This window comes from Populus nigra, chromosome 1 (genome assembly GCF_951802175.1).
Source record: "Populus nigra chromosome 1, ddPopNigr1.1, whole genome shotgun sequence".
NCBI classification, from domain to species: domain Eukaryota; kingdom Viridiplantae; phylum Streptophyta; class Magnoliopsida; order Malpighiales; family Salicaceae; genus Populus; species Populus nigra.
The window spans coordinates 15,250,283-15,322,371 of NC_084852.1; the positions used below are offsets into that span (position 1 = coordinate 15,250,283).

The following is a 72,089-nucleotide window of genomic DNA, read 5'->3' on the forward strand; positions in this document are numbered from 1 at the left end:
TTGGTAACTCGTCCTATTCAAAGAACGTCCTGATTATCTGTTATTGATGATGATAATTAAGGAAAATAGTTAAAGAATAGAGTTATTTATAACTTTTTGGAAGTTTTCTCATAAACAACGCCATTGATAATGTCCAAAAATCCAAGATATATAAATAACAGCTTATTTAGTGTTTCAGATAATGGTAAATCAATATGTTGAGATAATTGGATTTTTTCTTTTTAGAGTAAGGAATCCTAGACTAATGGTAAAAGCTTGAGTATCTTAAAAAACAATCACAATCAGGAGGGACTTAAAGACCCTCCGATGATAAAGTTAGTACATTTATAAGAACAACAATAAATGACTTGAAAGAGCCTTAAACTCAATCAATAAAAATGTTTGTTCTTGAGTTTAAGATAATTAATACTTTGAAATCTATATAACTTTATCTTAAGAGATAAAAAGCTAAGAACCCTTACCTGGATGGTTCAGATAGTATTTATACCCTCTGCAGAGCCTTGTCGTTTTTAGATGAAGGAAGGACTAAAAAGTCCTCTGCTTTCAAAAACATTAATGGGGGACAAATATCCCTTACAATCATTAATGAGATAACAAGTATGGTATGTCCCTTAAGAGATCTTGTATGCACCTAAGAAGTGTATATGAAAATCATTATATTAGATATGAGCGACTCACATAACTATTTTACATGGAGAGGCACGATGGTTTATCATGCCTTCAATATTTTTAATTTAGGGGATCGTCTAGGATCAGACATATAGCCTTAGAACTTGGTAATGGTTGAATTCAAATGCTTTGGGTTTGTCATGCTTGTCAGACCCACGTTACCTTGTACTTGGCTAACTGCCGAATCCAAGTCCTTTGAGTCTGACAAGTTTGTCAAACCCACGCTACCTTGGGCTTAGTTGACTACCAAGCCCAAGTTCTTTGGGTCTGATATATTTACCGAATCCACACTACCTTGGACTTAGTTGACTGTCAAGCCTAAGTTAATCCGGCATGTTTGTTAAGCTCACGTTACCTTGAGTTTGGTTGACTGTCAAATCTAAATCCTTTAAATCTGGTATATTTGCCAAACCTATTTTGTTTTGTTTTTATGATTTTTTCTATTTATAAAAATCTATATTAAAAAATATTAACTTATCAATTTCATTACAATTGAAAAATATTATCGAGGTGTCTCATATTATTACGATGTACAAATTAAAAAATTTCAATCGCTTCTTTTTCCTCAACTCCACTCATGTAATTTATAATCATTGCAGACTAATCTCTCAATGAAAATATTGAAAAAGGCCAAAGAATAAAACTTGGTTATAAAAAAAAAATCGAAGAAAGCTTGTGGACTAATAGCTCAAATTAATGTCAACACTTGGGGAGATCAGCTGGTGGAGGAATCAACTTCTGGTTGGGAAGCTTTCCATCCAAGACAACCCAAGCCATCTCCAACCCCCAGCTTGTATGGACTTCCAAATGGCAATGCATGAACCATACCCCTGTTCATACGATCAGTATATAATCATTATAATTTATAAGGAATTAAGTTCATTAGCTATGTTGAAATCAATTGTAGTAAATAGATGATATGTTCTTTTGCATATAATTGTTCTGTTAGTATGTATACTGACCTGGATTGTCTGCCTGGAACCGGATAGCAGCCCACCCACCAGAGGGGACACCGACCGTGTTCCTCTCAACAGGGTCAACAAGATTGAACTTTGCAGGGTCTTTATTTGGATCAAAATTTCTGAAACCTTGACCGATAACAAAGAAGTTGTAGCCATGCAAGTGAAGAGGGTGACTCTCAACACCAAGTATACTAGTGTCCTGCATAATTAGCTCCACGCTAGTATTAAACGGCATAACTACAAGCCTGGTTCCGGTGCTTACCATAGTATTATTTGGTGGGTTGCCAGTATAGTTAAACGGAAATATTGGAGTGATTGGAAAATCAGGAATGTAAACGCCGTTTGATTTACCAAAAAAGTGTGCCTGGAGTAGAGCTGTGGTTGGCGACGAGAAAGATACATTATTAACTGAGGCTGCAAACTTTGTTCCATTTGGTCCCTGGCAAGTTTGATTTCTAGGGCATGGATTTGTTCCGAGGCCTACCGTGAAGAAAAATCTCATATCAACCTTTTGGGGCACCTTGGCAGGGAATTGTGCACTTGCTAAGCTACGTAGTTTACTTGTAAAATTTGCAGCGAAGGCAGTGTCATTTAGAGGAGGTAGAGTCGGTTTAAAGAGTGGAAGATTTTTAAGAGAGAGCTGGCTTGAGTGAATGGTTTTGGGTGATTCATATTCTAAAATGGCAGCAACAGTTGAATTGTCGAAAGTGCCTTGGCCGGTTGCGTATGGTCTTGCAGTCATGAAAAATGTGGCATTAGGGGAATAGGGTTTGGTCTTAAGAAGAACATTGGTGGTTTGTCCTGGTGTAATAAGGAGTGTCTCAGTGTCAAAAGGCTTGACATAAACAGCATCAACATCAACAATGGTAACTGAGTGGTTTGCAATGCTAAAGAATAGCTCATCATTAAGTGCTGTGTTGATTAAACGGAGCATGTAAGTCTTGTCAGGCTTCACCTTCAGCTTAAATGTATCTGCAAGGTTTTCCCCATTACATAGTGAGAATAAGATCTATCTAGCTATACACATATATTTTTGTAAAGAATTCTAGTCTCTTGTCGTCAAATATTAAAGAAATGGAGCCTTTATAAGCCTACTAGAGCAAGAAATACCATATTTATAGCTATACCTTTGGCAGAGCAGTTATACAATGGCCCGGGGAGCCCATTGATGGTGTAGGCATCAGAGACATTTGGACCTCCACCAGTTTGCAGGGCCTGGCTAATGACTGCCTCAGGGTCGACATTAAACCACTCTCCTGCAATATTTAAGCAGCACATGATCGATTTTTCTTAGCTAATTGATCACCAAAAATTGAATATTAGGAAACAAAACAGCCATAAACTCTCAATTCGTTAACTAGTTTAAAATAGGGATTGTTAATTACCGAAGATGATGGGAACTTCCTGTAAGGTTTGGCAAATGGGTACTGAACACCACGCTTAGGAAGAATGATAAGACGACCATAGACAGTTGACCTTAGCCATGATATATGGGCATGCCACCAAAGAGTGCCTCTTTGACCTACAATGGTATAGTTATAGACATAGCTCTGGCCAGTTTGTATGGGGCATTGAGTTATGTATGCTGGTCCATCTGCCCAGCCGCTTCGGAGCTATCGAATTCCATGCCTGTTGCAATTTAGAGAGCGCAATGCTTCAAGTTATATACGCATAAAATTATTTGGTCGATTATAATAATGATGATTAACGCCATGACGCATGTTGAAGTCATAAGCATTCATACCAAAGATTGTCACCCTCCCTAGCAACTATTCGAGGCCCTGGAAACTGTCTATTTACTGTCACCATGCTCTTGCTATGGCATAAACGTGTCACATTTTGTAATTTGATCTACAGAATATATATAGCAAACTGTTAAGACTTGTACAACGGGAAAAAAAAAAGAAGAAGGTGAAATTCATTCATCTTATATATAAATGGGGGGCCAATGGGACAGTATATATGATACATACATCAAACTTATAGTGCCTGGTTACGGTAAAAGCATGCTCAGGAGCATGATAAACCATTTATATATATAGAGAGAGAGGGGCGATCGAGAGAAGAGCTCGAAATGCTGGTGGTGGAAGAATAGAAGCACCCATTTTCTTCCCCGTAAGACAAGGTTAAGAAGACTGATCGGAGCTCTCCAAGGAAGGTCCCCTTTATTTTTCAAGAGTATTGCACTGATCAATGGTTGGAATATTGTATCTTATATATATATATATAGAGAGAGAGGGGCGAGAGTATGGGTTTGGCTTAGAAGGTTGTAAACTTTAACTTGTATAGCATAAACTTTAAAGAGATGAAGAGTAAACTAGAACAAAGCTTCATGGCTATCAATACATTAAATATTTAATTTATTGCACTTGTAAGAACAACCCTAGAGAGCTCAAATTCATATGATAGCTACCATGCATGCATTGAATTGCCATTTTATTTTTATCAAAATATGAAATTTCCATGCTTAGCACACGCAACAACCACAAATGAAGAGTTTACGAAATCAATCTCTTCACATGCATCCAAGATTATTGCCAATTATACACACTTTCAATTGGTTACATGCATCTCTCCATCGGCAGTCGGTTGAAATTGCAAAATTATAGAAATCTTTCAAAAGCAACTTCGTTGTACGCATGGCAGAAATAGATAGCTTAATTAGTAAGTTTATCAATATTAATTTCGAAAAAGCAATTTCTCAACAATAGATTATATACTAGTATACTTAACTGAGAGTATATAGAACTAAATCACATCGACAATATGCTAGTATCTTGAAGGCTTAGCTGGAATGGTTATAAAAGGGTATAGATGCTCTAAGTTTACGTTGTACACCATACAAGATTAGAATCCAGAAAATATTATATTTTTTCATAAATATATTGGGAAGACATTTTAATCTAAAAATGTCCTCGTAAGAAAAATAAAACACAACATTTAGTTATTTAAGGTACATTAACTCTCGAAGTGATGCTTTGCAATAAAGAAAAAATATACGTGAGATGTTTCTTTCATGGAAGTCATTTTAGAGGTAGATGTCTGTTTCTTCAATGAAGTAATAAGTCATGAATATACAGAAGAAAGCATAGGAGGGCGGGAACCTCAAATAACGCAATTTCTCTGCAAGCAAACATATACCAGCTAGCCATATACCAGCTAGCTACCAAAAATCTTGGTGTGTGTGTATCAAAGGTAATTTAAAAAAAAATATAAATTTTGAGGGGTGTAATTTAATTGGTCAAGTTCTAGGTTTGTTCTCTAGAAGTTATCAATTCGAGTCTCATAAATTTTAGGACCACTAAAGACTTATATGGTTGTTAATTTTAGAACCATAAAATTAATAAAATTATATATAAACTGACGTGAATACATATATTAATAAAAAAAAAAAAACATGCCATTTTAATGCATGCAGAATAATCTTAATTACACTTACAAAACGGCTCGTTAAATTGTCGTTGTACCAACTACAACTCCCACCTGCTCTCAAAGTTACGGATATTTACAAGGCAGGAGTAGGTCTTCTCTGGTGTTGCTTTGTCCACAAGCATTGCTTCAGTTGCAAACTAAATTATCGTTTTTGGGCCACAATAGAAGTATTATATAGCACTTTCTCCCACCAGCTACGTACCATTAGTAGCACAATCATGACATATTTTCTACCTACGAATGTCATTATACAACTAGTACCGGATATGGACAAAAATCGAAATATACATCATCTTAATTATTACAGTCACTTGGTCTTTTAAATCTTTTAATTGGTTTAATCCATGTGGCTCAACTTTTTTTATGATGATAAATATTAAATTATACAATTAAATCTTCATTTTATGAATTATAATTATTCAATAAGAAAATTAATTATCACTGACAGAATATTTCATTGATGTTGTTTACATTCTATTTTCATCAGCATATAAATTACCAAGGAATTTCCTGGTGAAAACTTGTTGCCAACAAAGTTCTCATCGGGAATTTCAAGTTCGTTAGTAATTTAGTTTGTAAAATAACACTAACAGAATATTCATGTCAAAAAAATATTTGCCGACACTTTTATATTAGTAAATACTACTAACGAATAAATAATGAACTAACCATTGGTAATTGATCATATATCGCTGATAGATTCCACTGACATACAAATTGTATCAGTGAATCTGACGAAGATATCAAAACAATTCATAACTTTCTGTAATTCTCTAAAACAAATGGGTTTAAATTACTGGCAGGATCACTAAAATAGTTTTTATGTCCATCGGCGATTCCTTTTGTATTTCAATAATATTTTTTTTAATACTTGCTTATTTGAATTAAATAAATTTGAAATTAAAAAATATCAAACAACTAAATTAAATTGAGTAAAACATTTTATATTATTAATTTAACTTTAAAATCAATTACAAATATCTTAAAACTTTAAAAAGAAGCTAAAGGTAGAGGTGGGTGGGGAGGAAAATTTCCTAGAGGTCTATGAATGGGAGGATAATAAGTCAACATGTATGTCATCATCTTCTCTCATTGCTTCCTACTTAGTGCTTCATACTACACCTCAAGTTTGGCCTTTAAATTGGCCTTCACATTAGCAATTTGTTCTTGAACTAACTTCTGAACGACTAGTGATAGTTATCTTGGGTTGGATTATAAGGTTTATGGTTAAGACACTATAGTCCGCCCTCATATCTCGGATTGTAGTCATAAAGATATCATAAACCTAAGTTCTATCAGGTCTACAGGTTGCTCTAACCTCAAACCATAACTCTGAATAGTATTTTAGATGGGTTAAGGGTACTCTCCATGTTTGCTACACTTGCCATCATTATATGTTTCGTACATAAAAAGACAAGTCAAAGATGTCAACACAAAAAAATTAGTCTAAAAAGCATCCAAAAGGTTTCAAAGTTTACCTACAACAATATAATGATCATCTGGGTTTGGCTATCCATAAACTATTACACCTCTTTTTTTCTATCCTCATTTCATATATATGTTTCCATATATAACCCCATCGAAGTTGGCTCACGCCTAAACTGTGTAGCCTGCAAAATAAATCGTTAGTTCAAATTGTCACAAATAATAACTATTTTGAGTAAAAAAATTTTAAAATAAAACAAGGTCTTACCAAATGCTTTGCATGGTTAATAAAAGGAAGCAATTTGTCGATATACTTGCTAATGAAACTATGAGCCTCTTATTTCTATTCTTGGACCCACTTCATGATCATCTCCTGAAACCATCAGACATCAAAAACTCTTGACATCTCTTCAAATTACTCTCAATGATAGGGGGAGGTCTAAAACTCTTTCATACCTCACAATCATCTGACTCGGCTCTTCTCTTAACATATGTGTTTGTCATACCAAAAGTTATTCAACGTGGTACATAAATCCATTAAACAAAAAATATATAACAAAAAAAAAAGATTACAATGTTACAAAAAAAATCATATACTTCACACATTAAGAGTGTGTTTGTATTTGAGGCAGCGTATGCATTTTTTTTAAACGTAATGTATTTGGTGTTTGGTTACAGGTATCAAAAGTGAATAAAAAGGATGGGCCTTACCACTTGCCTGAGGTTGGACCTTGGTTATGGAAAAGCTATTTTTTTCTGCTTTTTGCATGTTGAACCACAGGTTGAACCTTCTGGATCTACAAAAAGCATTCAAAAATTATTACTCTTTCTCTTTCATTTTGATTCACATTCATTTCTCTTTCAATTCAACTTAACTACAACAATTTAAATAGTACAATCACCATTACTACTGCACAACCCACAAGAATGACCATTATAACGTCTCTTTGTTCTCATTCATTTCTCATTGATTTCTCCATAACTACAGAAAAAGAAAAACAAGAACAATCCTCATTACTACAACCAACAAACCCAAACAGAAATTCAAATCCTACTTCATTCAGACACCAAAGCTGTAATTTCCAACTAGTTAGTTTAATTAATTGACTGGTCCGCTCATATAGTTTTGTTAAGTTAATTTTCATTCTTTACTTGCAAATTTAGATATGTTTATTCATTTTTATAAATTACTGGTTTTTTGCCGCGAGATTATTATTTATTTTTTTCAAATTTCTATCTTATACCTGCATGTAACTTGAGTTATTGATGTTTTGACTAATGGGATGTTAAAACTAATTGAGGCCGAAGGAATAGTAGTCGATGCACTGTTGACGAATAAGAGTTTTCAAGCCACCAAAAACCATGTCTTGTAGTCTTTTGCTAATGAATGATAACAAATAAACAAACGTAAATTAAACAGATAATTTTCTCTGCTAATTATAAAATCCCCTGATAATTGATGAAACATAACTAATTACAATTAGTATGGATGATACTGAATATGTAGGATTTTAAGACTTCAGATTATTGGGTTAACTTGAAATTTATATTACTTTAAAAAGACATTTAATTAGATAATGATGGACATTAGTGTGCACTCTCATGAATGATAGTTTACTTATCTCTGTTTTGGGTTTCTTGAGGAGAAAACACTTTCTAGGTTTGAGTTGTATGTGTGTAGTTTTAGATGTTGTTGATAATTAGTACCCTTTCACTACAAGATATAAAGGATACAATACAATTGCCCACATTATTTGTTGTTTGCCTTGTGAAGAAATACTAGAGCAATCATAGAGTACTTATTCAACAATGTAATTTCCTGTTATTTTTTTAATGGAAGGCCCTAACTTCAACTGCAATATCTCGGACAAATAATAAATTGTTGTATACATTTATATTATTTGATCATTTCTACAAAAGTCATGGACCTTTTACTTTTTAGTTTCTTATTTCATCACTTGTTAGCATTCGATATTTTGTTTATATAATTAATTGTTTCTTTCATTTTTATTGAAAAGAAAACCATTAAGCAATGGATGGGTCTGACACAAATGATAAAGCTTCTTAGACCAAGACAATATTGCACATGTTTTGTGACATTTGCATTAAGGCTATTGAGAAAGGCATGAGACCAAACACCCATTTCAATAAAGATGACTGAAAATTTGTCATACAATCATTTATAAAAAAAATATGACTTTCATTAATAAAAGCATAACTTAAAAACAAATGGGATGGGATTAAAAAGGTCTGAAGGGTATGGAAAAAATTAATATATGAAATTGGAGCTGGTTGGAATATTGAACTTGGGACTATCTCAGCAACTGATGAATGGTGGAAAGAAAAAATTTTGGTTAGTTGTCATTATCAATAGCCTCACAAAATTATGTCTTGTTGCATTATTTATTACTCTACTAGCATTGCTAACTACATCCAGCTTTTATTACACATGAAATGAGAGGAGCAAAGAAGTTTAGGCATGATGGCATAGAGCCCTCGTTGTATGCCAAGTATGACATCATGTTTAGTAACATAGTGGTCACGAGACAATATGTTTGGACTCCCTCACAAGAACTATTATCAAATGAAGGTAATGGGGCTGCTGGAATGAGAAATACAACCAATGATGAAACTAATATAGAAGAAAGAAGTGGTGACTTTGAAGAGGATGTAATTCCTGATTTTGTACATAATGTTAGCAATATGGTTGGTGATAGCAATGTCGTGAACAGTAGTAGCAACCATAGTAATGCAAAAAAAATGGTGCATACCATACTATACCTCAATGCTGAAAAAAGAAAATGGGAACTAGAATGGGAGAACAATTATTCACACGTCTGGATCAACTTGTTGAAAGTGTCTCCATGGCTAGAGAAAGCACACAAACTTTTAAAGTAAAAAAAAATAATGTAGCGTTGAAGAGGTAATGGAAGAACCGCATTCCATTGATGGAGTTAACTTTGGTAGTGCATTACATATCTTTGCCACTAAATTCTTTTATGTGAGAAGCAAGAGGAAGATGTAGGTTGCAATGGGTTCTATTGATAGAAAAATATCATGGCTTAAAATAATGTTTGACCAACAAAGAAAACCATAGATGAACAAGGTTAGGTGTTAACTTATTAACCTATTCATGTCATTTGATTTATGTTGAATACTATCATCAAGCAACATTTTCACTTGTCTGAAATCTTTTCCATTATCTTTTCAGACTTCTTATGTTGTAATTGTTGCTGGAAATATGTGAATTTATCTATGTATTTTTGTATTTATGTTACCAAGTAGTTGAATCACCATTACTATGTATGTTTTCACCTTATATATCACTGAATATTGTTGGGGTGGAATTGCAGTTGGCAATGGACTTTAAATGTTGGGTTACTTGATTGAAATTGTTAGGTTTCATACATGAAAACCAAAATTTCAATTAGTATTGGATTTTGAATTTGGATACTTAACTTTGAATGTTAGGTTTAGGTTATTGAAATTAAAATTTCCAGTCGGTGTTTCACTTTGAATGTTTGGTTACTTTAGGTTTCATACATGGAAACTAAAATTTCAACTAGCAATAGACTTTAAATGTAATAAACTGAAATTTCAGTTAGTGTTTCACCTGTTTTTGAATGTTAGTTGCCTATTATTTTGAATGTTAGGTACATTCTTATTATTGTTATATAAATAGCAATAAAAAGTATGTGAAAGCGATGCCACTTTCTTATTGAATTCTTCTAAAGAAGAAACCGAGAGTTAGTTGTGAAAAACAGGTGTGTTGGTTTCTCAATGCTTGTATTTATAACAAGTATGTTTCATTTGATTTAATATAAACTAGATGTTTTAAATTGGAGTTTTATGCTATTTTAGTTGAGTTTGACAAATTTGGATTAGGATTCACTTAGCACTAGACATATGATTGTAGCATATTAATTCCAATATGATGAACTTTATTATAAACAAAATGCATTCTTGACTTTATATATTGTGAAAATATAATGCTTCCATTAAGTACTTATTCCCTTATGTGTGATGGTTTGGCTTTTATATATTCATTAATTCGATTAACTATTAGTGAGTCTAAACTACCCAAATGACTTTTATTTTCATAACTGTAAGTACAATGTTTTTTATCTGTAAGGAACAAGTTAATAACAAGTTTATTAAACTAAATTTCATATTAGTACATAAAAGTTTATTGAATTTGACTAGCTTTATGATAATACAAATGCACATTTCATACAATATCTTCAATTTATGTAACAATTACTTTGAATTTATATTCCCATTAAACACAATAAATTGTATGTTATAATAGATATGGATTCGCAATGGTTTGAAGCACTTTTCAAAAAGGATTATGATATGTAATGAATAACGTAGCTAATTATGTTAATTATGGTTATTATGTTGATAACAATAGAGATTCCAGTGATAATTATAATTCTAATAATGACGACAATGACAATGATGATTTAGATGATGAAGGTGAGTTGTTTTGGAAAAGGAAGTTTGATTGTCATAAACTGGTTATGTGCACGATCGATACCCTCGTATTATATTATAATACTTATATATATAAAAAACCCTGTATGGATTCGTACAACATTGGAATCCGATGATTGAATGAAATATTACATGAACATTGGACACAATGTGTAAACATAATTAGGATGGATGCGATGACATTTCAAAGTCTTTACTTTCAACTTGAAAACCAATATGGGTTAAAAGTATCTAGAAGAATGTGTGTTTTTGAAAAAGTTGGAATGTTTCTTTATATAATTGTATTTGGTGCTTCCAACAAGGAAGTTTAGGAGAGATTTCAACATTTAAGAGAAACTTTTAGCATGTATTTAATGAAGTTCTTGAATCAGTGTGTTCACTTTCTACAGATTTAATAAAGCATGAAGATCCCGAGTTTGTAAACACATCGTGTGAAATTATGAACAATCAAAGATATATGCCTTATTTTAAGGTATTAATGATATCATTTGTATTTACTGATGATGCTTTGAATTAAATAAATTTGTACACTTTATATAAGCAAACTACAAATACTACATAAAAATATCAATAAATTAACCTAAAATATAAATGGATAGGTTTGCTTACTTGGTGTAGGGAATATTTAGAAAACATTGAACCAATACGGTGATGTTGATACTACTGAGTTTGGGGTGGACAAATTTATGAGGATGAGGCCTGGATTTGTGGAAAAATTAAGGAGAGGGAGGGGTTGTTGTTTTCTACAGTGAAAGAAAAAGAGAAAGAAGAAGAAAAAAGGGATGAGGTTATTGTTGGTAATAACACTTTTAATTTTGACGGAATTTTCAATGAAAACTGGTGATTGAATATTTTCCTTGTTAATTTTATCGGCAAATAATGACATGTCATGTTACCAATGAAATCACCGATATAATATTTCTTGATTTTTTTAAATTATTTTTATTTTATCACTAGTTCCATCACCAATTATTGACAAAACATATTACATTGCTAATAACATCAGTAATGTCCAACATATATTTTTTGTCGTAAATGTCATCGAATATTATAGATATAATATTTTTTATCGGTAATTTTATTGCTATTTGATAAATATCTGGTAGTGTTAAGACTTGTGTCGAAAGTGCATACCTTTAAATCATGGATAATTAAGGCTCTTAGTTGACTTTTAGTAAAAGCTCTAAATATTAAGACTTAATTTGTTTTCATGTACAATGGAAAAAATAATTCTAAAAAATATGTTATTTTTCATTGTTTGGCTACATTAAAATAAAATTTTTGAAAATAATTGTTTGGTGTTTGATATGTATGCAAAATATGAATTAAAAAGAAGAAGAAAAGACAACAAATATTAATTGATGGTTGGACCATGATTTAAGGGGAAAAAAAGTCTTTTAAAACATTTTTATCTTTTGAGAATGTAAATTGTTTTCTCTTGTTTTAAGTTTATTTTTCTTTTAACCCTAAAATATTTTCCATTTATCAAGTAGTTCTTAGCTAGGCAAACATGAGGAAAAAAAAATTAACTACGTATATTTTACATAAACTAGGCTTTTTTAGGTGAAATAATATTTTACTCTTTTAGAGAATTTACCAAATAGTATGAATATATGTTCATATCTATGCATAATAACTTTAATAAATTTAAATTAATGAAAAAGGAGAGACGATTAATCATAGTGGTAGTAGAGAAGATTGGCTGGTGGCCGAAGATGTAATGCAATCCTTGTTATTATAATCTATGATAAATTTTTATTTTTTTGTTTAATGGTAAGAGTATTTTGGAGATATCTTATGCATGAGCTAAAACTAAATTCCTCTTTTGACCATCTTAGAGCACACCTTATATGTTGGTTTAATATATTTATAAAAAAGCAATAAACTCTTTTTGAGTATAGTCTTAAGAAGAAAGCAAATCTCTTATGATTTGTGACAATATAACACATTAATCACCAAGTTTTTTTTCTCTCTCTCTCTTTTGTTGTTGTGGTTATTGTTTTTTTTAATATTTTCACTTACCATATTCCCAAAAATAATTACGGAATAAACACAAGTTTTATTTAGCATGAAATATGTTATTTATTTATTTACTAGATGGGTGATAGTATGCTAGGGGGCGGGTTAATTTTTTCTATAGTAAAAAAAGATGTTCAAGCGATGGATAATAACCTGAGTCAATCCTGATTAACTTGACTAAGCTGTCATCTGTAATATGAGATTGTGATAGAAAAATAACTTTTAAAAAAGATCAAAGTTAAATCAATAAAACAATGTTAAAAAAAAATGAGTCAACTTGAGATAACTTGCAACAAAGGATTGCCTAAAAAAAAGAAAAGCAAAAAAATCACAGAACTTAAGTCCCAATAACCTTACATCAAATAATGAAATTGGAAAAAATAATAATTAAAAAATAGAAATGTGATAAAAAAACGAGTTAACTTGACTAAGTTATGACCTACAATATGAGATCAGGATAAAAAAAAACTATTTTCATAAAAAAAAGCATAGAACAAAAAGACTGAAGCTAAATCTACAAAAAATACATTGAAAAAAAAATTCAATTAACCTAGATTAACATGACTAACCCACGACCCGTGATAACAAAAAAAAAATAGAAAAATCTACAAAACTCAAGGCCCAATAACCAAATCTAAAAAGATAAAAATAAAAAAAAAATCAATTTTAGAAAAAGAAACATTGGGGAAAAAAAGGCTAAGTCAATCTAGGTTACCTCGACTAACCCGCGACATGTGATATAGGATCAGGATAAAAAAATTGAATTAAAAAAAGTAGATAAAAAAAGATAAAAGTTAAATCAATAAAAAAACTTGAGTCAACTCAAGTTAACTTAACTAAGTTGTGACCCAGGATAACCTTTCTGAAAGGAAAGTAGAAAAATCACAAAGTAAAAAGCCCACTAACCTATTGTCAAATGATAAAATTTAAAAAATAAAATAAAAAAATAAACATTAAAAAAAAACTCAATTCAACCTGAGTTAACTTGACTAATCAATGATCAGGGATATGAATGATCAAATTTGGTATAAAAATAAAGAAGCAAAATTCATAATCATCAATAGTTAAAAAATAACAATCAAATAAGAAGGATCAAATATGTTATAGAAACTAAATGAAAGAAAATAATTAGAGATTAAATTGAGAAATAAAATAACTTAAGAAAAGTATAAAAAAAGACTGTAATAAAAAAATAAGGGCTAAGATTGAATATAAAAATTTAATCAAATAAAATTTAAAGGGATAAAATTGAAAAATATAAATAAATCAATAAAGTGACAAAAAGAATAGCAAAAAAAAATGAGGACCAAATTTGAATATAAAAATTAAATGAAATAAAATGTTGAGGGATAGAATTGAAAAACATAAATAAATCAAGAAATGGATAAAAATTAGCAATTAAAAAAATAAGGATCAAATTTGAATACAAGAATTAAATAAAATAAAATGTTGAGTGATAAAATTGAAAAGCATAAATAAATCAAGAGTTGGATTAAAAAATAGCAATTAAAAGAATGAGGGTAAAATTGGATTAAAAAATTAAATGAAATAAAATGCTTATGAATGAAATTAAATAAAAAATAAACTTTATGTATCAAAAGCAAAACAAATAATTATCAAAAGAGTAAAAATCAAGTTAGGTACAAAAATCAAATAAAAAAGTCTTTTGTATTTTTTAGAAGAATCAAGAGAACAGGGAGAGGAGAAGAAAATGAGCATACTAGAGCCACACCAACAGTCTATTATCGCCATGTGCCTGTCTATAGAAAAGTCCTTGGGGAGTTGCTTCTAATATCACAACTAAAGGCGGTGTTTAGCCGCTGGAGGAGCTCACATGCACCAGAAAAACATGAGCTCCTCTTATTTAATGGAGTGTGTATTGCATGCGCCACCAACATTTTATTTATTTTTATTTTTATTTTTATTTTTATTTGTTAAAAGATCAAATTGACCATCATCCAACTTGACAGTAACAAAAAACCTAAAAGAAAAGGATAAAAAAACCCTGAAAAACAACTATAGAATATTTGCCTTGGATGGTACTTTAGATATTTTGTGATTTTGAAATTGAAAACTCAAAAATGCTTATGCAAAAAAGTTAATTAATTTTTTTTTATAATATTTAAGTCATACTATACAGAAAAAGGAATAAAAATATATATATTTGTCTTTATTTAATTTTATAATGACAAACATATCTCATGAAAAAGATTAAATTATCCCTTAAAATAAGTTACAGGGCTTTGTATAGGAAGGGAAAATTTATCAAATCAATTGAGGGAGTTTCCAATGAAAGACGAGTGTGTTTGTTTTGTTTGTGGTTTTAAAAAAATAAGTTTAAAAAAAGTGTGGTTAATTGGATTTAGATACGTGTTTGGTAAAAATTGTGATTGAGGTTTATGTACAGCAAAAAACATGTATGAAATGTTTGGTAGTTGTGTGGTTACAATTGTTTTTCAAAGTGTTTTTTACTTGGAAATGCATTAAAATAATGCATTTTTATTTTTAAAAAATTATTTTTGATCCTAGCGCATCAAAATGATTTAAAATAACAAAAAAAATATTAATTTGAAGTAAAGAAAACAATAAAAAATTATCAAATTTTTTCAAAAATACTTTTGAAATCAAAAAACAAACAATATTTTATGAAACTCGGTTAAAAAAACATGTAAAAACTATTTCATGAAAATTGCATTTCAAACTCAATTTTATTAGTGGACTCCACAGTATAAAACATAATTTTTACAGTTATCAAATATCTTACTATATTTTTTACATAACAAATACACAAACAGGTGCAAAACAAACACACCGAGTTAAGTATTTTTTTTAATTTAATTTAATTATTTTGAAACATGGCAAGCCATTGTATATATTGGGTCGGCAATCAAGCATGAGAAAATAGCTTTGTTTATCTAGTCTTATTCACTAAAAGCCCAAAGACCAAAGCCCAAAAGGCCCACACAAACCCCAAACAGCCCATGTTCATCCAACCCCACCAAGACGACGCGTCTTACGCAAAATGAAGTGCCCGTGGCAAGAAAACAACTGAAGAAAATCAAATTAATTTAAAGTAAATAAAAAACACAAAACTCTGCGACTAAAACCCTACTCAACAGCACCACTACTCACCACTGAGTACTGTCTGAGTCGTTTCTCCAGACTGAGTACTGATTGGGTCTTCTTCTTTGGTCTTCAAACATGAAATTTCTTCTTCAAGGTAAACAACACAAATGACAACTTTTGTTCCCCCATTTCTTCTGCTACTTTAAGAAAATAAAATAAAAAAACAGATACAATATTTATGATTTATCAGGTGCTCAAAGATCACTGCTCCGCGGCTTCGGAAGGCGATGCTTGGCTACTTCAACAGAACAGTACGCCAAACGAAATTATGCAAATAATTTATCAGAGTACAACACTGTTTTCACTTCTCTAACTGCTAAACGCAGGTATTTACTATTCCCTTATTTATTTATAAATGTATTTTTTATTATATTAAATTTAATTTACTTAAATTTATTATTATTGTTGTTGGGAATTAGGCATTATCTGTTGAGAGATGCATACGATGATATGGTGTTAGACGGAGTGCAGCCGAGTAGAGATACATTTCATTCTTTGATTGCTGGAACAATGAAAGGCTCGCGTTTGCAAGATGCTTTCTATTTTAGAGATGAGATGAAAACTATGGGTTTGCTTCCTGATGTATGCTTTTCTCTTTTCTCGTTAATTTTTGAAACATTATTACTATTTTTAAGCCATGTGATTTTTTCGATATTATAGGTTGTGTTGTACAACTTTTTGATATCAACCTGCGGGAAAAGCAAGAATTCTGACCAGGCAATTAAGGTAAAGCTATGCTATTGTTTTTTTTTTTAGCAGGGATAAAGTGTTATTTGTATTTGGATTTTGCTATTTTTTCTCTTTTGTTGAAGATTTTGGACGAGATGAAGAATTCTGGAGTGAAGCCGAATGGACAAACCTATATCTGTCTACTTAATGCGTGTGCTGCTGCTGGTCGGTTAGATCCAGTGTATGTTATTTCTTCCCTGGTTTATATCTTTTCTCCTTTTTCATCTTGATCACCATGCTCAATCCCTCAACCTGATGACCCTTTTCATCTAGCTGCATGGCTTTGTAGCCTTAAGTGTATGACTGGGAAAGGTTAACAATGAAATAAGGTGCAGCTTCACAAACTAAAATGATTGGTATAATGCATTTCCCAACTTAACTTCATTAACTGTAATGTTTGTTGAGGACATCAATGACAGTCAATTCTCTCAGATTTTGTTGCCAATGAACTCATGGACCATGTCTTCAGCCGACAATTGGCTTGATGTTGAGCCATGTAGCATCATCAAGTTATGTTTCCCATAAATTGTCTTGTTGACCTGTGAAAAATTAAATTATTCAGCATCATCTAAAATGTTACAGGTATGCAATTGTTCGTGATATGACTTCAGCTGGTGTTGGTTTGAACAAGTTCTGCTATGCAGGACTAATAGCTGCACATAAGAACAAGACACCCATAGCAGAAGATGTAGCCACCAAAGTAACTATAAACAATTCTCCTTTTTCTGAACATCATTTTCTCTTTCTTTCAGAATTTTGAAGCTTTTCTAATAACCTTATATTGTTGGAAGATTATTGAGCTTGTTGAGCAGTCAAAGGGTTGGTCATCAGTTGAAGCATCAACGGGAGAAAATGCTGAAAATGTGATGATGAATGTTTCTGAAGAGGAATTATACAATTTACCAACTGCAGACTATGTTCATAAGCGTCGAGGATTTTTGCGTAAGGAATTGACTGTCTACCATGTGGCCTTTCATGCTTTTACAGAGCTTAAAAATGTTCAGGTAGATTTTCTCAGATCCCTAGTGATATCTTGGTTTGCTAGCCTTTATGAAAATCAATTTCTACTATGCCACTCACTATTGCTGCCTCAATTTTTCTGGTGCTTTTATTTATCAGTAGTCTTGTTGTTTTTTCTTGGTCGCAATAGGCTATGGAAGTTCTTGTGGAGATGCTTAAGAGTGAAAAAAAGGATCCTGATGTCTTTATTCTCTTGCAAATAATGAGGTATATTAGTTGATCATTATTTAACATTTGAGGTCAATTTAATCGAGCTATGTACAAGAGCAATGCAACATGGATTTATTCATTTTCCTTTCATACCCTATTGATATTTTCCTAAACAGTCATGAAACTGTGTGCATGGTTTCAAATAACGAGTCCATATATACTCTCTCTTCGTGGTTTATCATTTGGTAACTGGGAAGAGTATTAGCTTTAATTGGCTATCAGTTGTTCATGGATAGATAGTATATCGAGTGGTGTATTTATCAGAGTACGACTTTAGAATTTGGTGATCGACTTCCTTGTATACACCTTTCTAATATACACTTTATATGAAATCTTTCTTTAAATTTTAGTTTTAACTAATACAACTGGCTGCTAATCCGACCCTTGTAATTGCCTTCCTAGTGATACACTTTTTTTAATAATCTATATTTAATTAGAGCTGTTATACGCTCTTTTGCAAGTGTCGTGCAGTTAGGTTAGGTACAAGGTTTATATGGAAGAGCATGTGTTATTTGGCAGGGGAACTCATAGATTTTTCCATTTAATGAATGAACTCTTAGAAAATTTACTTTCTTATTCTCTAAAAATCTTTAGTTGCTCTGAGTTTTGTCAAAATTTATGTCTTCTACATAATGCATGAGTCTTGTGCGAACTCTCTTCCTGAATCTCATTCCATGGCCTGAATGTTTCATGTTTCTGGTAATTATGATGTGGTTAGCCATGTCACACTTCTGAGAACCATAGAGAGGAGACAGAAAGAGTATTGTTCTGTTCCAAGAATCATCACAAGAAAACTCAAAATAAAACATTGAAAACACTTGTGACATGCTCATTTGAAAATAAATACCTTTGTGTGGCTTGAAGAGGTGCCTGCATGATTGCAAGCTTTAGTGGATAGAAATGCACACCACTGTTGTAATTAGTATTGAGGAGTGTTGCAGAGGGTTAACTATCTTTCATAGCATGTCTTTTATCACGGGTCTATATAGTTTATTAATTGTTCCAACTCTAGTCATTTGCTTTGCAATTTTCATTGGTATGAGTTGAGTTTGTGAAATTTAATTTCCATAAAAGAAAATTAATCTGAAAAATGGCCTAAAAAGAAAAGAAAAAAAATGCAAACTCGCCTCTTCTAGCTAGGTGTGCTTGAAGTTGGATGAGAATTTTGCTATATATATATATATATATATATTCCTTTAAAGATGCTTTCTTTCTTTCTATTTCTATTTATTTTGTCAATGTACAAGTGAAAAAATTCATAAATTACTTCTATAAATTTGTCTTTTTTTGAGAAATATGAAGGTGACTTGTTAAATCAAGTTATGGGAAAAAGAAAGCCACAATAAAAAAAAAATTTGCATTCTTCTATTTTTACTGTAATTTTAATTGATTGAAAAAAGAAGAAGCTTATTTGTCCTTTTCTGCTGTCTTCAAAGGAAACAAATAATTAATTTGTTTTCTTATAATATAGTAGGATGTGGACCTCTGCTTGCTTTAACTATTTTTTCAGAACAAAATTAGAAATGCAATGAAGGCTTTTCATTTAAATTATTCCTATAGTATCAGTAATGCATTTTTTTTTGTCATAGCCATCGCACTTCATGTGCTTTTATGTGATCATTACAATTTCTAATGCATGGGGCAGTGCCTTGGTGGTCATTTCTTATTTTTCATTATAAACAAAATAAGGAATCAAATAATGAAATTAAAATGTCAATGCAATAACAATTACATCATAACTCAGATTACCATGTTGATATATATAGAACTCAGATTAGCTTGCGTACCAAACAAGTTCTAAGAGCATTGAAAGCAATCTGGATATGAAACGTGCTGCTGAGAGAACATTTGTATCTTTGAGAGGCTGGTAATGTTGTATTCAAGGAAGAATATGGCAATGAATAATTATTGGGGAAACAAACAAGCTAAGATAGACAGCTACTAGTGGGAAGTAGATACAATCAAATATTAGTTGTGTAAGCAGATGGAAGAGACTGAATAAGTTGGCTGAGATTCTTATTATGTCTGTAGCAATGTAGAATAGGATTATATGGCTCTAACATATGGCATTGCAAGGACAATAGGAAGACAAGACAGAATTTTGCTTGTGTAAAAATCTGTTCATGTTCGAACAATGATTTTAGATTATAGAGAACATAATAAGAGAGTTGTCACTACTAACTACCCATTGAATTTTAGGCTGTCTTTCCAGTCCACTTGTTGTGTAGAACAGTTTTTTTTTTTTTTAATAAGCATTGGGTGTGCATCAATTAGGCCAAGGCTATTCTTGAACTTGCAACCTTTTTTTCTTTTTTATTATTTTGTTATTTCAATTGGTCATTTGACATTAAAAACTATGAAATGTCCTTCTAAATCCTTTTTGTCTAGGTGCTATCTACTTTCTGGAGACCTTGATCGTGCTCTTCAAGTTTTTAATGATTATATGAATTCCACGAAGCCTTCTTTTATAGAACTATACACGGTGAGTTTTGTAACAACTGCCATATCTGCGATTTGTATATATATCAGTTGGCTGTTATATTGAATTCTTGCATTGCATATCACTTTGCTGTTGGAAAAACCAGCTTTCTTTTTTCTGACTTTATGTATAAGTAGGTTCTAGAGGTATTGAACAGAAATTCTAGAACATTTTTATTCACATGTATCTTCCATCTCAGAATCATATCCTTCTGCTTCCTGCAGCAGAATTGACCTTACTTGAAAAATACATGCATTCTTTAATGTTCTCAATATTACATGTAGTACAATGTGCTAACCTGCACATTTATTTTACAAAAATTTTCAGGGGTATATATGTCAGTTCATAAAAACTTTCTTCTCTAACGCCGTACACTCTTTCCTCTTTCCTCTCTCCTCTCTCTCGAAATCTCCCTACTGGATTAAATGCTCTTTCTTATTGCTCTATTTCTGTGTATCAATCACCTATAAACAATTCTCAAGAAGTGAAAATTACCTATAAACTCTTCACCTTTGAATTCCTGCTTTTTTCACTATTGGGACTTTAGAATCATGTTTTTTTTTTCCCTAATAGAAGTGGAAAGGTATAGCTTATTGGATCTGAATCTATTTTCCTCCGAAAAATCATGTTTGTTCCTCTTAACAATCGTGTGAATTAGTTCTTCAGAATGTGGATTGTGATGAATCTTTTCTTCTTCATGAATCATTATATGATCACTTTTTACTAATGTAGGCTTCTTGCTTCTCAAACATCAAGTGACAAGATCTGACAAGAACTTCTGTGTTAACATATTGCTTATTAGTGAAATGGAGAAATTTGAAATTTTGATGGTTTTTAACAGTTCGTTGCATAAAAAAGAGGGAGAAAGGAGAAGGCAGGGGCCTTTATCTGTTTGTGGGAGGATGCAGATCTTTTTTCATACATACTAAAATGACAAAATCTTCCCTGAATGCTATTTTTATTATATGAGAGAACAAGGCTATTTTATTTCTAAAAAACGGTGGGCACATTACTTACCTGCAAGGGGCTGCTAACTTGCTGTTATTTCTGTTTGTCAGCTTTGAGCGGAACCCATTTCTATTTGGACTTAGATTACCTCTCAATGCATTAAACTGCAAGCATATTCATCTATTCACAAAATCACGTTTTTTTTCTCCACACATGACTCTTCCTTTCTCCCTGTTGAACACATGGACCCCCCCTCCCCAATCTCCTCCTCTCTCTCCACTTGATCTGCATATATTCTCTTTTCTTCCTCTGCCAGGTCACCACCAAAAATCTTTGTTACTTCTGCCACTGATGATGACAAGAGGGTTCTCACCTATTATCCATTCTTTATAGAAGTGCATACAAAATTATGACTTGATTTATTTTACAATTTCTCTTTTCCATTACATCATTTTTGTGAGCCTGAACTTTTTTTCTTAACATATCCACAAAGAGAAACCTCACTTTTGTAATATCATAAATGGAATTTACAATTAACCTTTGTTTACTGGGAACAGTGTGAAAATATATGAATTGCCACCAGAAACTTGCTTTTTGGAGATTCCCTTCTTTCTTTGCATAAGTTTTTACTTACCTTTTGTCCCTTATTTTGCTGACTAGCAGCCATTTGTTTCATATTTTTTCTTTAATTTATTTACATCTGCCACTGTGGTGTGGGGAATCAATTTATTTTCTGTATTGGTGCAACTAAGCTGATCATAACACAAGCCTTAAACTGCTTGAACTTCTCATAGGTACTTATTGAGGGAGCCATGGTAGGGCATACTCCAAGAGGAATGCAAATTGCTTTAGACAAGCTGGTACGGTTAGTTTATGGTTCTATACTATGCTTCTGATAGTGTCATCATTGTGCCTTCATATAGATTCTTGAACAATGCAGGAAGAAATGACGCAGAGAAGCTTCTTCTTGTTTCCAAAAATTGCAAATGATCTACTACTCATAGCAGCTGGTGATAAGGTAATAATTATGCTGCACTTTATTTGTCACAAGGCACCATTCATTGTTATTAATAGTTAGAAATGTTTATATGTTGTTGAGCTGTATATCTCATCATTTTATGATAAAATTACAGAAAGGTGGATATACCACTGCCAATTATATTTGGGACCTGACACAAGCTCGCAAAATGCCACTTTCATTTCCTGCGGTGGAAGCATATTACAATGGGTTAAAAGTAAGTCTTTTTTGTTTCATAATGCACTGGAGGATTTTACAATGGTCTGCTGTTTATTTAAGCTTGTTGTTACCTCTTTTTTATTGTCCTGTAGCTTCATTCAACTAAACCTTCCCATATTCATGGTGAAACTAATAGGTTAAAGACTTGCAGCAAATGGATATAAATTCTTCAAGTGACTCAAATAGGTTAAAGAATTGCAGAAAAAGTTATCCATAGTGCTCTTGGGTTAGAGCGGAGGCGGGTCTTTAAATTGACATGACATATGCGAGGATGAGTCTCTGAGAATTTAGCTTTGCAGGCCTTGTGATTAAACAAAAAATATTAGCTTAAGCAGCATTGAGTTTACAGAACAATCCTGATGTTTTTCGTCCTTGATAAACTGGAACTTCTCATCAGTTATATCCATAAAGGGGACAGAACTCATCGGATTACATGTTAATATTATAGGTATTTCCTAATACCAACCGCATGCTTTTCCTTGCACTCTGCAACTCATCAGATCATCTATTAATAATTTAGGTATTTCCTAATACCATCCGGATGGTTTTCCCTGCTCATGGCAACATTTTTCCAGTTTTCTCGATTGTGGAGACATTTTTTTCTGGAACTATCAAACATTTTTTTCACACAAATGTCCCTCAAAAGACCCCCCTGGATCATTTTCAGTGAATGAAAATATCTGGTGGTCATCTCACCATGTGCCCTGTTCAATACATGCTGCACATATGGTCCTGTTATTTCCATAAGCAGATTCCAGTGTCCTTCCATAAGCTTCGAAAGTTGGAGTTGAGCTAATGAAATTGCAAAATGCAAGGTGTTGTTCTTTTAAAGTAATTTAGGAAAGTTCATCCTGTGGTTTTGCAACATACTGTTGGTTCTAAATCCTATCGCTGTGTAGCTACCTAACTCTCTTCCTTCTCTTCTTTGAACGGCAGGGGCGCTGTGTACCGGAAGACGATCCCAGATGGTTGCTAGTTTCTAGTACATACGAGAGGCTACGCCCAAGATCTGGAGCAGGAACTGGACCTGCAAGACAGCAGGCGCAGAATATCAAAACTGATACCAAAGAAAGAACGGCTTTTTAAATGGACATGACTGTGGCTTGCTTTAGAGAGTGTCCATAAAAAGGATGTAAGGAAGTTTTACATGGATTATCATCTGGTGCTGCTCATGAAGGGATGTCACCGTAGCCTGACTGACAGTTTTGATGCTCAGTAACTGATTTCTTTCCTTACCCCGCCACTTAATAATTGAAGGCAACGATCGTTCAAGCAATCCGTGTTACCCTTGTTAAATCTTCTAGTTACAGTTTATACATTTTTTTTTTTTTAACTACGTTTGTAATTTTATTTCTGCGAGGTTCAAGGAAAGGATGAACATGCCCTAGTTGATTTAACTTGGCTCTACTATATCATAATAATAATAATAATAATAATAATAATAATTAAAAATGTTAATAGATGAGTTTTTACAGGTATAATAAATGAAAAACAGGTTTTCAAACACAATTATAACACAATTATATGGGAGTACTAAATGATTCTTCATTTGTGATTTGAATAAAAAAAAAATGAAGTTATAAAAGTATAAATCAAGAAAGAAAAAAAATCCTAACTTTCCCATTATACCAAAGTAATTTATTTTCACTAATTACAATTATATTTTTTTACGGGTGTATTTTAAACTTACGTTTTATTTTAAAAATTATTTAATTAATGTGTTTTAGTTTTTTTAATAGTTTCAATTTGATGATATTAAAAATTAAAAAAATTATAGAATGTTTGGCATTTCTTGACATTGGGATTCAATTGCGTTTTTGAAAGTGTTTTTAAATTTTTTTAGTTTTAAAATAATTTTTATTTTATTTTATTTTTTAAATTATTTTAATGTGTTAATATAAAAAATATAATTAAAATATAATTAAAAAATATTTTTTTAATATATATTTTTTAAATAATTTAAAAAATAATATTTACCATATTTTCAAACACATTTTATATCAATCATCAAAAAAAATAATTGTAATATTATTTACTTTTGAAACCTAAATTTTAACATGTTATCATTGGTTTTAAAGCCTGATTAGAAAAAAAAAATTAACACCATTTTAAAAATATATATAAGTTAAAAAACTTGGTTTCATAGCCATTTTTTGAAATATAAATAAGTTTAAGCAACTTGTGAAAAGACAACTATTGTTAAAGAGTTTTGTTTTTAATTTTTGCCATTAAAAAATTACTTAAAAATAATTAAACTCTGTAAAGGGTTTTTTTTTTTTTTTAATAAACCCTAAAGCAAAGCGCCATCATCACCCAACCCAAAGACCAAAGGGAGACGATTATTCTTCCTCGCTCGCTATTCACCCAGTTACAGCAGCCTCCTCCTAAGTCTTTTCCACCATCGCCGTCTGCCATCCTCCTTCGCAGCAGCCACCTTCAGCCTCCGCTACATAAGCAATAGTAATTGCTCCAGTAGCATCGGCAGCAGCCGCAGGCCATCCCGATCCACTACCCGTGAGTCATGGTGAGGATTTTTTTTATCTTTCTAGATTCTTGTCCAGTCTGTCAAACACCAAAGAAAGGGAAGGAGAAGGCTAGGCTAGGCTAGACTAGGCTAGCATTGAGGCTTTAATGCTTTGGATTTTGATAAAAGGGAAAGAAAATCAAGCTTTCTTTGGATTTCCTATGAAATTTTCTATTTTCTTATCGAACATTATTGATTGTTCCCGTCTATTTCGTTTTTAACCATTTCAATTTTCATTGTAATGCATGGATTTGAATTATTTTTAGAATTCTTAGGGTTTTATGCATGGATTTGATTAACGGTGTGGATAGTCCGGATGACTTTAGGTTTAAGCTTTGCAATGGTGGTATGCCGGTTGCTGACTAGTGCTTCCCATATCTCTTTTTAGTTTTGGAATTTTGTTTTTGAAGTTGACTTTACTTGGAAAATATTGCAGGTCGAGAAAACTTTTAAAGATGAAGCTACCGAGGAAAAGGGAGAGCTTGCCAGACTGGTATGTTACTGTTATTTTTTCCCGGCCGGGTTTTCTCTCTCTCTCAATGGATGCTGATGTATGCATTAATGTATTTGAGAAGTTTGCGATGAAGTTACTTGTGTGGTAGGAAGTTTTATTTTCATTACTGTGCTGTTATTGTTATCATGCAATTCGATTATCAGTCAATAATTCTTGGATTGAAACAATGGCTAGCTTGGCATCAGTGTTGTCAAAGGTAGAAGGCGCTAAAAAGCACCAAGCCAGTAAAATGACCAAGGTGCTCGGCGCATGCCTAGGCGCTCGCCCGAATGAACCAAGGCGATATACTATAGATTAAAAAATATATATATATGATATTATATTATATTATATTATATTATATTATATAAATCTAAAAAATATATCTTTCCAATTAAGATTAGATCATTAGAAAATCAAAAGAAAATATAAAATATCTTAACATAGTTGTATAAAGTTATATTTTTCACCCTTAAAACAAAAAAAAGATAATTTGAAGTAGTAATGTAGTAAGTAGCCAAATAGATTAAAACAAAACCTTAAAATCATCATCATTATTCATTAATCTTCAAAAACATCCTCATCCATGCTTGTTCTATACTTGTGTTGTTGTTCTCTGACTTTGCTCAACACAAAGTGTGGCTCATGGTTCTCTTCAAGTGTCCTTCCTTCCTGTATGCCTCCTACTTTAATGATTTTTTTATTCTTTCTTTACCCTAACCTTTGCTTCTTCTTTTTTTTGAAAAAATGCCCCTAACTTGTTTCTTGTGATAAATAAAAAAAATGGACAGATAGGTCAAAACATAAATTATTTTTTTAAAAAAGGGAAAATCCAACAGAAAAAGAAGTATTTCAGCAGCACTCGCTTTAACACCTGGTGCCCACTCACGAGGTAATTGCCTAGGCAGCACTTCATTTAAATTCATCGCCCGAGGCTAATAAAGGTGATGTGGCCTCGCTTTGCCTTGCATGGAGTGCCTAGGCAAGTGCCTCAATGCCTCTTAGCTTTTTAGAATGTTTATTAAGGTTGTCTTCTTGTTTAGTTTCTAAAATTTTAAGGATGGGATATTTGTTATGAATTTTGTATTTCAGCTAACCTGAAGCTTGGTTAACCTAGCCTGTGTAATTTTATCCATTTCTTTCCTTTTTTATTTTAGGAAAGAATGAGTGAGGAACATAAAGAACAAGAACAAGTGTTGTTTTTAGAGGAGGGAAAGAAGAAAAAGTTAAAGAAAGAAGCAGAAAAGGCTCATAAGCGTGGTGTTTGTTACATAAGTAGAGTTCCTCCTGGTATGGATCATGTTAAGCTTCGTCAACTTCTCAGTCAGTATGGTGAAATTCAACGAATTTACCTTGCTCCTCAAAGTATAGTAACTGATACTTCTTTTGTGTTTATATTTAAAAATAAGGGGAAAAATGGGTTTTCAATTTTATTGAGAAATTTTTGCTGTGTGTTTGCAGATAGTTCTTCTATTGATCAAGGGAATGATAATAATAAGAGTAGAAAACGAGGTGGTGGAGCTAAAGCTCAAGCATACTCTGAAGGGTAATTTTCATACATTTTTTTGTGTTAATTACATGAACATATATTTGAATTGTGTTGCTTATTATGTAATTGCTTTGTTTGTTGTGTTTTTCAGGTGGGTTGAGTTTGCTAGTAAAAGTAATGCTAAAAGGGTTGCTAATTTGTTAAATGGTGAACAAATAGGTAATTTATAATTTTTTCTTATGTCCTTTTGTTTTGTTGAGTTGAATGAGAATTTTTAGTTTACTCTGTAGAGAAACCATCAAGGAAACATGTCAAGTTCTTGTTTTACTCTGTAGAGAAACCATCAAGGAAACATGTCAAGTTCTTTTTCTTTGTATATATTTTTTTTTGTTGTTGATTTTACCTATTCTTTGTCATATCTTTTTTTTATAAAAAAAAATGGGTTAGCTTATGTGTGCTGGGATTGCTTTGTAAATAATTTACTTTTTTTTTTCCTCCAAGTGTTCTTTAATTTCTTCTTTGTCTTCTTGTTTTTGTTAGGTGGGAAGAAGCGGTCACAATTCTATTATGATCATTGGAATATCAAGTATCTAAGTAAATTCAAATGGGATAATCTTACAGACGAAATTGGTATGTCACTAGTTTCTGTTGTGCTCTATCTTATCATGTTTTACAGTTTATTGTGTGTCTAAATTATAGTGCTTTAAATGCAGCTTACAAGAAAGCTATTCGGGAACAAAAATTAGCATTAGAAATTTCTGCTGCAAAGAGGGAGCGGGATTTCTATCTCAAAAAAGTTGACCAGTCTCGTGCTTTAAGCTCTATTGAAGAACGAATGAAGAAGGTAACTTCTTACTGTTACAGATTGTTTTTTCCCTGGAACCACCATCTATGGTGCTGTTTTGAGATATTTTGGCATTGCTCAAGTCATCAATTTGATGCACCTGTTTAAGGAATTAAACTTGGCTATTCGTTCTCTGTGTCAGGACTTCAATACTCAAGCTCCTTCTAGGCCAGTTTAAGTATGTTTGGCACAATAGTTGGGCAGTATGGCTAGCTTAGAATCAGTTAAAGCCAGATATTTTCGTTGTGAATCCGAAATTTGTTAGTAGGTACTTGAAACTTGTAATTAAATGATTTTTTTTTTGGTTTATTTAGAGAGGCAAGTAAATCATTTTGACGTCTGATCGAATAGGCTCCTTTTGTTTTGTAAGAGTTAGCCTCCTTCCCTCAGTAGCATGACACTTTCATGATGAGTTATGGTATGGACACAGCTGATACACGATGCCATGTGTCAGCTCCTTCTATATGGTTGAATTAATTATATCATTGAAATTTGATTTAAAAAAAGTAGTTCTCTTCAATAGGATGGAAGAATTAAGAGGAATAGGAATAGGAGGATTGAGGGGGTATTGTTATCAGAGGGCGGTGATGTGCATACATATGTTTGTGTTTTTATTTACATGATGTTTTCAAATCTGTATTTCACATCCATAGGTGTTGAGCATGCATTAGAATACGCTGCTTACATGATCATCTATGATGAATTCCTCAATGAACACTAATCAGATACTCTCTGTTACTGTAATCTTTAATATGCTGCTTATGTGATAATTATTATAAAATCCTCAATGAATTCTTAACAAAGAGACTTTATTATACCCCTCCTAGCTCCTTGTGTCAGTAAATGTCAAAACCAGTTATCTTTTCATTTCATTGGACATGGCAAGCTCTGAAGGGTAAGCCAGGAACCATAAGTTTTTGAGGGAACTTGAAAATGTAGGTGCTTTAGAGGCATGTACTTGATTGGGTTTAAGGGCAGCATGCTTGCAATTTGCGACTGATAAAGATGTAGCATATGTATATATATGCGTCTGTGTGAACATGAAATATGGTCTCTCAAATTTTGCCAGACAATTGTTATTTCCTATTTTGATCGACTTGGATATATAACACTCCTTATGTCAAAAAAATAAAAAATATATAAAAAAATCTTAGTTTTGAATGGTTTTGCTTTTTACTGGAATTTTTTTTTTGTACATGCTGATGCTTTGATACCCCTAACTAATTATAAAGTCGTGAATTTCATGCCATTCTGTTTTGTTTAGTATGTCTTTCTTGTAATGTAAATTAATGGTTTCACCATTTGCATTCTGGGACTTTTTCTCTCTTTATGGCATGGCATCATATATTCTTCAACCTCCTTCACGTGATGGGTTTCCTTTTCTATTTATAGAAGCAGAAGGTCCAACAAGAATCTGGAGGTGAACTTTCTGTTGCCCCACAGAAACCACCGGTTTGCCGACAATTCCCACAGAAAAAACCAATGGCTGAAAGAGAGAGAAGCAAACCTCAACTCTCTAAAGATGTCCTGGCAGGGGTGAGTCATTATTTGTAGGTAACAACTTTCAACATCAAATCTATTCCTTGGATCTAAGTTTTGCTGCTGTATGCAGGTATTTGGTGGTTCATAGTGATGGGTTGCGAGCATGTCACTTTATGTTCAGGATGAGGAGCTTATGTGATAAAATTTATTGCTTTGCTCTCCCATATGCATGCGATGCATTTTGATGCGTGCGCAGCTCACAATTTTGATACTGTTTGTAACATTTGATGATTTGATCAAAATGAAGTAACTCATCAACAGTAGTCTTGTAAAATCATATGGGCAACCTGTGTATTTTACAATCACCTATCTGTTTTAAGATCATTATTTTGCTCATGGAATTACTGCCCGTCGGTCTTGTTCTCTTTCAGCCTTTACAAGGCACCCAAACTTTTGCAAATTTGGATGCAAGATATTGGTAATAAGGCAGCGTGCAGATTCCCCGGAACCAGGCTGCAATCTATTTTAGGTCAAGGATCTCTCTCTAGCATATGCTGACCGAATGGAGGAAGCTCCATGTCTCATAGCATCTTTGTAAATCTAAAGGAGAAGAGCCACTCCAGTCTATGTTTGTATCCATCCTGACCTGAACTGAGAGCTCATATAGCTGCCGCAAGTCTGTCGACATGTATGGTTACCTGCATGTGCCTCTTCAACCACTTGTCATTAAAAAATGGAGCAGTTGTTTCCATGATACACCTTGGTAGATGATTTCAGATGAACTTGCAATGCTGTACAAGGTGGAGTCATGCAGGGGTAGAGCTAGAATTATTTATTAGGAGGAGTCAAAATTAATATAATAAAATATAATATTTGTTTTAATTTATTATACATGAGTTGTAAAACAAAACCTACATAATTTAGTTTTATTCAAATAACTTACTACAATTATATAAAAGCCTTTGTATAAGGTAAAAAGTTTGGAGTAATATCAAATTGAGTCAAAGTAATGAAGTTAATTTTATTTTCATAATATATCCATCACTTTAATGTTGTTGGTCTTTATACCTATCAAATATAAACATACAAAGTATATAAGAAACATTAGTTAAAACAAAACATTATTTATGTTTGATAAACTTTGAAATAAAACAAAAAATAATAAAGAATGATTCTTACATATTTATTTTAATTGTGCTCGTCGTTCTTTCATATAATAGAATTCATCGATTATCATATCAATTGTGAATCTTTCAGCAATTTTTTTTTCTATATAGACAATTAAATAATTTGCAAGAAAACATCCTCCATCTGATTGCGAAGTCTTGTTTTAACAATCTTCATCGCTGAAAAAGCTCGTTCAGTAGGCTGTGAGTTATCAATATATTTTTTTTTTGAAAAAAGAATTAATTCTTCTTATTTTGTTCATGGTTCAACCTAAAATCAAAAGATATATTGTAAAAAAAAATTGATAATTTTGACGGTTCTGCTAAAAACAAAACATAAAAAAAATTCAAACATAATCAAAACAAACCAATAAAATATATCTAATTAATTAAAAAAAATCAATATAACAAGAATTAAAAAAAAATTGATAGAACTAGCAGATCTAAGAAAAAAAAAGAGCAAAAATGATAGAATTATTAAAAAAACCTCATCAAATTATTAACAAACATCTCCAAACAAAACAAAAATATATTTTAAATTTAAGTTACCTTATTTTATTTTATGAAAGATAAATTAATTAGTAACTCTGCTTCAATCTTTTTGTAGAAAACTTTTGCTCGCGATTTATGTTTTTGATTGGCTGCAGGATTTATATTAGGATAAATTGGTGGCTCTGTTTTTTATTTCACAAAATAATGCCTTTATATTTTTTTCTTTTCCATGTAGGTCAAGAGTAAATTCAAAGAAAATAAAAAAATAAAATCACACTTAATTTAGAAGGGCCACCTTTTTAAAATAAAAAATATAACACTTCCTCCTATTTAATTACCTAATTACCCAAGAGTATTGCAGGGGGGCCCGGGCCCCTGCTTACCCCCCCTGCTTCCGCCTTGGAGTCATGAATCTCCGATAAAACAAAAATTACGTTTCAGAAAAGCTATGAAGAAGCATGCGGGCTTTCATGCATGTATCTGAACTTAATCGACCAACTTTAGATAACTAATGTGATTTCTAAGTTAATTTTTTTTTTGTATTTCAAAAACATTTTTAAAAATATTTTGAAATATTTTGTTTTTTTTTGTGTTTTTAGATTATTTTAATTTGCTGATATAAAAAAAATTAAAATTATTATTTTAATTTTTAAATAAAAAACATTTTGAAAAGCAACTGGATAATTTAAATGTTCATATGTGGTCATATGAAAGTTTTGTGGGATCCGGATATGCAGGATGACATTGCATAATAAGAACAAATAAACAGGTTTTGTTTGTGTTTCAATTAGTTGCAACACCCTCCTCTTTGAGCAACAGTTCCATCCCTTGTACCTGATGCGCCTTAGGGGCCATATCTAACCTTGATCCCTGATGACTGTATTTGTAACAACAAAGGTATCAACAAAACAAACATCAACGTGCATTGAAACGATAAATGGATGGTTCCAGACACTGCCTATTAAATGATTACCTCATTTGGATACATAAAACAAACCTTCCTAGATATTCTGAAGGATTTTTCCATCAATCCCTGTGAAGGCCTGTGATAAATTATTATAATAATATTAGTTGGTATGCTTATAAGTTGGAGGTGCGGGATGCAGGGGAATTAAAGACCTAACAAAACTAAGGCTTGGATTAGGATATTTATGAATCTTAAATTTAGAATGCTAGGTAAGTTATTTTTCACCGTGTTTGGATGATAGATGATCATGTGTTCATATTCATATTCTATTTTTCATAACTAAGGATTCTAGGGGTTGGTGACAGGGGCTAGATTTCCTACAAAAGTAACAAAACAGTCTTTTATAGATTTTAAGGACCCTTTGATGATTAAGTCAGTGACTTTATTATAAAGAGTTGCAATAAATGAGCTTTAAATTCTAAGAATAAGAAAGTTCATTCTAGTTTATATATGATAAATGTTGAGAATAAGTTGTAAGAGAGTAAAGATGGTGAACCACTTTCCTGGATCATTCATATAGTATTTATAACCTTGAATTTTTATTTTTCTTATTTGAGGAGTTGTGGGTCCTTTTCTTCTTCATATCCTAGTGGAAGGAAGACCCTTACAATCAACATTAATAATGATTATAAGTGTCTCCTTTCACGGCATTAATTATTGATGAGAGTATCATATGCCTACAGAAGATGATCATACATCAATCTATACATGATATTAATGTCGATGAGATCATCCCTTATAATCAACATTAATACTGATTAATGCATGGACGACCCTTAGAGGACTTTTTGCATAGATAGGGTGTAAGGAGATGATGACCCTAGATTCTCACATTGGGTGCTTGTATCTAAAGGAATCCTTCGCTCAAAAAGGCGTTGATCCTAGCATTTTGGGTATAGTGCGTAACTAAGCCCAAGGGGTTAGGTTTGTCATCTTGCCAAACTCATAGACGCTTAGGCCTAATGTTTAAATGAGCTTAAAAGGGTTGGGTATGGCATCTTGCCAGACCCACATATGTTTAGGATCTGCGCGTAGCCAAGCCCAAGGGAGTTGGATCTGACATCTTGCTAAAACCATAAAAGCTTAAGCCCGACTGTAACCGAGCCCAAATGAGGTTGGGCCTAACATTTTTCCAGACCTTGTCATGGGCCCTGGCCTCTACTGAGCTTCTATAATGGATCTTTTTTTCTCTTGATCCCTTATAGTCATAAGTTTTATGAGAAAAAAAAGGTTTTCAGTATGAAATACTTTGATCTATTAGTAACCCCCCAAGTCTTTGTGAACTTAATACGTGAAAATATTGAAAAGGCCATCCTTTTTAATCAATTGATCTCTTTACTTCCTTGTGCGTTTTGTCTTCCTAAAATTTAATTGTTGGGATCCTCTTGGCCAAACGTCACATCCTTATTAGAGGTCCTTTTGAGAAATAGAAAAGACGGCTCGTATTTACTGCAGTATTTGAGCATATTTCTAGAGATCTGAGATGATATGACATGTCCTTTATCCAACAGTTGGGGTGATAAATCGTCTCCTTTATAAACCTAGTCATTTACCTCCATCTTTCTTTTACTTTTTACAATTATTGTCAAGTTGATTTAGAGATTTCTTAAGTAAATCACTTAATTAGTACTTCAAAATGTATTTTTATCAAGGTTTTATATCATCATATTTCACTTAAAGTATCATTAAATTCCCTAACTTAAACATGTTTTATAATAAGTCTGATAAATTAAGATATCTTTAATTTATGGTAAATGCTCATTTCAAATGTAGGCATGTTTCACAATTCAAATGATTGATTGATTTGTTTAACTATTGAAATTGAGAAGACAAAGAGAGGCCTAAGCTTGAGAAGAGATGTTGTTTAATTCAAACTGGAATACCATTCGGTTATTGGATCATAAATGGAGTTATAGAACTTGGATTTACATCTGGTTTATATGGATGGAAAGCTAAGACATAGGCCTAAAACTTTCATGCATAGTCCAAGATTCGAAACAACCATTTTCAAGCTCAAATTGTAGCAACAAAAGAGACGTTGGAATCTGTCCTGCAGCCCAAACACTGTTCAGTGTTTAACTCATATCTCAAGTTCTAAAAGTCAAAATGAGCTCATTCTTGTTTTGTTGGAAAGCTGAGACAATTTCTCAAAACTTTCATGAGGATTATCTGTTCAAATTCGGATGTTAGCAATGATGTTTTGTTCAGACAAGAAGATAAGGGTTGTCACCAAGTCAAAGAGGTGGCTACCCACTTGACAATTAGTCATCAAATCAATAGTTCTGAATTTTAGCCTATAAAATGAGGCATTTGCCACACATTTAGGCATATTGGTTGTTCAGAACAAGATATTGCTCTTACTCTCTTTCTTTATATTTTGTAATGTTCAAGTTTTAATTTATGTGATATTAATCTCTTGTTTATGCTTTTCATTTCCTTTCCTTTACTTAGTTAACTTATATCTTATTTATGTTCTTATCTTGTTTATTTATGTTTCTCTCTTTTATTATGTTTAGTTAAGTTTATTATGTCAAGGTGAAAAGGTTACACTAATGGTGTAAGATTAAGTATAATGTAAACTCAACATGGACTTTAATGTTTGAAATTAACATGTTTTGTATTTGTTATCTTATTCACTCTTAATACTTTGCTTATTAAATAGTTAATCTAGATTTGTGTTGTACAACCCTTGGTACAACAAATATTTGGCACTTTCATAACCTACTGTATGGTATAGCTGACACTTGTGATATGAAAGGAACTTGATTTGTTGTTAATATAAATTAATATCATGAATACCTAACAACATTTACAAGTATTAGCATTATTTGAATAAGATAAGTAATGTAATCATGTTAGCAATTTATAATTCGATTGGCACCTCCTTTGTGTGTGGTTTCCATTTGAGTAATAAAAAGAATTTATACTATACTTATTTGAAATTCTATTAGTGAATCCTCTAACCTTGACAATTGTTTTATCTTTGTTTAATCCTTATATCAATATCCCATAAAATTCTCATAAACTCTTTGTTTTATTAAATATATATATTATTTGTAATTTATATTGTTCACATCCATGTGGTTCGACCCAAGTCTTACCGAGTTATTTATTATTTCGACACTCATGCACTTGGGATAAGACATCAATCTTTTGTTCGTGTCATCACTCCTAAATTTTCATCTTGTACATCATTTTCCTTCTTCTTAGAAAAAATAGACTCTTATAGGATTAGATCTGATTTTAGAAGTATAAACATCATTTCACCTAGTGTTTTAAGGGGTTTTTAGGAGAGGGAAAGGTCACCTCCTACCCTCATATTTGACCCTCCCAACACTCTAAGTGTTGGGGAGGTGTTAATGGTCGATAACTTGGTACCCATGTGGCCTAGTAGCCTTTTAAGAAAGAAAGAATTAGTGAGGAGACCTTGGTTTCTACTTGGGGATGCTTTGAAATTATAGCCCCTTGTGTATGTATGAAATAGGACATTCCTTCCCTCTTCAAGGATTTATTAGCAATGTTTTTAGATATTATAGGTTAGGCCCGAGACAATTACACTCTAATGGGTGGTCTTATCAGCATTTGGTAAGTTTCTTAGGCTTGTTAGTGTAGAGCTCACCATAAACCTTTTTGGATTTTGTTACCAACTGGTCACGAGTACTAATGGCGGTTGTGACTTCTGGTGGTTCCTTATTTTTGCCAATAACCCTAGTGGAGCCATGGGAAAATCTCTCAAAGGCAAGCCCGTGTACCTAAGGAAATGAAGAGGGAGGTGACTAATTATAAGGTACATTGGGATAGTTAGCCTTCAGGGAGGTATGTATCAAATTCGGGGTTATTCCCATACGTATAAGATACCTCTTCGTGAGGTAAACAACATGCCTCGTTTGAGTCCTGGCGAGGAGGAAGCTCTTAGTTGTTGGCTTCTACCTTAATGGAATACGAAGTCAACGAGATGGCTAAAAAGGAATATATGAACCTGTTACAAAGTATACAACTTTTCTCCTTTAGTTTTTATTGAACAAAAAATCACCTTTGATTTTATTTTTATGCAGGGTTGATAGCCGAGGAAGGAGGAGAGACCTCTACTATATCAAAAGAAAGGAGTTTGTCATCATCAAGAGAGACATTTTAATTTCCTTAAAAAGAAATGGAGTATGACCTAATTTTTTGGATGAGCTCCTAATTTATGAGGGAGCAATGACGAGGGTCAGAGCTCCTACCTAAATAGAAGCTAAGGGGAGTCGTACCCCTCTAGTTGGGGCTCATGCTGACTAAACTCCCCTAGAAGTGATAACGGGTGTTGCTGTCTATTTTAAAAAGAAGAAGGGCCTTTACCCCTATAGAGGCAGGCACTCGATCCCTCGTAATGAAGATATATGTCTCTTTGTCTCATCTTTTATTGTGGTCATGGAAGCTACAACTACAGAATCCACATCTTCAGGCCAAAAGTTTGAAGACATCTTTTTCTCATCTTGCACTTAATGATGCACCATTCAATTTTCCTGCCCTAAATGATGAGAAAAGGCAAGTTATAAAGGTTGTTGATGGTGGAAAAAGGGTCCTTGTCATTCTTTCAGACATCCTTTAGATGTCCAATGAAAGCTACCATCGTCATTTAACTTTGATGAGCAAAATGGGTTTTAATTTAAGGAATATCTTTTCTATCTTCTTTTCTGCTTACGAGGCCTTCTAAACCTTTATCATTTACAAACTTTTATAATGTGCACCTACTCTAAAAGGATTTGGGCATATGAAAAGAGCCAAGTGAAGGATGTTATTACTAGTCACATAGTAGGTTATACTACTTTTTAAAAGGCTCCAAAAGGAGAAGACCATCATGGAGACCGAGATGAGAGGTTTAAAAGCGGCCTACATTTCCTTGATGGGTAAAATGAAGCTATTCTTTGTATAAGCTCCACTGAATAGCGGTTACAGGAGGCCCTTTATAAAGTTACAACTTTAAGGCATACTATCATGAAGTTACAAGCATTTAAAGATGTTTTGTGTTTGGAGCTCTAAGATGCTAAAAAGGAAGTTCAGAACTTCTAAGAGAGGCTGGAGGGTGGAGACATTAAAGAGTTCTACTAAAGAGTTCTAAGAAGTTTTTAGAGGGTCAGTAGGCTTGTCTAAGGCGGTTAGAGACAAGATTTTTCTAGCTATGTCCAATCTATACTTCTTTAAGGGAATGCAGATGGACTTTAGTGTTGACTTTCATCCCATTCTCGTACATGATTTTGAGGATGTGTTTCCTATTAGGGTTGTTATTGCCCACTGGACAGAGTACTTAGCTGAGGAGCTTGGGCTGGATCACTAAGCCTCCTAGTATTTTTATTAGTATGTATATTCTTATATACACCCCAGTCCTATGAGGTTGATGATTGTAATATACATTTGTGTAATAAGAACTTTTTTTGATAAAAAAATATTTCTTGTTTTGTTAATGTCTATGGCCTTAAAACCTTGGTGTAGAGATTTTCTTAGGGTCCAATGCCCATCTTTTATCTGTATATTTATGGGTTCAATACTTATCTTTTAGTTGAACATTTTTGGGTCTCACACTTACCCGCAGTTATACCATTTTGAGTCCAACACCTATCTAGCTAAACGTTTATCAAATATCAAACCTTGGTATGTTCCCCTTACTTGGAACCGAAGAGAAATCTTGGGTTGCAAGTATATTTTTATGTGTTCAGTAGGGTTATTCAATGCCTTTACGATTACATATGCATTCATGTTGTGGAGATGAAAATTGTTTTGTAAAGCAACTGGTGGAGGTCGATTCTTCCTTGTCACTGAGAGTTGTTGGTTATTGCCTTAGAAGATTCGTATCTTTTTTGTTAATGGCGTTGTCATTCCCATTCTTGAAGGTTATGTCAACGCACTAGGGAAGTCATATATATCCCTTCCAAAATAAGTTGTGCAATCACACTAAAAAGACAATTTATCCCTTCCAAAGTAGTTGCCTTAGAGAGATGTTATCAATTCATTTTTGTTGATGTCGTTGTCATTCCTATCCTTGGAGGTTGTGTAGGGGCACTATGGATATTACATATGTCCTATCCAAAGTAAGTTGTGTAATCGCATTAGGGAAATATTAATCCCTTTCAAGGCTTATTATGCAATCACACAAGGGAGATCATATTCATCACATCGTTGAAGGTTGTAGGGTGATTGTCATAGAGAGATGGTATCAATCCTTTTTAGATGAAGGCATTGCCATTCTTATCCGGAGGTTATGCAGGGCATTAGGGAGACCATGTTTGTCTCCTTCAATGTAAGTTTATGCAATCATGCTATAGAGGCAATTAATCTCTTCTAAGGCTTATTATGCAACCGCACTACGGAGACCGTGTCCATTTCATCCTTGTAAGGTTGTGAGATAATCGCTATTTTGATTCCTTATTCTGGATTGGTGTGGCCCTAGGTCATTCCCTGTTAAAGACAAAAATCATATTGGATAAATGGATAATTTATACTTTATTGATTGTGATATAATTTCAAATGATATGAGTACCATATGTGATGAAGACTTCTTCCTTTTATATCTTGAAGATGGTAGGTGGTGGTCTTTACTATTTTTGTTATTCGAAAGGGGTTGTCCCATCTCAAGGCTAATTTTTCTCTATTTTTTTATTGCTGATTTCCTCCAGCTTTCTCAGTATTATGTCACCGAGTTTGAAGATTTTGTTCTTAACCTTAACATTATGATAATAAGCAATGTTGTTCTTATATACCTTATTTTTTATGGCTGTAATTAGATGGGTTTCTTCTAGGAGATTTAGGTTATTCCTGAGGTCTAAGTGGTTACCTTTCAATATGGCCTCAGTTTCATAGGTGAGGAGAAAATGATTTTCCTCGATAAATGTTCCTTGGTGGTTTTGTAAGCCCACAAGATCTTATTTAACAGTTTTACCTAATTTGACTTGACCTCTGCTATCTTTTTTTTAATCCATTCAGCAGAATCCAATTGGTAAGTTGTCTTGGTTGTTTGTTTAGGGATGAGACACCAAAGAGAATTAATGGTTGATATGGAGTTTTTGACATTGTTCCTTTATCTTATGGTTGTCGAACTCTATTCTATTATCAATGATTAAAACCTTTAGAATTCTAAATCTACAAATGATGTTCTTTCATAAGAAAAAAATGACCTTGTTAACGATGATAACTATTAATGCTTATACTTCGACACACTTGGTGAAGTCGTCGACACCTACCAAGATGAACTTTCTATTTCCTATGGCTTTTGGGAAAGGGTCTAATATGTCTACCCCCTTTTAGGCAAATGGCCACGGGGAAGGTATGATGATGAGCTTGGAAGAGAGTTGTCTAGAGATTGATGGAAATTTCTGATATTAATCACACCATTTCATAAAAGTAGTAACATCACTAAGGATCATTGGCCAATAAAACCTTGTTCTAATGACATGGGCTATAAGAGCCCTAGATTCGGTGTTTAGACCGCATATTTCCTCATGAATTTCTCGTAGAACATAAGCATTCTTCGTTAAAGATAAGCATTTCAACAAATAAGCCTGGATAGATCGTTTGTACAAGATCCCATCAATCATGCAATACCTAATTGTATGTCTAGTTAAATAGATGGCTTCGTTTCTATTTGAGAGCAACTTTCATTTGAATAGATAATTCTCGATAATAGTTCTCTAATTATTTTCTATGTCGATAAAAGCATTTATTGGTCCTCTTTCTATGCTTGTTTTCTTGAGAATTTCAATCTATACTCTTAATGAGAGGTTGACCAAGTTGGATCTTGCTAGTTTAGAAATGAGGTTTGCTCTCGTGTTCTCTTCTCTAGAAATCCAATTAATCAGAATTTCCTTGACCTTTTCTATCCCTAAGAGGAGAGTCTGGACCTTTTAGAGATACTTTTTTAGAGTAAGGTTTCTGGTTTCAAAAATCCCTTGGCATTAATTTACTATCAACTGGGAATCGCTGTAGTCATGGAGAGGGAAGGCTTTTAAAGCTTTTGCTAGACCTAATCCTATTAGGAGAGCTTCATATTCTAACACATTATTGGTAAATGAGAACTCGAAATGAATTTCATACTAAAAAACTTATTTGTTGGGTCTTTCAAGTACTGTTCTAGTGTCACACCCTTCAAAATTAGAGGACTTATCAACATACAGTTCATAATATAGGGTTAAGAGAGTGAATTTTGAAGGGACTGCCAGTTCAATAGTTGGTGTAGGATTGTCCAAGTTTTTGCTTTGAAAGTAGCATTTAACTATAAATCTATCAGAACTTGTCTTTTGATGACAAATTTAGACTAGTAAAAAAGTCCATATTCTCCCAGTTCAATTGCCCATTTCACTAAGCATTCAGACATGTCGAGCTTGTAGAGTATGTGTCGCAAAGGTTGATTCATCAATACAATGATTTTGTGAGATTGGAAGTAAGCTTTCAACTTTCTAGAGGCACTTGTCAAAGCTAAAAACACCTTTTTTACCTTCATATATTTGGTCTTAGGATCAATGAGGGTTTGGCTGGAGTAATGCACAAGATGTTGTATGCCTTCTTCTTTCCTAACTACCACTAAACTTACTGCATGATCGGAGACTCTAAGATAGAGGAACAAGCTTTCTTGCTCTCTGTGTTGTGATAAGATTTTAGGGGAGGAAAAGTGTATTTTGAGTGCTTCAAAAGCTTCCTGGCACTCTGATGTCCATTTAAAATTAATGATGGTTTTTTAAGATTTTGAAGAAAGATAGGCTACATTCTCCCAGCCTAGATATAAATCGGTTCAGGGCAGCAAACCTTTCGGTAAGACACTGACATTTTTTATCTTCTGTGGAGGAATCATGTTAAGAATTGCTTGAATTTTCTCAAGATTGGGCTCCATTCCTTTGCAGGGAAGCCTAGAAAATTCCCCCCTCTTATTACGAAGGCTGCAATGATGTTTGAGGAATCTACAAGCCTTCCACTAGTGAGGAAGTTTGATCATAGAGTTCATTTGAAACCAAGAGGTCAACTAATAAATCACAGACCATACTAAAGCTCATTTATTCATAAAGGAGAAATAAAAAGGCTAGTCAAATAGATGCTAGAAAGTAACATAATCCAACAAAGTGTGAGCCCTTTTGCTTCACTTGTATTATTAGTTAAAAAAAAAAGGAGATTACATATTGTTTTTTAGTGGATTTTAGACAACTTAATGAGGTAACTATTAAGAATAAGTTCCTAATCACTTTAATTGATGACTTATTGGATGAGCTATAGGGGTTCAAATTCTTTTCTAAACTAGACCTTAAATCTGGCTATCATCAAGTCTATATGAAGGAAGAAGATTTAGAGTAAACTGCATTAAACCTATCCAGGACACTATAAGTTTAAGGTAATGCCATTTAGCCTCACAAACACACCCGCCACCTTTTAATCACTCATAAATGTTAATGGAATATGAAAAGTTTTCAAATGATATGGATAATAATAGATGAGCGAGAACTTTCAATTGTTTAGGGGTTTAGCTTTGTCCCGCTTGGTGTGGTGGATGAAAGATTTTCTCCTTTAAGAATTCTTTCTCCCACATGCCTTTTTCCTCTTTCACCAAAGAGAAAATAAGAATCTTTCAAAGAGACCTAAATTTCCATTAAATTCATTCATAAGCTTGCTATGTTCCAAACATCATAAAACCTTTTTTAAGGAAGTTTGTTTTAGTATTTTTTTATGTCATATTAGTTTATAGTTCTTACTTTGAATTACATATACATCACTTGAAACATGTTCTAAAATCTCTTCATGCTAATCAATTATATGCAAAGAAATCCAAATATATGTTTGGTAAGCAACAAGTGGGATATTTAGGCATGTAATCCTAGTAGATGTGATTGTTATTAAATCTAAGAAGACAAACAATAAAGGAATGGCCATCACTAAAATCATTAAAAGAGCTTAGGGGTTTTCTTGGTTTGGCAGGTTACTATAGAAAGTTCACTAGAGGAATTGGTATCATTAGCAAACCACTTACAGATTTGCCATGGAAAAATAGTTTTGGATAGAATAAAGGAACATAGAAAGCTTTTGATCTGCTAATGAAGGCTTTATATAAGGCTCCAATCGCCTTACCTGATTTCACTAAAACTTTTATGTTGTAGACAGACACATGTGCTATAAGGTTAGAAGTAGTGCTCAATCAAAAGGGCTAACCTCTTGCTTTTTTTTAACAAGGCCTTGGTAGGCAAACATATGGGGGGGTTATCCATTTATGAGAATGAGTGTTTGGCAATTTTAATAATAGTAGACAAATTAAAACACTACCTAAAACATGAACAATTTGTAATCCAAACCGATCATAAAAGTCTTAAACATCTACTGGACCAGAAGATCCACACCATTAATCAAAAGAAAGGACTTACTAAATTAATAAGATTGTGTTATTAAATTTTATACATAAAAAGGAAAGAAAATATGGTTACAGATGCTCTATCACGAAAATACAACTATAGAACCGACCAATTTGGAGATAAAAAAAGTGAGGCAGGTGATTTTAATGTAGTAACCAGATTGGTGCTTACTTGGTATGAAGACATTTATGGTTCGATACAATAATGACAAAACAACATAGGAGATAATTATTAGTATGGTAATAAATGCAAGCAGATTTCAAGATTTTACTTATTAGAAGGCATTCTAAAGTATAAGGGCAAATTAGTATTTGGAGACAATGAACCCTTGAGAAATCAATTAGTGTAGATTACATATAATTTCTGCATTGACAATCATGTTGGAATGCAAAACTCTTACAAAAATCTTAAGGTTCATTTCTACTAGCCATCCATAAAGAAGCCAGTGAAATAGTTTATCTAACAATGTGACTTATGTTCCCAAGCTAAAGCAGAAATGGTATCTTATCTAGGATTACTACTACCCTTGCCAACTTCTAAGAAGGTATGAGAAGACATCTTAATGGAATTCATTGAGGAACCGTCCAAGTCAGAAAGGAAAGATGCTATTTTGGTATTTGTAAATAAATTCATAAAATATAGGTATTTCATAGCATTATCTCATCTTTTTTCAGCTTATGATATTGCTCACATATTCTTGGACTATTTTTACAAATTTCATGGATCACCTGCCACAATAGTTATTGACAAGGACAAGGTTTTCGCAAGCTTTTTATGGAAAGAACTATTCAAGAGGTAGGGAGTTAAATTGCTAATGAGCACCTCATATCATCCTCAAATTGATGGCTAGACAAAGAGGATGAACCAATGCTTAGAGATATACTTGAGGTGCATGGCTATAGATAACCCAAAGAAATGGTGTTTGGAGCTTTCTCTTACACAGTGGTGGTACAATAACAGCTTTCATTCTGTTATAGACACAACTCCATTTCAAGTATTATCATACCACCAACTAGAGATATTCTCCCAATTGACTCTACTCCAGTTGTTGTCGTGGAAGAGTTAGTGAGAATAAGACTTAATATGGATAAAATGTTGAAGAATCAACTATAAACAATAAAAAAAATATGAAGTGGATGGTAGATAAAAGGACTAAACATGAATTTGCATTAGGTATTTCTAAAGTTGCAACCATATGGACAAGACAATTTATCTCTTAGGAGGAGTTATAAGTTGAATCCTAGGTATTATAGTCCATACAAAATCATTACGAGAGTTGGCACTATAGTTTACAAACTAAGTTTACTAGAAGGCAGCTCATTCCAACTTGTCTTCCATGTTTCACTTTTGAAATAAAAAATTGGTGAAGAGAGTGTGGTTTCATCTAACTTGCCAGTAATGGATGATGGTGGCAGGATTAAGATTTGTCCACTAGTAATTTTGGAAATAAAGTTTATGAAAAAGGATTATAAGGTTGTGGTGGTAGGATTAATCTAGTGGTTTAATTCCTTTCTTGATGATGCAACATGTGAGGAATTAGAAAAGACTCAACAACAATTTCTTGAGTTTTATTTTGATTCTTGATGTCAGGAATCAATTGGAGGGATAAAGTATTGTTACAATCATTCTATTAAGCAGATTAAGCAACATAGATGTATAGAAGTAGCAGTGCAAAAATAAATGAGATTAAACATATGGATCATGAGTTTACAAGTTGGTTAATGGTAGTTATTAGTTAGTTAAAGTTAGTTACTGGAAAGGGATAACTAGTCACAACAATAGCTTTTACTACATTCTATAAATAAGAATAATATGAATAACATGAGATAAGTAATAATAAAACAATATATTTCTTTTTCTCTATCCATTTATCTGGTTTTCTTCTTCTTTTTTCTCTCAATTTCTTTCCTTGTTAAGCCATTAGCTTAACATATTCTTTAATAAAAAAAAATGCAGTTAATTAGCAAATAAATAACTAATTCATGAAATTCAACAAAAGGCCGTCATAATCAAGTGAACTTGAAACTCTTGTTATCTAAACAAAATTATAAAGAAAAAAAAGAAAAAAATATAAAATGTCCCAGGTTTGAAGTTTAATAGGGTGGGCATCAATGGTGACCATGCGGGCTTTAAATTCACATCGATGGTGAGATCATGAATGGGGTGGAGTTTTTTGTCAGTGAATTGCAAGAGTAGACATGACTTTTCAATGCTTATAATTCAAATCCCAATTAAGACTAAAAAGAAAAATAAAAACAAAGAAAAGCAAGTAAAGAAGAAAAAAGGACTAACCTGTATCGCTGATGATTATATAGTTGAAGAGACATTATAGTCTTTATCTTCTATCTAAAAAAAAAGGAGTTTTGTTTTGTTTTTTTTTTATTGTTAACAATTAGGGCTTAATGCTCAAATTAAATTAATCAAGGCAATGTTGACCTAATCAAGTCATAGTACAAAATCAAGAATAAACCCATAGATGGGTCACCAATAATCCTGTCATCCCTACTGAGAGGACTCTTTGTTAAGCCAAAATTTGCTAACCATTCAGCTACTGCAGTAGCTTCTTGAAAAATGTGTTGACGTTTGACTTCCTATTCCCTCTCTAGAATCGCCTTCACTTTAATAATCAAAGCGTAGTTAGCATTTACTTTGACAATGTTCTTTATGATCGAGTGCACTACTAACAACGAGTTAGATTTCAAAATGATTCTTCATAATCCAAGGGAATAAGCAAGTTCCAACCAAGTAACTACTACACACAACTTAGCCTAGACCAAAGAACACATACCTATGTTGATAGCAAACCCTTTAATCTAAGACTCCATACTATCCCTCAACAGTCCTCCGGTGCCTGTAAACCCTATATTGTTGTATTACATTCATCCATATTCAATTTAGTCCATTCTATAGGAGGATACTTCTATCCCGAGTTGCAACCAAGGAAAGAATGACTTTTAAATGGACATATATATAGCTTGCTTTAGAGAGTGTCCATGTAAAGATGTAAGGAGGTTACATGGATTATCATATGGTGCTCATGTAGGGATGTCACCACAGCCTGACAATTTTGATGCTCAGTAACTACTTTTTATTTTTTCCCTTACCTTGCCACCTTATAATTGAAGGCAACGATCATTTAAGCAATCCGTGTCACCCTTATTAATCTTTTAGTCCTAATATTTTTTTTTAACTACGTTGTAATTTATTTTCTTTCTGTGAGGTTCAGGGAAAGGATGAACATGCCCTAATTGATTTAACTTGGCTCTACTATATCATAATAATTTAATATTTATAATTAAACTAAATGAGATTTGCGTTTGATTAATCATCAATCATACAAAAATTTACTAGTAGAAGACATGATTATGACCGATAAACAAATATCTTAATTATCATAATGTGATGTGTCGTTCTCTTTATAACTGTAATCAGTGAAAATAAATTACTAGTGTTTGGGAGTAATCCATTACTTGTGTTTAGGAGCATGATAAATTCTATTTTGGGTATGTTTTAAAATTACATTTCATTTTAAAAGTATTAAATCGATGTTTTTTTATTTTTTAATAGTTTTGATGTCAAAAATATTAAAAAAAATCTAAAAGAATATTATTTTAAAGCATTTTTAAATGAAAAACACTTTTAAAAAACACATTACACTACAATATCAAACACATTATAACATTGTTTAGCATTGCATTGCAATTGTGTTTTTGAAACTTTTTGAATTTTTTTAGCTTCAAATTAATTATTTTTTATATTGTTTGAATCGTTTTGATGTGCTGATATTAAAAATAAATTTTAAAAAATAAAAAATATTATTTTTATATATTTTCAAGTGAAAAAATAATATTTATTGTACTTTCAAACACATCTTATATCAATCATCAAAAAACTAATTGTAATATTATTTACCTTGAAACCTAACCTTGATGGAGTAAATTTTAATATGTTATCATTGTTTTTGAAATTCAATTAGAAAAAATAATAATTTTAATATTATTTTAAAAATATAAATAAGTTAAAAAAACTTAGTTTCATTGCTATTTTTTGAAATACAAGTAAGTTTAAGCAACTTGTGAAAAGACAAAACTATTGTTAAAGAGTTTTGTTTTTAATTTTTGCCATTAAAAAATGACTTAAAAATAATTAAACTCTCTCTGTACAGGTGTTTTTTTTTAAGAAACCCTAAAGCAAAGCGCCATCATCATCCAACCCAAAGGCCAAAGTGAGACGATAGTTCTTCCTCGCTCGCTATTCACCCGGTTCCAGCCGCCTCCTCCTCAGTCTTTTCCACCACTGACGTCTGCCATCCTCCTTCGCAGCAGCCACCTTCAGCCTCCGCTACTTAAGCAGTAGTAGTAGCTCCAGTAGCATCAGCAGCAGCCGCAGGCCATCCCGATCCACTACCCGTGAGTCATGGTGAGGAATTTTTTTTTTTCTAGATTCTTGTCCAGTCTGTCAAACACCAAAGAAAGCGAAGGAGAAGGCTAGGCTAGACTAGGCCAGCATTGAGGCTTTAATGCTTTGGATTTTGATAAAAGGGAAAGAAAATCAAGCTTTCTTTGAATTTCCTAAAAATCTTCCATTTTCTTATCCAACATTATTGATTGTTCCCATCTTTCTCGTTTTTAACCATTTCAATTTTCATTGTAATGCATGGATTTGAATTATTTTTAGATTTTTTAGGGTTTTATGCATGGATTTGATTAATGGTGTGGATAGTCCGGCTGACTTTAGGTTTAAACTTTGCAATGGTGGTATGCCGGTTGCTGACTAGTGCTTCTCATTTCTTTTTTTAGTTTTGGAATTTTGTTTTTGATGTTGGCTTACTTGGAAAATATTGCAGGTCGAGAAAATTTTTAAAGATGAAGCTACTGAGGAAAAGGGAGAGCGTGCCAGACTGGTATGCTACTGTTTTTTTTTCCCCGGCTGGGTTTTTTTTCTCTCACTATGGATGCTGATGTATGCATTAATGTATTTGAGAAGTTTGCGACGAAGTTACTTGTGTGGTAGGAAGTGTTATTTTTATTACTATGTTGTTATTGTTATCATGCAATTCGATTATCAGCCAATAATTCTTGGATTGGCACAATGGCTCACTTGGCATTGCCCCCCCCCCCCCCCCCCCCGCCCCCCTCTTTTTTTTTTCCTTCTACTTGAGTCATGTTTCCTTTTCTTTTTTTTTAGGCATCGCTTATTGGTGGGATGGCAATTGCTGACTTGGTCAAGACAACTTTGGGGCCAAAAGGGATGGTAAGATTTCTTCTTTATTGAGTGTGTTGTAAAACATTGCTTGTTTTAGTTTGTTACTGTTGTCATCTTCTTGTTTTTTCATTTTTTGCCAGGATAAAATTTTACAATCTACTGGCAGAGGTCGTGAAGTCACAGTCACTAATGATGGGGCCACCATCTTGAAGTCCCTTCACATTGACAATCCAGCTGCTAAAATCCTTGTTGGTATCCTTGCATTGCTAATATGGCTTGTTAATTTGCTTTTTAGGATAGTTAAAGCATAAGGATTTTGCAGAGGAAACCTTCATTAAAAAAGGGTCCTTGTTATTTATTTTGAAATATCCAGGTCAGAGTTATCTCTCTTTCAATTTAAAATTTAGACATGCCAGCAAATTGTTGTGCGTGATAAAAAAGAACTAAGGTAAATAGCTCTACTGGAATTTGTTATGGCAATCTTTAACTCACTACTCAGACATTTCTAAAGTTCAAGATGATGAGGTTGGTGATGGGACAACTTCTGTTGTTGTTTTGGCGGGGGAACTTCTAAGGGAGGCAGAAAAGCTTTTAGCTTCAAAGATTCATCCAATGACAATAATAGCAGGTTTATTCTTGGCTTCTGGCTTTGCAATGCTTCCTGTTTTCCCCCATCTTCTTGCTCTCACCTTTTGTTGTTGTTGGTGCTTCTTGTGCACTGTTTTTCATTTTTGCTGAAAATTTGAAGTAGTGTTCGCCATGTTTTATTACATGCAGTGCTATTTTGCGTTATGTAGATTGTGTTCCTTATCTGTTTTAACTTTGCCTGCTAAACCAGAGCCTGGATATTGGATCTGGAATCAATCTTCCCATATAATCTTGATAGAGGGAATTCCCTGCTGATCACCTCATTCCTTTTTGTATTTTCAACAAGTTACACCAATTAGAGTGCCAGAGATTTTTTCCCTTTCAAAATTCAGTCATACTTTTTTTTTTTTAAAAAACTTAGAGACCTAATGTTAAATTAATCATGGTGAATTTGAGACTTTATGACTTTTATAGCATGAGATGATTTATTGATGCTGTTTCCATGATTGTTTAGGTTTCCGAATGGCAGCAGAATGTGCTCGTAATGCTTTGCTGCAAAAGGTTGTGGATAACAAAGAGAATGAAGGTATCAATTGCTCTATGAATATGAATTGCATAATATGTGTAGAACTTGGTTTTTGCTAATTAGCTTTTGATAGCACTTTTCATAATGCATTTTCTGGCATGGATGTCTATAATTGTTGAGTAATGCAGAGAAATTCAAGTCGGACTTGATGAAGATTGCAATGACTACTTTGAGTTCCAAGATTCTATCACAGGATAAGGAATATTTTGCAAAACTTGCTGTTGATGCTGTTATGAGATTGAAGGTGAAGTGTTTTATATTATACCTTACCAATGATTTTTTCTTGTTATTTTCTTGATTGATTTATTGTTATTATTATTAATATTTTTTGGATGGGGGAGGGGGTTGTGTATCTTAAGTTGCCACGGTTTTGAACCCATCCTTCGAAAGCAATCATTTCATTGGAGATACAGGATGACCTGCTTTTGTCTTTCTGTTTATGAAATTAAGTTCCTTTTTTTCTTTCCAGCAGTGAAATCTGTACCAGGGGTCGTATTTTCTTGTTCTTCTGTCATCATGCATTGCCCTGTCTGCTGTCTGTATTTTACACCTGTCTGATACTCCTCTCTATGTTGTTCCCCTTATTTCCGTTTTTTTTTCTCACCTTCAAAGATGCATTCTTAATGCCATGATTTTGTTTCAATTGTTCAGAGAATCTGTTTATTCTTGGGTCAGATGTAAATGGTATTCTTTTCCTTGTTGATTTGGCCATATAATTGCCATTTGAAATTGCAGGGAAGCACAAACTTAGAGTCCATTCAGATTATCAAGAAGCCTGGAGGATCGCTGAAGGATTCTTTCTTAGATGAAGGGTAGGTACATCAACTTATAAGAACCTTGTCATGGTTTTTTAGTTTGCACTGCATGGTGCATATTTTTTGGCCCATGATGAGAAATGAATAGTCATTTCTAGTGTTTTGCAGTTTGCATTTTTTTTTTTGAGCGCGAAGATGAGCATTCTTGCACTGTCAAGTACTTTGGAATTTCTGTGCAAGTTATCCTGTAACTGCTGCTTGAAGATCCATCTATATGTGTTTGGTAATGGTAGTTACTAATAGATTAAGGAAAGCAACTTGCAAGATCTCACTTGGTTAACAAACGTTGGCTTTCTTGTCTGTCCTTGTATCTTTATTGACGCATTGACTTCTAATAGCCTGTTCACTAATATTTAAATTGTTCTTTTGCTTTTTCAGATTTATTCTTGACAAGAAAATTGGTGTTGGGCAACCAAAGCGCATAGAGAATGCAAAGATTTTGGTGGCAAATACTGCAATGGACACTGACAAAGTGAAAATCTATGGGGCACGTGTTCGTGTTGATTCAATGTCTAGGGTTGCTGAAATTGAAGCTGCTGAGAAGGGAAAGATGAAAGAGAAGGTGGATAAGATAATAGCCCATGGGATTAATTGCTTCGTTAACAGGCAATTGATTTACAATTTCCCTGAAGAACTCTTTGCAAATGCTGGAATACTTGCAATTGAGCATGCTGATTTTGACGGAATTGAACGGCTGGCTTTAGTGACTGGTGGTGAAATTGCATCAACATTTGACAATCCTGAGTCAGTTAAGCTTGGTCACTGCAAGCTCATTGAGGAAATTATGATTGGTGAGGATAAGTTGATTCACTTTTCAGGTGTTGAAATGGGTCAGGCATGTACAATTGTATTGAGAGGTGCAAGGTAATGTGTTTCTTCAGCGTCTATAAAACTCTTATGTTGTTATTGCTGATAAATATGCTCAGTTTTTGGTTCTTTGAGGGTTTAGACCTGATGTTCTCACTTCGTATATAGATCACTGTTAGCTTGCTATTTAGGAAGGCAGATTAATGAAACTATTTCTTTGGAATTGATGTGTTTATGAATGATCCAATTGAGTCTGATGGTCTGTATCACCCCAATGCAGCAACTCTGTTTTGTGTCCCTAGATTTGAAATATAATATAGATACCTTTTCTTTTTTAAAAAAAACCAGGTTTATTTTTCAGTTGTCACCTTTTGATGTGTTTTCAATTGTTGCAGCCGTCATGTGCTTGATGAGGCTGAAAGGTCCCTGCATGATGCCTTGTGCGTGCTGTCTCAGACCGTTAATGACAGCAGGGTTTTGCTTGGAGGTGGATGGCCTGAGATGGTGATGGCAAAGGATGTTGATGAATTGGCCCGAATAACTCCAGGGAAGAAATCCCATGCTATTGAAGCTTTCTCAAGGGCACTCATAGCAATTCCAACTATCATAGCGGACAATGCTGGTTTGGACAGTGCAGAATTGGTAGCCCAGCTCCGTGCAGAGCATCACAAGGAGGGGTGCACTGCAGGAATTGATGTCATCTCTGGATCTGTAAGTATATGATTGACAACTTTGGTAAATGAAATTTTTAAGACATCCCATTGGCATAGTTTGATGATTTGTGGCTTTAAACTATTGCAGATTGGAGATATGGTTGAGCGTGGGATTTCCGAAGCATTCAAAGTTAAGCAGGCCGTACTGCTCTCCGCAACTGAAGCTGCAGAGATGATTCTCAGGGTGGATGAAATCATCACTTGTGCCCCACGTAAGAGAGAAGATAGAATGTGAAATTAGGTGTGCCCTTTTGGCTGCACAAGGATATCTGTTGTAATGCCAACCTGTTCCCTTGAAACTTGCCAGACTCTAAGTTTTGCAATGGATGTTAGCTGTTGAACTGTAGGCGAACGTTTTTTATGTATTAAATTTCAATTTAGTAGCAATCAATTCTGAGTGTGAAGGAAGATGGAGATTATCCAATTTTGATGCTGTGTTCACTTTGCAGTAGTAGTTTGATGGGTTATCAGATCATAGATTGCCCCTTACCATAGCAATGTCTCTGAGAGAGACTAGCCTTCCCGGGCCTGTGGTTGCATCAGATTGAACCAAGGCTGTTCTTTCTTTAATTCTTTCTTCCTTCCCTCCTCTAAAAACAACTCCTGATCTTGTTCTTCCTGTTCTTCATTCTTTTGCACAGATCGAAACCCTAAAATAATAATGAAAAAAGAAATGGAGAAAATCTCACATGGGCTAAGTTAGCCCAGCTTCAGGTTAACTGAAATTCAAAATCCATATTAAATATCCCGTCCTTGAAAACTTTAGAAACTGACCATGAAGACAACATTAATAAACATTCTAAAAAGCATCAATTTCGTGTAAATGGTGTCGCGGTGCTGCTCGGACTTCTTCCTCTGTTTATGCCTTGAGCCTTGATAGAGAGGCACTAGCTGACATGTCCAAAGAAATTTCATCTCTCTTTATATCCAATTCTTAACCTATGTTTTTTGGTTTTAAGACTAAACCCAACACCACAGCCTAGTTGCTTGAACCAATGGTTGCCGAGAAAACAAGGAAGAGGAGAACTTGAGGAATTACGAGCCTGGAAAAGAACAAGGACGAAGAGATAGCAGTAGAACGGTCACCGGATTGGGCTATATCTTACACCAAAACCAAAACGAAACTGGTGCTTCATATTTCATGGTTTTTGCTTGCTATATACTGCAATCCCAAGTTATTTTGTTTGTTGTGTGCTGCTAAATAATTATGGTTGAAAGAGATCACATAACATGTTCAAGTAAAAAGAGATGAAGAGGTTCCCTGTTAGGAGAGGAACATTCAGGAGCTAGTGATAGAAGATATACAAAGACAAATTAGAGAATTGAAAAAAGATATTTAGAAAATAGTGGTAGAAAGACAAATTGTGAGGAGCCCAAAGGATCGTGAGAAGAGTTATCATGAATGTATGACTAGTTTTGAAAATCCATTCCAAAAGTATGAGTAGAGGAGTCAACTTTTTGATCCGGATGAGTATCGTGGTGATTTTATTTATAATAAGATAGATATGGATTTATATTCTTCATCAATTTATAGCATTTATTTTAATAAATATTATATTGATGATGATATCATAAACAATGATAATAATAGTAGTGATGATATCATTGATGATGCTCTTTTTTATAAGATAAAGGTTGAATGCTAAGAAAACATGAAAATGCTCAACAAAAACAAATCATTGATTTAAACTATGTTGATCATTTTGATTACAAGGTTAAAGTTATTACAAAGATAGATGTGCTCAAAGATTATATGAATATAACACATATAAGTTAGTTTAAGGTATGAAATTTATTACTATGGAAGAGAATTAATACGTCAATTATTGTTTCTTATACAAATTTTAAGATGAAAAAACTAAAGTTGATGTTTAAAATTGTTATATATTAAAAAAAAAGGGGTGAAATTTTTTTTATTGAAAATCCAAAAGATCGAGTTAAGAGCAGTTTGGATTCAAGGAAGATTTCTCTCTAACTTAGGGAGACTAATGTAGAAAACTTTTGTCTAATATATAGCTTTATATTAATGAACATAACTTGTAATTTGACTGTTAGATTAGAATGAAATTTTGATAAAAAAATTTAGAGGCCTTGTTTTCTTTAGGTTAAAATATTGTATCCATCAAAATTTGGGAAGGCCCTCAAACAAGGCTTTGAAGTTACTATTTGGGATTTGTTATATTTTGTAGATGATTTATGATTCTTTTTTCTATTTGAATTAGAAATCTTTTATTATTTTTCTAGATTTATTTAAGATATTCTTTCCCTTATTATTAAAATTTTTTATTATTTTTATTTTATTTTCAGGTTTCTTTTTAGTTTAGGTATGTTTTTAGGTTTATTTAAACAGTTATAAACCTCTTAGAGAGATATAATTCTTGAAAAAAAATAATCAATAATAAAATTGTAAATTGGGATTTCTGTAAGGTATTTTTTTTTAAAATTAATGTTATTGTGCTTCCTATTTTTTTTAATGTTGAATTTTACGTCAGCTAATTATTAGGGAATGCCTTTTATAAATAATATTTATTTTATGAATTGACATTTTGATGTTTTTAATCAAGCAATGATGGTTTTATTGAATAGAAGACTATGATATTTACATCATAATCACCCTTTGAAAAATGCTCTCCCTCTCCCTCTCTCCTGTCCCCCACTAACCTTACCCCAACCATAGCTCGCTTCCTTACAAAATTTGCCCTGCTACCTCTCTTTTGCCTGGATGAACCTACATTATTGCTAATAGAAATGCTAACACCTAGCCATATCCTTAAAGGACCAATCTAGGGAGAGCAAACCCAAAAAATAACCCCATTTATCCAAAATAAACATGCCCCACCACTATGCTCCTAACCTATCTCTCTGTATCAAACTATAGCTCCCTCTCATTAAAACCTTGCGCTGCCCAACCAGGGGTTTCCACACAAAACAACCGAACACTTAGTTATGCAGACCTTCTATTTTGAACGTTTCATCTCATGGCTTACTTTCACATAGCTTAGGAAGGAATTTCAAAGACATGGAACAATTACAGGACTTTTTATCTAAAAAAGGCTAAACAAATTTGGGAAAAGGTTTGGTTTCCTATCTCTCTACGACCCTGATGAAGAGATCACAGATAAGCTTAACAAGATATGGTTCTCTTTCTAAAAGCTCTATGTTAACATTGTGAAGTATCAGGGGCAGGTCGTAAAGCAAAAGCATTTACCTGTGTTAATCGTATCGCCTCAAATGAGAGTTCCAATAAAACAAAGGGATGAACGTTCCTATACAGAGGTGGTAAAGGAGAAACTAGTCAGGAATGTTATATACCAAACATGTGAGGATGACCATGAATGGCTGAGTCAAAGTCTGGTTGATATTCTTTCAAGAGGTATGCAGATGCTAAGATTAAAAACCAGATGCTAAGGACCTTGCATAATGTGGAAGGCTTTCGGTTCCTAGGCGCCTCTAAAGTAATCCTTACCTTCAAAATATAAAAAGATATGCAGTTCGCGGCAGATGAAGAGAAGGATTTTTAGGGAAACTATTTTGAAGAGTTAAGGCCCTAGTGCACCACTAATAAGGCCTCTGATATTTTTTTTATGGATAAATATATCCGATCTCCCTATTGTAGCTTGGAACATGGAATGTATTAAACATCTGAAGGGGGAAGAATGCAAGATTCTGGGATATGACTTAACTTCCATTAGCATAAGTTCTATATCAGGGATTAAAATCCTAGTAGGCAAATCACCATCTGCTTCTCTTAATGGAATACTAATCTCATGATTGATAATGAAAAAGTGGAAATCCTCATCTATGAGATTAAACATGATACCTACACAGACTTGGCTTTGATTATCTACTCCTTTGGGTATATACTCCAGAGTCTGATTCAGAGTTGGACTACAAGTCATCTTCGTGTGAATCCGAGAAAGTGGTTATAAAGGAGAAATAATATTTATTTGCAAACAAAAACTTCACTTTCACTGACCAAGATTAAGAAACTAAAGTGATTATGAATCAAAGTTTTAGCAGATATGAGATAATGAAAGAAGGGTATGTGTATGGCTATGAAGCTCAGGTTTACTTCTTAGAAATCCTGGAATATTACACCTATCAAGACTCGATTGCATGTGGGAAAGGACTAATATCTACCCCAATGACTCTAGTCTCTATTATTCCAAGAAATGATAAGGAAAACAGGATAAGTAATATGATTGTCATAGATGAAGATCAGTAGAGTTGGCCTAAAAAAAACCTGGTTCGTAGCATAACCCTCAAGAACAGTAAACAACTTGGAGCCTCTAAAGGTCATGGGGATCACAAGATGACAGTCAGTTCAAACGAATCAAATAATAGTGCTGAAAATAAAGAATCAATTGATTCCTGCATCAAAGCAGTCAACCAAAGATTATAACTTTCTCAGCCCCCATCAAATTTCTCTGCTGCTTGTGATGAGATTAGATCTATGAAAGAAATTGGTATAAAATTAGGCATCGACTTTAAAACAAATAGAGAGATTATTGAAGTCACGATCCAAAAGGCCATCGATGCTGAAAATAAACATTGGGACAAGTATGTCCAGTAGGCACTTATGCCTCTGTGCATGGTTTTATGTTGTTTTTTTAATGATTCTTAGTTGAAATGTGTGTGGTTTGGGATCTAGTTCTAAAGGAAAGTCCATTAACAAGTATATTAAGGATTTTAATGTCCTTGTATGTTTCGTTATCGAATCTAAACTTTCATGTTTAGACTCTATAATGTTTAGTTTGTGGCATAGACAAAATATTAAATGATTTTACATAGAGGCTCTAGGTAGAGCAGAAGGTTTGATAGCCATGTGGGATGATGATCTCTTTAGGGTGGATTAGGTTGAATTTTTTAGGAGCTGGATTAGCTTATTTGGCTCCTTTGTTGATGATACTTTTGATTAGTTGATGATACTTTTGATTGTGTGATCACTGGGTTTTGCGGAGCAGGCTCTAGAACTGAAAGAGTAGTCTCCTAAATGGAACTTACTGAACTCAGACATGCCTTTCCAGATTGTTCCTGGTTTCTAATAGGTGACTTTAATGTGACCTCATCTAATTCAGATAGAAGCTATGGTTTATTAGATAGGAGATGGGCTTCAGAGTTCCAAGCATTCATCAATGGTTGTGATTTGGTTGGATAAATCTTTTGCTCACACACAATGCTTGTCTCATTTTAGTTCTTTGAAACTGATTCGTCTAGATCATGGCCTTTCGGATCATTACCTCTTGCTTGTTAGGAAAGAACAAATTCACTAGGTATGAAAACCTTTTAAATGTCTAGACTGTTGCCTCATGACCCCTTCCTTCCATAATACCCTCAAGGTCTTTTGAGATGATATTGTATGAGATATCCCCGGTGACTTCTAGGTGATCAGAAGAATCAATGCTCTGAGACTAAAGTTAGGATAGTGGAATAAAACTGTGTTTGAGAATTAGGACTGGGCTCTGTAACATCTCCAGTCTTCTATTCAGAATCTTGAAGATTAGGCTGAAAGTGGAGGGCTGTCTGACTCAGAAAGAAAAAAGGATATATAAGCTGAAGAGTAAACAATGAAAACTCTGCAGATATGTAGAATCTATATGGAGACAAAAGGCTAGACAATCTTGGATCAAGTTGGGGGACAAAAGCACTCGCTTCTTCCACATCTCAGCAAAGGTATTAATACCAACTATATTGCTTTAATTCTAAAAGTTGCTTGCGGCTCCTCCTTTAATGATTTTAGACCTATTAGCTTACTAAATAGGTTATATAAGATTATTGCTAAAATTCTTGCCACTAGATTAAAAGAGGTTATGTAGTGTGTGGTTAACCCCTCTCAATCAGCTTTCATTACCGGTAGAAACATCCTGGACTCGGTGCTTATTGCTAATGAAATGTTGGATTCTATGAAATTTCAGAGCTGTTAAGGATTCCTTTTTAAACTTGACTTCATAAAAGCCTTCGACACTATGTCCTGGTCTTACCTTAATGATGTTATGGGCTATATGAACTTTGGTGCTCGATGGAGAAGATGGATTATGGCATGTGTTTTGACTGCAAGACTTTTAGTTTTAATCAATGGTTCCCCCACTACTAAGTTTGAAGCTTCTTGTAGTCTTTGATAGGGGGACCCCTTCGCTCCTCTCTTTTTTTTTTTACTGTTGAAGGTCTTTCTGTTTTCATTAGCAGGAGTTTGAAAATTGGTGCTCTGTATAAGATGGACTCTACAAGTGTAAAAGTTATTCATCATCTGTAATTTGTAGATGAAACACTTTTCTTCCTACCAAATGATCTTCAATGCCTATTAAATGTCAAAAGAATGTTAAGATAGTTCGGCTTATGTTCGGGGCTCAATGTCAACATCCATAAAAGCAGTCTGGTGGGTATGAATGTTGATGGGATATATGCTGAAGGGATATCTGGTGTTCTCAGATGTAGATGTGATACTATTTCAATCAAATACCTTGGACTTTCTTTAGGTGTTAATCCAAATAGGATCTCCACTTAGAAACCTGATCTCTAAAAAATTCAAGGGAGACTCAACTCTTGGAAGAGGAGGCTATTATCAATGGTTGGGAGAGCAATTCTAATCAAAAGTATAATCTCTGCCATACCTCTCTATTACATGTCTATTTTCTGTACCCTAAAGGTAGTGGCCCATAAGATCATAACAATGCAATCTCGATTTTTATAGGGTTGGAGTATTCATAACAGGAAAATTCACAGATTGGCTTGGGAAATAGCAGTGAAAGAAAAAGACAGGGGAGGTCTTGATGTTGGGACTATATTGGCAAAAAATAAAGCTCTTCTCTTCAAGTGGATTTGGAAATTGGGAAGCAATGAAAAAGCTAGTTGGGTAGACTTCATTAAGGAAAAATACAGACCACAGTTCATTAACGGGGTGCCCTAATTCAGTAAAACATTCTCAGGGATTTGGTGAGGTATCTACTCAATCATTATTAATAAGGATCATGATAGTACTCTTATTCGTGCTGACTGTAAACTTAAATTGGGTAATAGTAACCATGTAAACTTTTGGTCAGATACTTGGCTAACTGGCTTTTATTTAGTTAACTCTTATCCTATTCTCTTTTGCCTATCCTTCTCCAAAGCAGGGATCTTTAGCCAAAAGAGATATTCGATAGAGGATACTTGGTATTGGAATCTGAAATGGATAAGACCCCTTAGAACTAAAAAGAATATATTATTTCAAAGGTTAATGTCTGATCTTAATCTTGTAGCTATTCATCAATTGAAAGAAGACAAGTTGGTTTGGGAATGGGGGAAGGAAGGAGGCTATACTGTAAGCTTTTGTATACTTGCCCTTGAAAGGATCAGGTTTGCTGGAACTAAAACTTATGTTATAGATGCCTAGAAATCTATTTTCCCTTCAAAAATAAAAATGACTTTATGGTTGGCTCTAGATGAAAGCTTTTGCACAAGGGCCTTTCTGGTTAAAAGACATATCCTGAGCCCTCAAGATGATTATTGCCTTTTCTGTGAGCACCATTTTGAAACTGTCTCTCACATCCTCATGTATTGCCTAGTGATCTGGAAACTATGGAATAAAATTGTAGCTTAGAGAGGTCTAAGCTGGGCAATGCCATATGCCCTTGACGATCTTCAATGTCAATGGCTAGGTTTTTTACAGGAAAATCATTGTAAGTTTGAAATATCCGTTGGGGGGGGGGGGGGAGGGTTTTTGTTTAACATTGTTTGGACTATATGAAATACCATGAATAGTTTGATATTTGAGGAAAAGCAGCCTATCTGGAAAGATATCCTATGACATTTATTCTACTTTGCTGCAGGTTGGACCAAAAATCTGAATTCTTCATTCTGGTATACAGGTGCTAATTTGTATAGGAATCACAAATACATTTTAGCTTGGTCCGTTTAAGTTCTAATTTTGTTTGGTTTTTCTTTTCTTTGTATTGTTTCTTCTCCATTAGTAATGCTATTTGTTCTTTATTTTTCTTCCTTGTAGTTAGATTGAGACCTAGGCTACAACATATATAGCTAAAGCTCTGTTCTTTGTGTTCAAGCTTTATTATTATTCTTTTATATATATATATATATATATATATATATATAGTTTCTCGATTTCATCCAAAAGAAGAAGAAGAAGAAGAAGATAAAATACTATGCTTTTATGGTCTATATGGCATGCGAGGCTGCTTTGAATATTGCTTTCAAAACTCTTTCTAACTACAAGTAAGTTAATGTCCAGTAATTGATAGGTTATTATCTCAGTAAAAATTTGCTATCAATCTCATTTTAAAATAAAAAATAAAAATTAGAACAAACAATTTTTTATTTTAAAAAAGAAAACTTTGAAAAAAAAGATGTCAAACCCCTCAAATTGCCCCTCTTTTGGTGTGATATCCTCACCGGTTTCTTGCATATTTTACACAACAGTATTTCCATACGATACACATTAATACTTGTAATTGCTGAAAATAAAATCTACGTTAGTTACTCTCTTGCCACCTCCGAACGCGACTACAAATTCTACCTTATTTATTTGTAAATGACGAAAATTTACGTTAAATGTATTTGGCCTAGTAGCTTCTAATTAAGACTTCATTCAAGTACATGTAACCTTTGTAAGCCGAAGCTAGTTAAATCTTCATTTTCTAAACTCTTCCTGTGCTGGTTCAACCTCCAGTAGCAAGCCTCTTCGGAATTCCACATAAGGATAAGCAACTGGGAAGTCGTCTTCTTTCACTTTCCACCTGGTTAAAAGGCACAACATTGGAGTTATGTATCAAATTAAACAAGCCATGGTTTGAATAATTATACTCATTCATATATATATATATATATATATATATATATATATATATATATATATATATATATATATATAGGACATGTTTGAGCCTCCTTCATGCATTTCCTTGTTGAGATAAGGCAATTCCACAAGGGATTCTTCAGCAGCAACAACAGTGATAATTCCATATGGGTGGCAATTCATCATCAATCAATATTTATGGTTACTTAAATCTCATCTTTTTATAAAAGTTTTGCTTGAATCTCATATTATGAAAAAGATGGCCTCACAAAACTTCTTTTTATATATAATTTCTAGCAATCACAACAAGTTTTAGAGAAGGTGCGATCCAACTTGGATTTAATTACTTAAAATAAAATAGCGCATTATTAATCTCAATTATTAAGGTTCCTAAGTGGGATGCATTGTGTTATTGGGTTAACCCAACATGTATAATCTTTTCGTCTCATCATCTAATTGGGGCTAGGTCCTGAAATCTTACCTATAATTAAGGACAAGATGATGGAGGAAAAATGCTATCTCCACTTTGGCAAGTTCGGCTCCTGGACATAGCCGTGGTCCACCACCAAATGGCATCACTGTTTTCCTAGTCTCTTGATTCTGCCGAAGGCGAAAAAAGGGATTGAAACACAGTACAAGGGAAACAAAAGAATATGATTAATTATGCGTGCTTAATCATTTGGATCTCTCCATATCTGCACCAAGCAAGCAAACTAATACCTCCTTTTAATATTTTCGAGTAATGTTAGTTTCAGGAATAGTATAGTACTTTCTCTATATGTTTTTAATTAAAATTCAAAGGGCTTATCTCAGTATCGTACTTTCCATCTCCAGGGATTGAATTTCAAAGGACTTTCATGAAGGGATGGATCAAGATGTGGGCTGGATAACACAGGAATAACCTTCCAACCGGATGGAATGAAGTATTCTGCAATAGCAAGAACCAAGTTCACAATGATACAAAGAGGTAATGATAATACAAGACTTCAAAATAATCATAATAATAATAATAAAAAATACCAAACTAACAAAACTATATTAAACCTTTGTATTTGACATCTTGAATAGCTTTACGGTGTAAGAATTTTACCACATTCCCGCATCTCATAGACTCATATATAACCTGTATATAATTTGTAAGCTTTTCGATTAATTTCCTTGTGCATACAAGTATTAGATCAAAACCATGTATGAAGCAATAGTCAGCAATGTTTAATGTATCTTACATTTTTCGTGAAGTCCATTTTCCTGTAATCTTCCATGTCCAAGGGTTCCCCCGCCTGTTTACTTTTTCTTATTGCGTCATGTTCTTCCTATATATAATTAATAAAAATTAATATCGAGAGGGGGTAAAAAAGACAAGAAACCTTTAATTAGCTAATGGTACTTGATCATGAGAAAGAGAGCCAGTGAGTTAGACAGACCTTTAAGGTCTGAAAAGCCTTCGGTACATGCCCAAGAAAGTAAACAATTAAGGCTACAAGTGTGGAGGTTGTCTCATAGCCACCTAGCAAGATATCCAACGCGACGCTAACAATCTGTCCATCGGTTAGAATCCCTCGTTTCGACAAAATCACGTCTAAGAAGTCTCCTGAAATAAGCCCCACCTTCTCCTTTTCCCTTTCATTAATAATCCCTTTCATGGTGGAAGCAAGTCTTGTTCTTGCCTAAGAAGACATTGTGACATAGAGGGATAAAGCCAAGAATTTAAACTAATTAGCTAGTATTAAGACATATATGGACAAAACATAGACACGCTGCATACAGTAATTTTAACTATCAAAATCGCTCTGGTTACCTTTACAGCTTTGGAATAAGATGATCCAGGGAAGTTTAATGGCAAAGACACAAAGCCTTTCATGTAAGTTCGAAAATCATCTAATATCTTCAAGGCTCTTGGCTCTTCGGGTTCAATACTCAAAACGCTCTTCACCATGAGACTAAGTGTAAGCTGCACTTGTAAATCACAAAACGATGTTATCTCTCTATGTTCTTTCAAAGAAGCTGAGCGGAGCATAGAGGTTTACATATATCCACATACCTTTCTGATATCTTTATGGAAGTCGATTTCTTTACATCCTTTCCATGACTCCAGCATTGAGATTGCTAGATTTTCTGCAAAATTAAGGAATCCTGGGGATGACTTGGACACTGTGGTGAAGGTGACAACAAAATTTCTTAACTTCCTATGGAGGTCTCCGGAGATAACAAGTAATGAGAATTTTCCAAGAATATCGTGCATGGCCTTGGGGTAGCTGGCTTCGAATAACCTCTCTTCATTTTGAAGGATAAACATGTTGAGCTCATGGTCGCAAGAAACTATGGCTGGAGAACCAAATAGATGTGATTTGAAAACTTTCCCATATCTGCATACATACATAATAAGAGCTGGGGAAGAATTAGATAGCTTCAACACAAAAGAAGGAGATAAATTTCGTTTTTTTGGAGAAACGATAAAGAAAGTGTATACACACACAAATACTTAAATTGGTTTATCATCACCTGGAAACACGTTCTTGCAGGAAGGTTCCCATTGAGTTTGATGAATGAGGCTTCAGTAAGGAAAGAGTTTCCCCTACAAAGGGAAATCCCATGCTGCCATTAGGTAAATTTTTATGATTTTTTCTTGAGAAAAAGCGTAAAAGAAATAAAGCCAAAACTAGTCCTAAAATGAGAGCTAATCCAATGGACGAAAACTCAGCCATACTTCTTGTTTTTCGTATTTGCTTCTATATAATTTGCCCACCTCTTGATAAACTGATTTGTTCTTCTCTCTTATATATATATATATGTGTGTGTGTGTGTGTGTGTGTGTGTGTGTGTGTGATCCCATGCACTTAATTTTCCTGACATGGACAAGATTAACTAAAAATCGTTTAAACTATTTTGTTTGGGTCCTGCTTTCGTTTGAAGAATTTTGTTTGGATTCTGCTTTAATTATTATTCTCAAGGAGGCAGATTCATTGATTTGCAGCCATTGTATGAGACATTTATCTAAACTAAATATTCTAAATAGGGGTTGCCACCTACTTTATTAAAACATCTAAAAATGGTATTATAGAGATTTTATATAAAAGATTGATTATATTAAATAATAATAATCAACCATAGGATATCCTATTTAAGATAGATAAGATGCTACCCTAAGATATCCTATTTAAAATAGATAAGATGCTACGGGTTTGTCTAATTTAAGAAATCATTTGCAAATTGCAATATTATGCCAAGTTACCTAACTTATGTCACACTGTGACAAATGAGGTACTCTTTAAAATTTACGGGGAAAAATAAAAATAATAAAGTCGTTATTTAGTAATTAAAACAAATAAAAAATTATAAACTAGATACTAGTATTAGAGATTCAAGTACTAAATTAGTTATGCTTAAAGAAATATCAAATATCACATGTACTAATCCTTCCAAATCATCCCCATAAAATTACCAAATTGCAATGAAAACATCGATGAATAATAGTCCATAGCTAATTTCCGACAGAAATAATGACAGAATTTACATTGATAATTTCTAATGGAATTACTAATGGAGTAAAAAAATAAAATAAATAAAATTTATGTGGGCAATTCCATTAGAAAGTTGATATGTCATTATTTACTAATGAAATTGCTGATGAAATAATTTTATTAACATATATAAATAAGTTATAACTGATAGTTCCCTCTCCTCATTCTTCTTCTTTTACTTGCTAAAAAATACTAGCAACCCTTTATTTTCTCATAAATTCAACTACTCCAACTCGTCGGCGTCAATCTACATTTATCAATAATGTCATAATCCACTATTGGATTTTTTGTGAAGCTTCGATACACAAAATAAGTAAACTTACCCATTTGTATTGTAACCCATTTATGTTTTAGGTTAATTTATTAAAGTTTTTTTTTAATATTTATAGTTTGCTTGTATATTTAAGTGTTTTACAACTTTTTCCTAAAGTAATTTGTTATATTAACGTATGATTTGTATGTTAGGGTATGTTTGAAATTTGAAAGAATTTGAATTTTGTTGTCATTTGATGAATTAAGTTTGATTTTGTAACTTATATGTGTTATAATTGAAGATATAGTATGTTATTTTAATGGGTACTAATCATATTGTATCAATTTTATTGTTAAGTTGAAAACTTGAGGAAAACTTATTGTTTTTGGAAATGACAAAAATCAATATTATTCTATATAGGTTTTATAAGTAGTGAATGATCATTCTTAAATGTATTGAGATTTACCTAAAGGATTGTATAGGCAAGATTATTTTTAAAGGGTTAAGGTTTTATTATTTTTCTTTACTTTCAGATATAAAAAATATTAGTGCATGCGAAATTCAATGTTCATAAGTAAATTGTAAGAATAAAAAGTTCCACCATAAAGATGTTGTGATGATGCATTTACTTAAAAAAAGATTTGTTGAAAAATACTTATGTTGGTTTACACACGGAGAACCCTAAGTTCCTTATGAAACCATGTTAGAAAGGATGGTTGACTTAACTTTTAGTTTTAGCAACATACATGGGTTTACGGATGATAATAATAATCCTTATAAAAGTATAGTGATGAATGCAATGAGAATGGATCAGAATTATTCAAGTAAATGTTCACATAACATCCTTTTAGATGAAGGACCAAATGCAAATGCAAAACCAAATGTAGATACAATTAGGTTTTTAAACTTTTGAAAGATTCCAATAAACCATTTTGGGATAGTTGCATGACTCATAGCAAATTGTCAACTATTGCACCAATATTTACCATTATATCATATTATAGGTTGAGTAATGTCAATTATAATAGCATTATTGAATTAATTAAAATCATGTTACCTGAAAAGAAAAGGCTGAAAGAGAACTTTTATGTTGCAAAATCCATGATGAAATCTTTTGGCTTGGGATATTAAAAAATTAATAAGTATCCAAATTTTTGCATGTTGTACTATGATGAATATGCAAATTTTACCGAGTGCAAACCTATTAACATGCTCGACATAAACCCAATATTAGTTGAGGAAAAAAACTTGTCACTACAAAAAATTAAGATACTTCCTAATTACTCTTAGGCTACAAAGATTATTTATATCTTTAAAGACTGCAAAACAAATGATATGGTATCATTCACATGATGTAGTAGATAGAGTTATGTTGTACTATTTCGATGGTAAAGTTTGGAATCAATTTAATAGTGTGTATCGTCTGTTTTTAATGGAACCATGGAATGTAAATATTCTTAGCTTGTGTATATATGGATTTAATCCATTTAGATCTTTTGCTTCATTTTATTCTTGTTGGCTGATCATACTAACAGTTTACAACTTTCCCAACGGAAATGTGTGCAGTCAAAATTAATATTCTTATCTGTGGTTATACCTAGTCCTTATAGTTCAAGAAGGAATATATATATATATATATATATATATATATATATATATATATATATATATATATATATATATTGTCCTTAATCGATGAATGATGAGTTGAATCAGTTATGGTCAGTCGGGCCTTTGATATATAATGTCTCAAGGAAACAAAATCTTCAGATGAAAACAACATTGGTGTGGACTATAAATAATTTATATATATATGGGATGACTTCAAGGATGTTGCTCACTATTAAATTGATTCCATCATTAAAAAAATATGGACTATTTCGAGGTTCCTATCAAGTCGTCATCAATACAGAAACAACATAAAGAATTTTTTGAGACATAAATCTGAAAGTAATGTTACACAACATGTACTATCTGATAAAGAATTGTATGATGTTGTTTTATAGTAATGAAATTGCTAATAGACAAGCAATTTCATTAGAAAATTATAAAGGGTTAGGACATGGCAATGAAATTGTCAATGATGGGATGACTATGTACATATTTGTGAAATTAAAGAATGATGGGATGAGAAGTAAAAAATTTCAATCGCTCAACGCAATAATAATTTGAAACCTTCTATTCCTAGCATAAGCCATTACTGTAAGAAAAAAAAAAAAATTGTAACATGCTGCATATATATAAATCAAAACTATCATGAATTTTTTTTTTTTTAATTGTGCATACGCATCTTCTATTCCTAGCTAGTTTTGTGAAAGCTACAATGGGAAACTTTTGGACAATGTTACAAAATCTTGCTAGGTCTGACCTGGTAGATCAACATGATAGTTAACTATTTGAATTCTAATATAGATTAAATTTCAAATTAAATTAGAAAAAAATTTAATCTAGTCAGTTATCCTAATAAGTCTCCAAGCATCTCAATTGACCCAGTCAAAATTTAGTTCGAATTAAAAAAAGTTAAATTAATAATAAAATAAATATTCCAATAAAAGAAAGTAAATAAAATTATGGAGGAAAAATATATTTTTAAAGTCAAAATTGTCTTTTCCTGAACGTTTTTTTGATATAACAATGAAGCATGATTTTTTTTATTAATAGCATAATTCATTGAATAAAAAGCATTATCAATTAGAAAAACATACTTGGAAAAAAGTACAACGATTTGAAATAAAAAAGAAAAAAATGTATTTTTTTAATAAAAAATATAATTTTCTCATAAGTAAAAAGAATTATTATGATTATGAAATTAAGTTTCAATAAAAATATTATTAATTGATCATTACGCAACTATATAAAAAATTATGAGAGCAATAGATTTGAGAAAATTTTATAAAATTAATATTTATAGTCAAATAGCTAATAAAATAATTATTTTATTCTTAATCAATATTAATGAGTAAATTATTGTAAATGTGTTTAATATGAGGCTAACACACAATTATCCATAAACAATCAATGATATTATCATAAAAAACCCCTAATCTACTTTAAAACAATGATATAATTTTTTATTATCAACATATTTTTAATAAAATACAGCGATAATGAAAATAAAAGTTTATTTAAAATTTTAATCATTTGAAACAAGTTTATATAAAAAATGTAATTCTTCATTCCGAACCTCATTTTCTTATTAATGCCTCTTTATTTTCTTAATGAAAGTATTTTTTTTTAATCATAAGTATTTTTTAAAATAAAAAATCTTAGCATGAGGTGGTTAGAAAGTAGGGCTGGGTTTTTCAGATCTAAAAAAATCATTTTCAATCTATTCTTACCTAAAACACTAAATAAAGACCCTAAAAAACTTAAAAAATAAATATTGAACCCTAAAACATATCTAAATCAATAAAAAAAACACAAAATTAAACCAAATTAAAATATTCTTGCCTAACCGAATCTTTTTTTTTTTTGCTATATAAAAGTTCAAAACATCTCAATAGCAATCCTCTCATTAAAAGAAACTCAATAACACCAAGATCAATTCTTTTGATAGATATAATGTGGTCAATCAATTATTTTCTCTTCCCTATAAAATTTCAAGTACTGAAATTTAAAACAAATAAAGTTCAAGACTAAATAGATAAACCCTCAAAAAACACAAGAACCAAAAATAAAAAACTTAAAAACTTAAAAGATCAAAGAGTGTTTTTCCATGCCTTGTAAATAGTATAAAAAAATAAAATTGGACTGGATCTTTATTTCTACATAAAATTTGATCTCAATTATTTTAATTTTTCAAATCAATAAATTAAATCATATTTCACAAAATTAAACATTAATTCAAAACTAGAGCTTTTTTCAACACTCCAAATACAATGAATCACATGAACCAAAATGAATTGCCAGGTTTAGGTTTTATATCACATGCATGTAACATGGAAAAATATAATAAAACTAAAAAACAAGAAAAAAGAATCAAACACACTATAGCAGTCAACAATACACATCGCACCTAGCTAGGTGTAAAAGAAACTTTGAAATGCTAGTTCCTTATAGTTACACCGCACCTAGGCGCACTTTGTGAATAGTATAAAAAATTAAAAACTTTATTTCATCTCAATTTATTTATTAAACTTTGTATTGAATGATTTTAGAGACACTGATATTAATTTTTAAGAAAGCTTTGTTTATTAAATCTCACAGAAACATGTGATAGATCCTTAACGTTTTCTTTTTTTTGCCGTAAATAAACTGTAAATAGTGTGATTGCCAACAAACTTTATTTTTTTACGGACGTAGTAGAGCTTTCAAAACTTGAACTCACCGGCCATGCATATGATTGCTATATGCATGATGTCCAGCTACATAGCTATAGTTATTTCCTTGTGCGAGCCCCTATTATTAATCAATTGCACGGGCACCTTATACTCTTGCAAGAACAGGACGAGAGACAAAATTCCATCTCTTGTCTCCTCATTTCGCAGAGTTGGTGGGGGTGTGGACTTCTCAAAAGTGATGATCACAATAAGTCACTAAAGCCTTGAAAATGTGTTTCGGAGATGATTCAAACTCAAACCTACCTACCTAGCTAGCCAGCTAATAGTTTACAATGTTGGTCGGAATTCTATTGCAGACATCCACATCGCAAACCCACACATAAAGCCAAAGAATACTCAATAAAATGGTTTTTGAACTTGTGTCTCTCTTTAAGTGTCAAAAGTGGTAGAATTTTCACAAAGTATGCTTGTTCTTCGCTCACCATGAGAGAAACCGTGTTCAATTTATTATGCGTGTGGAGACATTTTCTCCGGCCAATGTATGGAACATGGGCCAGTACTGTATGGTATTAACAAATGCACGTGAGATTGGAGATTTTATGTGCAGACATATTAATTAGAGGTCCCTGTCGAGGGTCATAGTTGCATGCATTGAGGGAAAGATTGATTGATGTTTGACATTGAAAAGCAAATCAATTAGGCTTTTCGTGGCTTTGGGGAAGGGTAGGCAAGCCTCCGTCTTCTTTTTAGGCTATTAATATGCGGTTGCGGTGACACTTCTTTTGGATTCACTAAGAGGTCTAAAGCATCTTTGTATTATGGAATGAAAGTGGACTTTTTTCGTTGCATCATCACATAAAAAACTATGCATAGTCATTGCAACTAGAATATACTCTATAAAAAGTCACCGGACAGCCAATTAATAGGCATCAAGACTAGATATTTGGTGTAAATTTCATATAATATAATGATGCTATGCAAAGAGTTGCCATTAATGACTATAAATAGAGTTTAAACATAGCAATAGTTCTATTAGGCTGCAAGGAAGTGATAGAAAAGCATAAGGAAAAAAAGAAAAAGAAATTCCCATAAAAACTTCTTTCTTTCTCCTGCCATTTTCTAGGACCGTGTGGTGGCCTAGCAGAGCTGGGGGGTTTTCATTGTTAACCCATGGAAATGATTTAATTTATTCTTATAAAGAGAGTCATTCTTTAATCAGGTCAATTCAATCTCTAAGCAAAGGGACATTAAGAGAAAAGTTGAGATAAATTAAATTATATGTCTCTAATCATGCTAATTTAACTCTTAAATAAGGATTCGTTATATATCTCTGACTAAATAAATAATAAATAAAAGAGCAAACCTCAAATTTACCACCCAACTATTAAAATAGTTTCAATTGTAGTGTTTTTCGTGTCAATTATACCATAAAAAATTTATTTCTCATTTGAACCATATTCTGCTAAATACAATCTACTGGGAATCATACAAGGAACCATAGATAATTAGCAATCTCATTAACTATATTTAACATAATGATTTAATGAAGAGATAAAAAAATAATACTAATTTGGGCATACAAATGAGATTATTATGATAATTGGATGGTAAATTTTGATTCTTTTCTGAATATGTATATACATGGAATTATTGAGCTGTTATTTTAGATTAATATAAATATTCGGATCAGTTTAATATTTCCGACATTCATCTAGGGAATTATTGAGTTGTTTTGAATGAGAGATCACAGTTAACAATCTCATTAACTATATTTAACATAATGTTAATTTTCTGTTTAATTTCCCGAGCTTTTCTTTCCTTTACTCTATTTTCAAGAAAGAAAATAAAACAAATAAGGATTAATTTATTGATTTTCCTAAACTATAATTAACTCTTGTATGAATGTTGGAGAATAAATGATATGGATTGATTATGATCCCTGCATTTGAGGGCCAGCGTCGTAATAATTAAGAGTGAATTTGCAGTTTGTCTTTAGCATGATCGATATGTGGAAGAGCATAATCATTTTGAAATGTCATCGATCTCGATGGATTGCACGTTTGTGCAGCCAAATCATTAATTGTTCTCTTTGAAAAGGAAATATTGTTTCCGCCTTTATCCTATAATGATTGATAAGCACTCCTCGTGCGACTTCTTTCTCTCTTGTCACTCTTGGTACTAGCATGTGGTCTTCATTAGGATTCGAGTACTCTTTACTTGTGATTAATTGCCTATGAATGTTTCTCCACTATGGGTTTTATCACATTTTTGTGTTCTCGTTTTTATTTCTTGATTACTTACTTGTGTTTCTAGTGCATCCAGAAAAAAAAAATGTTGTTTGTGTGTGCAAGGTAGAAGTTCATTGAATCCAAAATTAGTTGAGTTGAGTTCTAACAAAATGCAAATAGAAGATATAAACCAGATAAAAAAACAAAATAAAAGATAATTAAAGACAATTTTCTATGATAAATATGGATTTTTAGAAAATATTATTTGTTTTCTTATTTATTTTTATTTTGTTCTACTTTAAAAGAGATATTCAATTACAAAATTATGGATTAGAGCTCTATATGACAACCTTTTTCAGCTTCAATTCTTCTTCTTTTTTGGCTTGTTGTCTTCTTATTTGTATTTCTATCCGAGTCAATTTTTATTAGAGCACAACAATCTCGATAATTATTTGCTTGTTGAGTGATGAAATACCCCATGGCTAAAAGAGGTAGCAAAAAATAGCATGCTCATGTAGGAAGGGATAAAGAGGTTCTTCGTTGAGAAATAGATGTTCAAGAATCGGTGATTAAAAAAGACATGCAAAGAAAGATTGCAGAATTGAAAAGAGGTATTTCACAACTAGTGTTAAAAGACATACAAAGACAGATTGCAAAACTAACCCATCAATTGAAATAAGTGAGGAGCTCGAAGGATTGTAAGAAAAATGATCATGTATCCCTGTCTAGTTCTGATAACCCTTTCAAAGACATAGGCAAAGGAAGTAATTTCTTAATCAAGATGAATATGATGTTGAAATTGAAAGTTTTGATGATTCTTGTTTATTTATATATTGGAATCAACCATTAAAATTTAACAAGGATAATGAATGCCATAACCTAATTTTTTATTCTTTCATTTTCAGTTTATCTTATTTTATTTTTTATTTATTTTTATAAAAATAATAAAAAAATAAATGAAAAATAAATTGAAATTTGGGTCAAGACAACATAACATGGAAGTTTGAGGACTTAATTAAACTTTAAATTATTTTAATTAATCAAATCAAGAGCTTAATTGAACTTAGAATTAGTTTAATTAATGAAATCAGGGGCTTAATTGAAGAAATATTAAAATTTAGGGCTGATTTGGGTCAAAATTGAAAGAAATCAAAGTCCACAGACAAAGTGAAAAGGCGGGGGTACTATAGGGAGCTTAATTGATTTTTCCAGGGGTAATTTTGAAAAAATCAAAAGTTAAAGAGCCAATTAAAGACTGAATTGATTCAATTAAGGGGTTCGATTGCAATTTATCCAGGGGTGAAATTAAAAACAAAAGAGGGAATTTCCTAAATAAGGGGCTTGATTACAAAATTTAAAAACCTCAGTGACCAAACCGAAAATGGTCATTCCCATAAAAAACACGACGTCGTTTCAAAGAAAACTGTTAATCACCTTCTTCATTCAAGGGTCATGTCTCTGCCAGCTGCCCTGCGCCCCACGATGCATCATCTCCGTTACCTTTTTAACGGTCCTGCAAGTTCACTTCATTGTCTGGGAGACCGCATGGCATTCTCTGGCTTTATAAAAGCTAGGGAAAGGCCACACAAAAGGAGGAGGAAAGGATAATACAAAAAGAACAAGAGAGACGAACGAACCCGAACGAAAAACATAGAATACAGGGGAGAAGGAGGAGAACGAGACTGATAGGGAAAGGCCACGAAAAAAGAGGGAGACACTGTAAGGAAAGGG

At 32.7% G+C, this 72,089-nt stretch overlaps 5 protein-coding genes across 6 annotated transcripts; 3 read left to right on the top strand and 2 right to left on the bottom strand.

Moving 5' to 3' along the window:
- Positions 1–1,190: 1,190 nt before the first annotated feature.
- LOC133669990 (laccase-17-like) lies at positions 1,191–2,909 on the bottom strand. Its single transcript, XM_062090407.1, has 3 exons — positions 2,759–2,909; positions 1,632–2,603; positions 1,191–1,499 (listed from the first exon to the last, which is right to left on the bottom strand). The coding sequence occupies exons 1-3, from the start codon at positions 2,907–2,909 to the stop codon at positions 1,369–1,371; spliced, it is 1,254 nt and encodes a 417-aa protein (XP_061946391.1). The 3' UTR covers positions 1,191–1,368.
- A 13,153-nt stretch (positions 2,910–16,062) lies between these two features.
- LOC133684154 (pentatricopeptide repeat-containing protein At4g35850, mitochondrial) lies at positions 16,063–24,150 on the top strand. Its single transcript, XM_062106818.1, has 13 exons — positions 16,063–16,224; positions 16,321–16,456; positions 16,550–16,712; positions 16,791–16,856; positions 16,943–17,040; positions 17,442–17,559; positions 17,651–17,863; positions 18,010–18,086; positions 20,478–20,571; positions 22,311–22,376; positions 22,457–22,534; positions 22,650–22,751; positions 23,690–24,150. Exons 1-13 carry the CDS (start codon positions 16,206–16,208, stop codon positions 23,837–23,839), a joined length of 1,380 nt encoding a protein of 459 aa, XP_061962802.1. The 5' UTR covers positions 16,063–16,205; the 3' UTR covers positions 23,840–24,150.
- Positions 24,151–25,057: 907 nt separating this feature from the next.
- On the top strand, positions 25,058–51,709 carry LOC133691684 (T-complex protein 1 subunit beta). 2 transcript variants are annotated; one of them, XM_062112299.1, is made up of 11 exons: positions 25,058–25,277; positions 47,418–47,474; positions 47,759–47,824; positions 47,917–48,028; positions 48,276–48,404; positions 48,879–48,950; positions 49,079–49,194; positions 49,686–49,762; positions 50,144–50,629; positions 50,968–51,283; positions 51,374–51,709. In XM_062112299.1, exons 1-11 carry the CDS (start codon positions 25,275–25,277, stop codon positions 51,518–51,520), a joined length of 1,581 nt encoding a protein of 526 aa, XP_061968283.1. In that variant the 5' UTR covers positions 25,058–25,274; the 3' UTR covers positions 51,521–51,709. The 2 variants fall into 2 exon arrangements, with proteins under 2 accessions (XP_061968283.1, XP_061968275.1); XM_062112291.1 differs by lacking the exon at positions 25,058–25,277 and adding an exon at positions 46,734–46,990.
- LOC133691701 (pre-rRNA-processing protein ESF2) lies at positions 26,276–29,986 on the top strand. Its single transcript, XM_062112310.1, has 8 exons — positions 26,276–26,752; positions 26,928–27,135; positions 27,232–27,316; positions 27,411–27,478; positions 27,800–27,889; positions 27,973–28,103; positions 29,496–29,639; positions 29,716–29,986. The coding sequence occupies exons 2-8, from the start codon at positions 26,934–26,936 to the stop codon at positions 29,731–29,733; spliced, it is 738 nt and encodes a 245-aa protein (XP_061968294.1). The 5' UTR covers positions 26,276–26,752; positions 26,928–26,933; the 3' UTR covers positions 29,734–29,986.
- Positions 51,710–59,640: 7,931 nt separating the features above from the next.
- Positions 59,641–62,810, bottom strand: LOC133686308 (cytochrome P450 724B1). The gene is made up of 9 exons (XM_062106962.1): positions 62,579–62,810; positions 62,118–62,442; positions 61,875–62,027; positions 61,501–61,743; positions 61,303–61,389; positions 61,121–61,199; positions 60,898–61,004; positions 60,558–60,676; positions 59,641–60,017 (listed from the first exon to the last, which is right to left on the bottom strand). The coding sequence occupies exons 1-9, from the start codon at positions 62,779–62,781 to the stop codon at positions 59,912–59,914; spliced, it is 1,422 nt and encodes a 473-aa protein (XP_061962946.1). The 5' UTR covers positions 62,782–62,810; the 3' UTR covers positions 59,641–59,911.
- Between the last annotated feature and the right edge of the window lie 9,279 nt (positions 62,811–72,089).

Bases quoted from the DNA above. Each gene is read 5' to 3' on its own strand.
- LOC133691701 (XM_062112310.1), top strand. From the start codon at position 26,934: ATGAGTGAGGAACATAAAGAACAAGAACAAGTGTTGTTTTTAGAGGAG. The intron at 27,890-27,972 runs GTATGTCACTAG...CTTTAAATGCAG, and splicing joins TAATCTTACAGACGAAATTG to CTTACAAGAAAGCTATTCGG. The intron at 28,104-29,495 runs GTAACTTCTTAC...TTCTATTTATAG, and splicing joins TTGAAGAACGAATGAAGAAG to AAGCAGAAGGTCCAACAAGA.
- LOC133691684 (XM_062112299.1), top strand. The intron at 47,475-47,758 runs GTATGCTACTGT...CTTTTTTTTTAG, and splicing joins AGGGAGAGCGTGCCAGACTG to GCATCGCTTATTGGTGGGAT. The intron at 49,763-50,143 runs GTAGGTACATCA...TTGCTTTTTCAG, and splicing joins GATTCTTTCTTAGATGAAGG to ATTTATTCTTGACAAGAAAA.
- LOC133686308 (XM_062106962.1), bottom strand. From the start codon at position 62,781: ATGGCTGAGTTTTCGTCCATTGGATTAGCTCTCATTTTAGGACTAGTT. The intron at 61,200-61,302 runs GTAAGATACATT...AATTATATACAG, and splicing joins AAATGGACTTCACGAAAAAT to GTTATATATGAGTCTATGAG. The intron at 60,018-60,557 runs GTAAGATTTCAG...CCTTTTAACCAG, and splicing joins CATCTTGTCCTTAATTATAG to GTGGAAAGTGAAAGAAGACG.
- LOC133684154 (XM_062106818.1), top strand. The intron at 17,041-17,441 runs GTATGTTATTTC...AAAATGTTACAG, and splicing joins GCTGGTCGGTTAGATCCAGT to GTATGCAATTGTTCGTGATA. The intron at 18,087-20,477 runs GTATATTAGTTG...CTTTTTGTCTAG, and splicing joins ATTCTCTTGCAAATAATGAG to GTGCTATCTACTTTCTGGAG.
- LOC133669990 (XM_062090407.1), bottom strand. From the start codon at position 2,909: ATGTGCTGCTTAAATATTGCAGGAGAGTGGTTTAATGTCGACCCTGAG. The intron at 2,604-2,758 runs GTATAGCTATAA...AAAACCTTGCAG, and splicing joins GTATAACTGCTCTGCCAAAG to ATACATTTAAGCTGAAGGTG. The intron at 1,500-1,631 runs GTCAGTATACAT...TCGTATGAACAG, and splicing joins GTTCCAGGCAGACAATCCAG to GGGTATGGTTCATGCATTGC.